The sequence below is a fragment of the Arvicanthis niloticus genome, chromosome 17 (genome assembly GCF_011762505.2).
Source record: "Arvicanthis niloticus isolate mArvNil1 chromosome 17, mArvNil1.pat.X, whole genome shotgun sequence".
NCBI lineage: Eukaryota > Metazoa > Chordata > Mammalia > Rodentia > Muridae > Arvicanthis > Arvicanthis niloticus.
The window spans coordinates 19,027,058-19,099,146 of record NC_047674.1 but is presented as its reverse complement, the minus strand read 5'-3'; the positions used below and the strand labels follow the sequence as shown (position 1 = coordinate 19,099,146).

At 46.9% G+C, this 72,089-nt stretch overlaps 1 protein-coding gene across 2 annotated transcripts; it reads right to left on the bottom strand.

Moving 5' to 3' along the window:
- Positions 1-18,721: 18,721 nt before the first annotated feature.
- Gpr55 (G protein-coupled receptor 55) lies at positions 18,722-63,658 on the bottom strand. 2 transcript variants are annotated; one of them, XM_076914877.1, is made up of 2 exons: positions 63,519-63,658; positions 18,722-21,033 (listed from the first exon to the last, which is right to left on the bottom strand). In XM_076914877.1, the coding sequence occupies exon 2, from the start codon at positions 21,023-21,025 to the stop codon at positions 20,084-20,086; it is 942 nt and encodes a 313-aa protein (XP_076770992.1). In that variant the 5' UTR covers positions 21,026-21,033; positions 63,519-63,658; the 3' UTR covers positions 18,722-20,083. The 2 variants fall into 2 exon arrangements, with proteins under 2 accessions (XP_076770992.1, XP_076770991.1); XM_076914876.1 differs by lacking the exon at positions 63,519-63,658 and adding an exon at positions 39,884-40,460.
- Between the last annotated feature and the right edge of the window lie 8,431 nt (positions 63,659-72,089).

Genomic DNA, 72,089 nt, shown 5'->3' with positions numbered 1-72,089 from the left:
GCAGAAGTAGAGAAAAAAGTGTAGAGTCCCAGGCTTTAAGGACAGATGCCACGCTACCCTACCCCCATTGCTACACCCATCCCAGCCTGGAACCAGCAAACACTGGCTTATTATGCCCTGCAGCGCCTGCGCAGGCCTACTGCCAATTCTGCAGGCTGCCCAGCTCAACTCACAATGCAGTCTCTGCAGGAAGCAGGGGGAGGAACTGACTGGTCCCAAAGGCATCTTCAGGGCTCACAGGAATGAGGCAGTCAGTGGTGGCTACAAGCCATCTGGTGGAATCTTGTGTGGCTTGGGAAAGTGGGCAGCTTCTAACCTATCTGGGACGCAAACATCCTTTCTTTGTATTTCAATAAGGCTGGGAAACGTGATTTTCTATCTGTCCTTAGTGTCCAGAGGACAGGGACAGGGCAGGCAATGAAAAGAAGGGGGCATCCTGGCCCCTTGCCACCCCCATGGTGGCACCCACTTCTCAGGCTCATCCAGACTCTTTCTGCCTTAGGTAACCTCTGTCTGTGCAAGCAATACTGCCCATGGAGGCTTCCCAGCTGGCTCCAGAGACCTCTCAGCAGGGCTGGAGCTCCCAAGGTCAGTTTACTGTTACCAAGGAAACCATCCCCCAAAGCTCCGGGCTGAAATGCACTGGGCAGAGACTATGCCTAGGAGACCTTCAAGACCTTCCGACTGTCTCCAACTTGGGTCTTTTAGCCATTGTTGTTGGTAATGAAGCTCACATTTACCCGGAGTGGGACCAAACACAGGTTGGAAAGAAAAGCATTTCAGTGGCTCCAGCCAAGTACTGGAACTTTCGTGGTCCCATGCTGCAGCGAGAGAATAGGGATCCTGGCTCAGGAGGGCTGTGCTCCACTGGTTCTGCATGGGTAGGCATTTGCAGAGCTGCTGCTGTCCCTCCCTCTTTGGAGACTCCATGCACAGCAGGTGAACCCACCCCATGCTATGAACCCTTATTGAAAAGGAGGCAGGGAGCCAAGAAGACTACCTAATACCTAACTCTCACCCTGCATGGAGAGGGCATTGCCATGGCTTCTAAGCTGCTCTGAGAAATTCCTTTCCCAGGCATTCCACTCCTGGGCTGCAGGACTGCAGATCTGGATGGAATGGAACACAGAGAGGAAGGAGACCAGGCCCCAGTCAGTATGGCGGTGCATATTCTGTGGGTTCAGAACAAGGTGCATGGCATATCAGCTCTGCCCTCTAGGAACTCCCAGACCTGGTGACCCATTGACTGCCTGCCTGGACTCTGTAACCTCTGGATGGAGATCAAGTTGTAAAACGCAGGTAGACAGAACTGCAGATAACCAGGGTAGAGGAACAAGCTCTAACGGTTAGGCAGTGTGCCAGGTGCAATAATGTGATAAACCCAGGACGCAGTGAGAGGAGTCATGTCTGGATGACTCGTGTTAACACAGGGACCTGTGTTAAATGCCACCCCATGTCGTTAGGGTCGTATTGTCACAGTTTTAAGATGCTCTCATGTGATCCATGTTGGGTTCCTTGTTGACCACGACAATGTTCTCATCAGACGAGAGAAGAAATGCATCCCTATGCAGGTGAATGGCAATCAGTTCTACAAGCTGCCATTGTTGGTTGCCATGTCTCCCAGTCTTGAGGCTACCCATGGACCAGAGCTTCTTGGGTTTCAGGACTTCCCAAACACTGCAGAGAGAGGAAGGCTGGGATCCACTCAGGACATAAAATGCTGAGCTGGCTGTTCACCTTGTAGCTTCTGACCAGACCCTTCCTTCTCAGCCTTCAACTGGGGTTAATGAACCCTGCTTCTTGGATGTTGTTCTGTGGCCCATCTGCTCATAGTCCTGGTTGTTTGGAGTCCTACTGACCACCACGTTGTAGCCACTGTTTGATAATTTCTCTACAAGCCAGAAAACAGGGGACTGCTTTGACTGTTCCTGTTCAACTCAATTAAATGTTTTTTGAACAGTATTTATCGATCCTTCCCTGAATCTGTAGAGAAAAGCTGAAGACTTTCTTGAGAAAGTGCTAGAACTTGTGTAACAGCCACAAACCTCTCACACCTTACAGATCACTCAAGACCCTCTCACTTACAGTAAGAGGCCACTGCTGAGACCACACCTCTGTGTAGACTGAAACCAGACTCGCCCACCACACCTAGCACTCCCTGGCTTTTGTCCTGGTTGTGTAGCCTTTACCTCTGGGGCTTTCCTGGATATCTGAGAATAGGACATTGCATTCACTCATGTACCACTACCAAGTCCAGGAAATGGATAGCTGTAGGGAGCCGCGGTTAGCGGTGATAATATCCGCCATTACAAGATGGCGCTGCCATCCTGTGCTCTCACAAGTAAACAACTAACTGCGCAGGTGCAAGAGGCGAAAGCGTGCCAAAGCCACTGCCAATCCCGAGGTGTAACAAGGGGTGATGAGTGAACAGCCAATCAGAAGTGAACACGCCACTCTAGGGTACATATAGCAGTGCCTTTCCTGGGCTTGGGGTCTTTCCGCTTCTGCTGATACAAGAATAAAGCCTCGTTGTAGTAACCACCCGAACACTGCCTCACATGTCTCTTTCTCGGGCGAAGGGGACTCGGAAGAGGCTCGGAATAGATAGCCTATGGCTGAATCAAGGTAAGACAGATGCCATGGAAGATTCTTCCCTGTCCTCCTGAAGGACTGGACTGAGAAACAGTAACCTGTCAGAGGATGATCCTGTGAGCCAGAGCAACCAGTGGTTTCTGTCACCAAGCCATTACCAGCTCCCTAACACTCTATGGAAGTGGCTTCACCTCCTCCCCAGCTGGACTGCACCACTCCTGAGTGGCCTGAGCTATTTCTCCCGACAAAGAGGAATGGTATCCTTGCGTGACGTTCTTCTTTCCAAGAAACCCAAACTGGTGTACCCTGGTTTTCCTCTGGGGCTCCTCTCCTTTTCCACAGGACCTTGTGGCCACAGTCAGTATTCCTTGGTCCCCTCTGAGATAAACACATGACTCAGCTGCTCCACCATGCTTGGTCCCCTGCCTACAGAATACGGCTCCTGGGCATCATGCAAATGATCAGACCTTTTTCAGGATCGGCCCATGGGCACTGCAGGCCTCGTGTGCCTCTTCCCATCCGGCCAGGCTCATCTGCATCTACTCAAGCATTGATCCCTGCTTTCTAATGCCTTTACACACCATCTTAATCCAGAGACACCTTGGTCTCTTTTCTTAATGGGAGAGTAAATAGTGATGGTGGCATTGACAGGATGTAGAACAGTGGTTCTCGACCTTCCTGATGCTGCAACCTCTTAATACAGGTCCTCACGTTGTAATGACCGACCCCTCAACCATAAAATTATTTTCGTTACTACTTCATAACTGTTATTTTGCTACTGTTATGAATCGTAATGTAAGTATCTTTGTTTCCTGATGGTCTTAGGTGACTCCGTGAAAGGATGGTTTGATTCCCCACCCCCCAAAAGGGGGGTTGAGACCCACAGGTTGAGAAACACTGATCTAGAATCACCTAGGAGACAAACTTTGGACATGTCCAAGTGAGAGTTTCTAGATTGATTAATTAAGGTGGGATGACTGCATGTGGGCAGCACTATGGCAAAGGTTGCATTTGCCAAGTATTTTGTAGTTACTTTGTTGCAACAATAAGAGAAGTAACTAACACACTTACCACCAGACTCCCCAGCACAGCAGCCTCCTGAGGCCCTTGCGATTGCCAGGCACAGCCCCACTCTCTCTTGCAGATGTTAGAAGAGTTCACTATTGGGTAGCCAGTTACACATATATCTGTTCTTCCTGGTAACCTAGAGTGGGTCAATTGACCAAATAGAGCAGACAGATGTTCCTACACAGAGAGGTCAGAGTCTTCCCTGAGGTGACTACTCCATCCATCCCTATTTGCCTATGACTTTCCAGGCTCTTACATGCTATACTCTGCCTGCTGGGGAATCTCTCTGCTCCAGCCGACAGGGACAATTGGTGTTAAGGTTTAAATGTGAAATATTCCCTGCAGGCTCATGTGTTTTTTGAACATTTGGTTCCCAGCCAGTGGCACCATTATGAGAAGTTATAAAAACCTTTAGAATGTAGGACCCAGCTGGCTGATGAGGCCACAGGGGAGGGGACAAGATTTGAGGATTATAGCCCATTCCTGATTCTGAAAACCTCCTCCTCTTCTTCCTTCTTTCTTTTCCTCCTCCTCCTCCTTGTCCTTCTCCTCCTCTTCCTCCTCTTCCTTTACTTCTTCCTTCTCTTCCTCCTCTTCCTCCTCCTCCTCCTCCTCTTCTTCTTTGTCTTCATCTTCTTTGCTTGAGTTGTTCTTCATTTTTTGTTCATTTTTGCTTTATTGTTTTGTTTTGTTTTGTTTTATTGTTTTGTTTTGTTTGTTTGAGACAGCTCTCAATATGTAGGCACAGCTGGTCTGGAACTTACTATGTAGACCAGATTTGACCTTGAACTCACAGAGATCTGCCTGCTTCTGCCTTTCAGGTGCAGAAACTAAATGCATGTGTCACCACACCCAGCTTAGCTTTCTACTTTATGACCCATGGAAATATAAAGAAGCTGGATACTTCACGCTCCCCACTACGCCCTGGCCACAGACAGGAACTGATTCCAACACTGTACTATCTGATTACCCCACTACAATGGACTGTATCCTCTTTCACCATGAGCCATAATAAATCCTTCCTCCTTTAATTGCTTCTATCTCAGCAACCAGAAATGCAACCAATAGGTTGGCCATGCTGTTCAGTGGGCAGAGTTGTGAGGTAGGTGCTACCATGGAGGATCCTTCTTCCACAGTGAAGGCACAGACTGCATAGATTCCACCCAGGTCTACCTCCATAGCCGGGCATCACGGAGTACTGAGCTCCTACTATGCGTCAAGTGTTCTGTGAAGTTTTGAACCTCCAGAGTCTCTGCCTTTAAAAAGTTTTGAGTCCGAAGATTTTTTTTTCAAAAAGCCAGAATATGATCATTTGAGATGTTGTGAAGCTTACAGTGTGTTGAAAACCCCCAAGTCTATTGTTGTTGCCTCTAAAGCAGCCACAGATGGTTGTGGCCATGTGCCAATATGACTTGATGGGCAACAGCTTAGAGCAGTGTTGGAAACACACAAACAAGACCTCAGAATACCTGGCAGGCCCCTGCTAAAGGCAGTGGCTCGAAGTAGAAGTAGCTCCATAGGTGGCCCTGTGGTGTTTAATGGCCTCAGCTTCCCTGATGTGTGGCAGCTGACTGATCCAACAATCGACAGTTGACAAACCAGCAGAGACAACGGCGGCTGACAGAACAACGTAGCAGGAGACAGCATCTGAAGGGCTGGAAGGGTCTAGAGCATTGTGAGCTTTTCTGGAGCCTTCTAGCTCTTCCAAACCCTTTCCAGATCCCATGAGGCCCAGCCCAGGGAGGTCTGGCTACAGCCCCAGACAGCCTTACCTTGGAACTGGGTGTCCTGTTTTCTCTCTTCCCATATATGGTTGGCCTTCTGTATTTATAGTTTCCATATCTGAGGAGCCAATCAATAAGACTGAAAATAACTGGAGAAATGTATTTGTAAAGAACACTTGCAGAAGGTTTTCTTGTCATTGTTTCTAATCGGGCACAAGCTGTTTATTTAACATTTATATTGTATCGTGTTACCTTAAGCAACATAAAGATGATTTAAAGTATATGGGGGTGTGCTTGGTAGGAAATGATGCTTGCCACACAGACCTGGGGACTTGAGTTTGGTCCTCAGAACCAATTAAAGGTAGAAGGAGAAAACTGATTCTACAAAGCTGTCCTCTGACCTCCACGCGTGTGTGGTCGTATGGGTCCTCAACACATTGACGTCATGCATATACATACACAAATAATAACATAATAATGATAATAATAATAACAACAATCACAGTATGTGGGAATGTGAAAATAGGTCCTATACAAATACCATGTTAATTCCTGTAAGAAAGTGGAGCCTCCATTGTTTTGAGGGATGCCTGTACATCCTCACAGGAAAAAAAAAATATTTCCTTTCTTTCTTGTTTAAAACAATAATTTCCGGCAAACTTGTTAAGTTATACAACTATCACCACCATTAGTCTCTGTCCAAAACCTGCTTTTATCCAAGAAATGTGGGTGAGGGTTTCCTGTTATCAGAACTGTTCAACCACCCTACTGCTCTGTGCGGAAGAGTACCAGAAGCACACAGGATGGGCCCCCAGCTACATCTTGGAGAAGATCTCCCCAGAGAGACCCAGGGATGGTGATATGTGAGAATCCCCTGGGAACTATGAGAGGAACATCTCCTTTATCTCTTAGACCTTTAAATGACAGTGTCCAGGTGCCCACATCTGGGCCGTGAACCTTCTGTAGCAGACACGTATGGATGAAACTTTCCTTCAGTGTTACCCACCAGACCCCTACATGCACACAGCAACATCCCTGTTCCTTCCCACCCAGGTATGGACCACGGGCCTGCTTTTGATGTCTGTATACAAGATCTTCAAACCCTTCGGTATTTCATGTCCCACCACAGGAAGAGGACAGGTCTGTATTTGTCCCTAAGGCAGTGGGTAAGTGGCTTTGCAGCCAGTACCACCTCAGAGTTATCAGCCAAGTAGATTTCTATTTCAGGGTTTCTAAGGCATTGAGATGAAATCGTCATGAAGGGCTGATACCTGTCATTCTGAGGTTTGTGGACAAGGTCTGTCCCTACAGCTGGCCTCTCCGCTGCTCTGTGTCTCTGATAGGAGAAAACTCTTTCGGTCTTACCCATGCCCCCACGGCCCCAGCTCTTTCCTCCTTTTCCGTTGCCATTCTCACTGTCGAAATGCCATCTCATCTTTAATTAACAGTAGGATTCTTTGTTGCCTGCAAGAGGATTCCGTTGAAGCTAAATCAACTAAATAGGGGCTCCTCCTGAGAACCTGGAGCAGCTTGCAGTTGCAAAGCAGTTGCCAGGCAACCAGTACTGCTGCCTCTGCCTTGGGGTGTTTCCAACAGCCTTAGGCCTCCCTCAGCCTTTTTCTTGGCAGAAAGTATCTGATGACACGGTGCGGGGTGAGGGTCTCTAGCTTTGGGCCTTTATGTCCTGCACAGAAAGGGAGGAGGGACATTATCCTAGACACTTTCTGGGAGATGCCATACTATTATGATTTGAATATAAAATTCCCTTCAGGATCTGGGGACCACTTGGCCCCCATATGGTAAAGCTATTTGGGGAGGCTCTAGAAACTTTAGGTGGGCATCGTCAGAGGAAATAGGTTTTGAAGGCAAACACCAAGGTTCTAGTCTCTAGCTCTGTCTTTACTTCCCGTCTACCAAGAGGGAAACAGTTTCCTCCATACCTGTTCGAATACCATGATCTTCTGCACAGAGTCAAACAACCATGAAATGAAACTGTAAGTATCTCTACACTGTTGGAAGGGCATCCTGGGACTCGGAAGCCCAGGACCCACACAGCTCTGAGGGGAGAATGCATCCCAGTGAAAGGGCATCCTGAGACAGAGGAGCTCAGGAACCACACAGCTCTGAGGTGGGACGGTGTCCCAATAGAAGACATCCTGAAACAGAGGAGCCCAGGGACCACATAGCTCTGAGAGGAAGCCTCCTCAGCAGAGGTGTTGCAGCTCTCAGGGGAGGGGATCCCCAGCGGAGCTGAGGCGCCTGGGAGCCTCAGCCCAGCTCCTTCTTTGCCTCCTCTTTTCTCTTCAGTGCTTCTTTTTATCTTGCCCTCTTCTGACGAGAGTCGCACCAGGCAGAAAATCTCATGAAAGAGATTTATTAAAGGGTCCAGGGAGTGGAGAAACAAATTCAGGGATGGTTGCCTTCTCTGCTCCTGGGAGTGGGCAGCCAGAAATTGGATAAAGGGCAGGCTTTATATAGGAACTTTTCAGGGCAGAGATTTCCAGATTGAGGATTGGTGGGATTTCAAGTCCTGAGTTTGGGAAGCTCAGAGATTGGTGGGTTTTCCTGTTCGGGGTTGGTGGGGTTTTGTGCTCAGAGATTGGTGGGGTTTTGTGGGAAGCTCAGGGATTGGTGGGTTTTTCTGTTTGGGAATTGTTGGCTTGTTTCACCCCCCTTTCCCTGCATCAGGCCCATGGGTTAAGGTGGGAAGTCCTTTCCTGCTGCAGCTGGCTTTTGCTGAGGCACTATCTCTGTGGGGCTACTCAAGGGAGGCTGCCACTGTGGACAGCTCATGCAGTGATTTCATCAAGGCTGTAGACTGAGGCAGGAAAGAAGATGTCGCCATGGTGCACAGCTCCTGGGGTGGGGGCGCTGCATGCTGAGGAGATGTCGTGGGTGGTGTCATGCCGCCATTTTAGACAGCTCCTGTGAGACATTTTCCTGCCGAGGCTGTAGGTTTGGATGGAAGGAAGAGCCTGCCACTGCTTTGACGGCTTTTGTGCTGCTCCACTTAGGGACTACAGAACCCACTAAAACTGTAAGCTGAAGGAAATTGTTCCTACCTAATCAGGTTTCTGTCAAGTATCTGCTCACAGTGGTAAAATTTTGACTGTACTCCATACATGCTCAATCATCACATCTATCTCTCATTAAAAGAATATGGATTTGCCTCACTGGCTCAGACCTGAGTTCTTCTAGCTACCAGGACACACAGCAGATATGTCCAGCACTAAGTAATGAGGCTGCTCTCACTTGATCATTTGGAAGATGAACGCTGGCCTGGGGAGATGGCTCCGCAGCTAAGAGCACTTGCTACTCTTGCAGAAGATCCAGGTATGGTCCCCAGCTTCCACATGGTGGATAACAACCATCCATTAGCTCCAGTTCCAGGGAATCTGATGCCTCTTCTGGCCTCCGTGGGTACTGCACACCTGTGGTACACAGTCATACATGGAGGCAAAAACACTCATACACAAAAATACTTGGTTTTTTTTTTTTTTTTTTTTTTTAAAGAAGATGAATACACACAATACTCTTTCGAAATGAGAAGATCTAACTGGAATACACAAACTATTAGCAAAGTGCAAGCAACCATTTAGATGTCTTGTGGAGAAGTTAATGTACTGGCCTTTAAAGAAACATTTTAATTCCAGAGATGGTAACTCATGCACAAAGTTGGAAATGTGACTGTCTTCCAGTGTCACTTTGTGCTGCTTTGTTTTGAGACAGAGTATCAGGATAGCTTGTGACTTGTAGCAATCCTCCTACCACCCTACCAGAGAGCTCCTACCAGAGAGCTGAGATTACAGGTGAAGACCACCGTTCCTGCTTCATTTTCACATTTGTAGAACATTTTTGTTGATTTGCTTTTTTGAGATGGGGTTTCAAGTAGACCAAGCTTCTCTGAACTCACTGTGTAGCCAAGGATGGCCTTGAACTTCTGACCCTCCTGTCTCTGCCTCACAAGTGCTGGAATTACAGGTATGTGCCACCAAACCTGGCTCATAGAACACTGTTGAGGTAGAAGGGTTCTTTGTCTGTGTATATGGGAGCACATGTGTGTGCAGGTGTGTACACATACACAGTGTACATGTGAACATCAGAGGGCAACCTTGGGTATGGGTCCTGAGGTACCTTTCACTTTGTGTTTGAAACAGGACCTCATTGCCCCCAAATTTAGTCAAATATGTGTGTATGTGTATATATATATATATATATATATATATATATATATATATATATGAATATGATGTATATGTATAGTGTATATATATGTGTGTGTATGTGTATAAATATACATACACATATATACAAATACACACACACACACATATTGCAGCCCTCTCCAATGTTGTTAAAGGGTTTTAGAGGTGTTATTTTAACCTTAAGAAGAATGTACCCATCCTGGTAACTGATGCATGTGGGTCTATCTAGACCCACTCCTACTGTGACAGCTGCCCACACACAGAAGTGAGAAGCTTGGGACAAAACCCATTCCCTGTTGTCATCTGTAGGTTCTGTTGCCAGGATCTGGGAGCTGAGCCTCCCATGCCTTCTGGTTGGAAGTGAGGCCTGGAGCTGTTGCTTGGCAGCCAACCTGTGCCAGGCATGCACAGCCGAGAGGAGCCTGCGAGACCTTGAGATGATGAGCAGCTTCCATTTCTAACTTGGGAGGCAGGCCTGTTGTGTGCACTGAATCATGGAGCTGACTGGTTCTGGCTGCCTTGAGAGACACGCATCATGGTGTTATTAAGGACTGAGTTTATGGCTCCTGAGGCACTCTGTGTGCCTTTAGGTTCTTGAAAGAACCGAGGCACCCTCTCAGGCTGTGAAGCATTCAGGCTACCTTTGTGTCTCAGTGTTCCTTAGAGGTAAGTGAAGCATACAGAACTTGGCTGAACATTTAATCTTAGACACTAGTCTTGTATACCCTGTCAGGCTTGCGAACCACCATTATATCCTATTACGAGGAACATGTAAAATGTCTCATTGCTTGAAATAAACTTGTCTCAGTCTTAGTCCTGCTGAGGTCCTTCCAACTGGCCTGAGTCACTCATTCCCACCGGCCATATCGGGAGACCCTGATATCCTGATATTCAGCTCTGCAGCAAGGAAGAGTTAAATTAAAAGATGAACCAGATGCGAAACGCATCCCAACCAGGTTCGGATTAGGTTGTGTTGACCTCTGTTGGGGTGCAGCTATCTGGAGTAGCTCAGGGCCTTTGGGGAGACCCAAGAGGATCTTGCAGTAGAGACATTGGATGAGGGCACAGAGACCTGGTACACATCATACATTCATTTAGCAGTCAACATACCTCTCTCTCTCTCTCTCTCTCTCTCTCTCTCTCTCTCTCTCTGTCTCTCTCTGTCTCTCTCTCTCTCTCTCTCTCTCTCTCTCTCTGTCTCTCTCTGCCTCTCTCTCTCTGTCTGAGTGTGTGTGTGTGTGTGTGTGTGTGTGCATGCATGGATGTCCTCAGTGGTATCAGCTGGGTGCTCTCTGACTCACTGCAGCTCTCACAGTACTCAGAGGTAGCATCAGATAGCATAGGCTGAGGGTTGGGTCCCCCAAACTCTCCACCTCCTTCAGCTACCAGCCATGGTTGTCTCAATAAACTTCTGACCCCAGAGTTCAAAATTGGGGTTCCTCCAACTCACTCCTCAGGTTCAAATAATTTTCTAGAGAAGATCTCCAGAGAAGGGCTCAGAGAAATATGAGTTTACAGATTTCACCTAAAAGATACTACAAATGGTATCAAAGAACACCAGATGAAGAAACTCTCAAGATAATGTTGGAAGGAAGGGGTGCAGGGCTGCCATGCCCTTCCTGGGCACCTTGTCCTCAGGGAACCTGCATGCTCTAGGCTCTATGAAAGGCCCAAGCCCTGCCCTCTGGGGTGGAGAGGAGAGCCATGGAGGCTTCCCTATAAAAGCAAGATTGAGGAAATCATTGATCACTGGTGATTTGCTCCACGCTCAGCCCTTACTTGCCAGGAGCTTGAGGATGGATCTGAGAATCCCAGCTCTTCTTGTCTGCGCAGGCTTCCCCATGAGCAGCTCCACCCCGGAAGCCACCTGGACCCGACCACCATCATTCGCCTCATTAGTATGCATATAGAGCTCCCCACGGTAGTGATTCCAGGGATTTTAGGAGTTATATGCCAGGAATCAGGCAAAACAGCGCTGAGATTTTTCACAGTATCACTTTGAGGGACGCTGGTGACGCTCAAGTGTCTAGCCTCACTGTTCTCCAAAGCCAAGGTCCTGCTATATGCCAGCTTCCAGCCCCAGCTCCACCAGCTTTATGGGGTCTCTACACAGAAGGACTTGAGATAACACTCCACAGTCAAGCCCTAAGGGGACAACTGGCTAACTATGTTTCTCACCCAAAGTCAAAGAAATCTGCCTCCCCAGCCCTGTGTCCGAGCCCGTGTGGCAAAAGGACATTTCCCTCAATCATCTGGATGTTCTCCTGAACAAACTATCGAAGACAAATGAAACTGGAGAAAAAGCATACAGATCTGCAAACGTGCAAACATGGAAAAACCAGAGCAGGGAAAGTCACAAGTGCATGGCCACCCACCAGCTCAGTGGGGTGCAAAAAAAGGCACACCCCACTCCTGTTGGGGAGGAGAGAGTGTAGACAATTTTGAGATGACTCATACATGGCTTTTAGGGGGAACCTGATGAGCTTTGAGCATTTACAACAGCACAGGACAAAGCCTCACGGGCCATGAAATAGACAGTGGTTTGTAAATGATTCTCTGTGGGACTGAAGGAGGACACGGTGTGTGACAAGTCTATTCTGTCACATGAACAGATAATGAAAGCACAAGGTCAAGGGGACTTGAGCTTTGGGAGTGTGGGACAGTGTAAGTCCCCTCAGCCTCTCATAACTTTGGTCTTTGGAGTTCTGTTTCCTGGACTCTAACACTCCAGATTCTGTCTCAGCAGAAGGACAAGTAACAAGGCTAAGCTTGAGAACTTAGGGAAGGCAGGACATGGGAAGGGGTTCTAATATCTAACGGTGTAACATGCATCCGGATGGCACTGGTTGCTGAGGACTCTTCCCACCTCCCCACCCCTACAAATCTACCCCATGCTGTCCTCTTGAGCTTGATTATTTCAGCTGCAGCCTAGCTTGGGACGAGCACAGTATCTCTCTGGTGCAGCCCGCTTGTTAAACTGCAGAGGGAATGGGGTCTGTTTCCACAGATGTCTGCTCTTGGTTTTTCTTTGGAATGACCTCTTTGCTTCTGGTTTCCATGGAAACAGCCCTAGGTGCCAGGACAGCTGTGGTCAAGAAGTAACACCAGGAGGAATACTCTCCTAAAAGCTGGTGACAGAGAGCAGGAGGATGGCAGGGCTGAGAGAAGGGAACAGTTAAGTAAGAAGGACTGAAGGAGGGAGTCAGAAAGGAGAAACTCTGAATTTAGAGTTGGGCCAAAGGAGTGGGCGGGCCTTGGAGATACTCTGGAGGATTGACAGTTAGGGGCCCCCAGGAGCTTCCACAGCAGGTCAGGTAAGGACAGGAATTGATGACATCAGCTCCTAGGAGGAGACACAGACATAAATATCATGAATAACAATGACAATGTCGCTAGTGTGACCTGCTCACTGACCTAGATGATAAAACGCCTTACCTTATTCATATTGCCAAAAGTCATTGCTTGGGTCCTTATGTGTTCTTCAGACAGGAAGATTGTCCCCAAATTATTCAAAATTCCCACAGTCCTCCTTAGCCCAGAGAGTTCAATGGGAAGGCCAGCTTTGCTTGCTGACCCCTGAAGAAGGACAAATTATGTCTTCTCCATGCTGTCAGAAGGTATCACCCTTGAGGCTCCAGCCTGGATCTCTCTTCAGGGGAGAGGGACACTAGACTGTAGTGTGCAACAGGAGGGGCTGCTGGCTTCAGACCAGAACTCCACAGTCCTATTGCTCACACCACAGACCCCAGAATCCCCGTGGATACCCACCACAGCCAAGTGTCACTGGCAAATGAGAGGGGGCTTCTTTGAAGAAGCACAGGGCAGGCAAGCTGAGACTCACCGCCCACTGTCGCTCCTCTTTCATCTTTTAAAAGTCCCAGAGCGCTGTGTCCTCCTTAAGCTGCTGATGCAATTCTTTTTTAAGTTTAGAAAACTCTAGCCTATTGGAAGGTGGTGGGGCACTATTGCAGTCGCCTCAAGCAAAGCCAGGATGGTGGGCAGATGTGGACTCATAATTAGCCTTTTCTCTCCTCTTCAGGAACCACTGGTACCTAAGCTGTAAGCCTTCTCTGCCTTTCTTATCCCATTCAAGAGTGGCCATGTGGCATTTACCAGGAAGCACAGACGCCTGTTGACTTCAACTGAAGACACTGAAGCTTCCCGGTGTCATCCTGACACCATGGATTATCTGCCTCAGGATCATGATTACAAGGATGGATACTAAGAATCGTCTACTTTGAACATCTCCAGGCTTCACCCTGCCTTGAAGGAAGGCCAGGCTTCAGAGCCCCAGGCTAGATGGAGAAAGTGTCACAGGATTTGTGAGGAGAAAGCATGGCAGTAGTTCAGGGAAGGTGGCTAGACTCCAAAGCATGATTTTGGTGTAAGCACTCTGGAAGACACAGCAAAGCTGGTGGGAGGGGCAGCTTGCAGCCGTGAGGGAACTATAGGAGAAAGCCTTGAACTAGTGTAACATGGAAGCCTGCATTCATAGGTCTGGCTGTTGGGCACTGAATTTGCAACTCCCATCCCAATATTTCACAAATAAGGACACTCTTATTTCTTTATTTCATTTTATTTGTTATAATGTGCCTGGGTGCTTTGCATCATGCAGTTCCTGAGAAGGCCAGAAGAGGGCACTAGATCACCTTAGATTAGACTTCCAGACTGCCGTGAGCTACTATGTGGTCACTGGGAATGGAACCCAGGTCTTCTGGAAGAGCAGCAAGTACTCTTAATTGCTGAGCCACCTCTGTAGGCCTTGAGGAGCCTCTCTTGCCAGAATCCACGAAGGATTCCCAGAGCAAGAGGGAAGTCCAGTGACAATGTGCCTGGCGTGTCTCTGTAAAATGTCCTGAACTCAGAGCTGGGTGTGTTCAAGTTGAGGAACTAGAGAAAACACATGTGCTCTATTCAAGTACCCAGAGTAAAAGGCTTGTGGACTGGATGCTTCCACTTAAATTCAGGTATTGAAACCCCAACCCTGGGATCTTAAGGGACAATTAAGGTCAAATAAAATGCTAACTGTGGAGTCTGACCCAGACAGTTGACTGTCCTCATCAGAAGGTATCAGAAAACCTGTTTTCTCTCTGCCATATACGGACACAGTAAAAGGCAAACATTTGCAATCAGGAAGAAGAGCTCTCACGAGGGACCAGACACAGAGCCAGGCTAGACCTTGGGCATTCAGCGTCCAGGATGGTGAGAAATGTTTTTCTACCACTTAAGCTGTACCCCATACCCTCCATCAGCCCCTGGCTGTACCTCTGATATCTGACTGTTCTGCAGAGTGAACATCTCTAAGCTCTATTAACCACCTACTCCTTCTGTGTTTGTCCAAATGACTTAGACACCCCAGCCTCTGCAGTTAAATTGTTTTTAACACTCAAGGGATGCTGGCCTGATGCCACCCTTCATGAATGCCAGAAGTCCGTTTGCCTGCTTGGTTCTGAAAGGTTTCGCATCCTCTGGTCCAGCAGGTGCAGGCAAGCCTACCAAGGGCCTCTGTGTTGGCACCTGTCCCTGCCCCACTCTATAGCAACTGACTGTGCTTCATGACCTTCAGTGAAAGCAAAGCCCCAGCTGCTCCTTCAGGGGAAAAAAAGTTGGTGCTGAGGTGTGGAATAGTATGGCAGGGGCTTCCTGCTGCTGGGGATGGTCCTTCCCGGAGTCTCAGAACATTACTTTATCATATGCTCTCGTGGTGTGTGTGTGTGTGTGTGTGTGTGTGTGTGTGTGTGTGTGTCCATTTACCAGATGCTACTGGAGTCCCCCCACCCCCAAATATGCCCTGTCCTGAAGCTTATCTATAGTTCTCCTTAACCATCCCAGGGCCCCTGGCTTCCAGGCCCCCTCTACTGGAGAAGGAAGGAGAGGAACCCTGTCTTCTCCCTGGACTTTTGCCCCCATCTGTAAGCAAACCCAGCTGTGTGACATGACAGGCGCTGCCTCTGAGAATCAGCCATATTGGGATCCTGGGGTTCAGTCAGGGCTGGCTCATCCCTGCATAATGGCCCTAGCCATCCTCACTATGAGCATTTCCCAAGATGCAACTTGAACAAGCTACGTAGGAGTATGTTTGAGCCGTCCAAAGTCTTCCTTGGAAGAGAGGGGGCTCTTTAGTGAGTCGCTCTTCTCAAATCACCCTAAATACCGTGTGTGTGTGTGTGTGTGTGTGTGTGTGTGTGTGTGTGTGTGTGTGTGTGTGTGTAGGGACGGAGGAGGAGAACGGGGAGGGGGAGGGGAGGAAGAGGGAGAGAGAGAGGGAAAGAGAGAGAGAGAGAGAGACAGACAGACAGACAGACAGACAGACAGACAGACAGACAGAGAGAGACTGTGCCGTACAACATGCTCTCACTGCCTTCCACCTCCTCCCACCCCCACTCGGTGCAGACAAGTTTTGGTTGTAATTTCTCAGGTGACTGCTCCTAGCAAAGGCACTGCCTGGGGCCTCAAGGTGAGCTGGGGCTTGCTCCCACAAGCATTCCTTTGAAGTGACACCTTCTAGTCTTTCTTCTGCAAGATATCAAAGGGCTGAAGGCCTCACTTCTGCTGTAGCCCACGGTGAAGCCACCCCCCACCTCCCCAGCACTGTTCACAAAGGGAAGAGGGGACAGGCACTTGCTCTGTTCACTTCTACTACGCTCCATGTCTCTTCACTGACTGTGGTAGCTCTGCCCTGGCCTTACCAAGACACACAACTGAGACAGTGAGAGGCACTATGGTAGTAGTTTCAGGGGTATGCACCTCAAAATCAACACTTTTATAAATCTTTCAGTTCCCTGTCCTCAGAATGGGATCCTCACAGTACCCTTAGTCAGACACTCTGTTGCTCCAAAAGGATGTTGTCCCCAATGGAGCTGGCCCTCTGAGGACCATGGAGGACCTTGCAGATAGCATCTCCATATGGGTCCTTAGGAAGGGGTGTGTCTTCCTCTGCTTGGTTAACACTCTTTTCATGCCAGGCTGTCTTTTCCTCATTGACATATCAAACCAGTCCTTTCCAATCCTTTTGAGTCTCTTGCAGCTGCTACTGAGCCTACAGTCATTTCAAGCATCTTTGAAATTACTGGTTATTCACAGTAACTTTCTATAGGGTAGAATTTTCTATGTGGGTGTTCTCAGAAGCCCAGGGCATCTCCACTGTGTTACTGTAATGACTCCAACTTCAAAGGGTCTATAGGGAGGGGACTCAGGTGTAACAGAGCTGACCAAATGCAGTTTGTAAATAGGTGTTTTCCAGTCAAATCCTCTGGGAGACAAGGGGATAGGACCCAGCCATGAGCTAGCTGGGGTTAACGGGAAAATGACTGTTAATGGACAAGGATGTCCCTGATCATGTCCAGGTCATGCCTTGGAACTGGTAGGTACTTAGGAAAAAGGGGGTGACTTAGTCCATACCTGTCAAGGGATCTGGTAGATGAGGGGGAGTTCCCTGTAAAGAAAGATAGATTTACACTGTAACTAGTCAGAGAAGAAAGCATCACCAGTGGAAGATGTGTGGTCAACAGGCCTCTTGGACTGGGCCTCTCATGGATACAGAGTCAGTGTCACTGTGGAACAGATGGAAGAACAGGCTGAAGGGGACTGAACCCAAGTGTGTGGGGTCTTTGAGACCCAGTGGCTTCACAGATAACTAAGCACGCACATGACTCTGCATTAAACTGCACAGGGTCTGGACCCTGACCAACTGGGAAGACCAGCTGTACACGCGATGACCACCTGTGACCTACCTGTTACAGGTAGGACCCCTGTAGCATCATATCTGATGTCCAAGGGCCACACCGTTGAACCCCTTGGCAGGGGTCATTAGAGACTAGTTCCTCTCTGGAACCAGAAACCAAAGCCTGAGACAAGGTCACAGTACATTGTATGAATTTATTTGGTAAATTGTGTTAATCAAATTGGTTTTCCAATTGATTTTGCTAGGTCTTACACCTGACGTGTAGCCAATGTGTCAGGTTTCCCTAGGCTGAGTATGAATGAGGTCACATTTATGCCTAAACAGCAGCTCCTAGTCCCACTGGCTTTAGTAACACGAATCTGGGCCTTTTCTACAACTAAGTCCTGGGTTTCCCACACTCACTGGCTGCATTCTGCTGTACTTCAAGCCTAACACTGACCCTCCCCATTTCTGGTACTGCTGAGCCACCTGCCACTTGAGGACCCAGTGGACTGGTGACACACACCAGGCAAGTCTCCATTAACTCACTATTTTGGAATGAATCAGTGGGTTCTCAAACCCCGTTCTCCCTCCACCCCCATCTCCTGGTCCAGGGTCACCAATCTGACACAGCTGTACCCCTCCAGGAACCCTGTCCTTACCTTTCCCCAGTTTATGGCTCTAGATTCCCCGCTCTCTGTGGTAATGATATCTTGGAACATAGAGACCTTTCCACCATAGAGTGCTGCTGCTATAAACACACCAGGTTTTAGCTCTGGTCATCGATGGGGATGGTGGGTATTCAACCTACAAAAGCCTTTGCTCTGGGGGAATCTTGCCTGGCAGACACACTCGCGCATGGAGGGGACCACTTGACTCTGCTGGATGGGTGAACGGCTCCTTACAGGGAGAGAACACAGAGGAGGTGGTCCCAAGACCTACCCACACATGAATGAACCTAAAGCAGCTGTATAGCTTGGTGTCATGGGTGTTACTTCTGTCCAAGACAGCTATGGGACAGAACTGCATCCAAGGCTGGGAGCCTCATTTCTGGGTCTGCATAGGCCTGAATCGTCACCAATGGGTTCCTGGAGGCCCAGCCCTGAGGTGGGGCTCTGTCCTGGTACCCTCACTTCCCTACAGCTGCTGCCAAGGTCCTTAACTCTCTTCTTAAATATTCCTTCCTTGGCCCACAGATGGCTCTACATTGAATACTGCCACAGCCACCATGGCCTGGAAGTGCCTACCCTTCAATAGTTTCCAGTGGAGTGGAAGCTATAGACTTTCAGGAGGAAGCTGCCCTCCCTCCACCCTCCCTACTCACCTTTCCTATCACCCTCCATGTCTCAACCCTTCCTGCCCATCTGCCTTCCTCCTGCCCCTCCTCTTCTTCCCCCTCCTCTTCCCCTTCCTCCATCTTTCTCTCCCTCCATCTTTCCCTCCCTCCCTCCCTCCTCTTTCCGCTCCTCCTTTCCCCGACATCTTGCTTCACCTCTGTCTTCTGCTCTGTGGGCAGCTCCCAGGTTCTAGCTACAGCTCCATCTTCTCCTACACTCCCCACATGATCAGCCCACCCGTAGCCTCTTACCCTGGAGGATCTACCTAGTGTTAGCTTTTCTTCCTAAAGCACGTGAAGTCTCATGGGATTCTTCCCATCCCACTCCTTCCGTCTTGCAAAAACACCCCACTTTTTATCCTTCTAATCATTTCACTCTCTGGAACAGCTGAGTCACCGCAAGTGAAGCTTTCAGCTGTCACTGGGAGCTCCGGAGCCAGAGCCAGAGCCAGAGCCAGAGCCAGAGCCAGAGCCAGAGGAGGAGCCGATGAAGGCTCTCACGCTGATTCAGCTGCCTGTCATTTCCCTCCAGGAACTGGTGAGCCCCTCACCACCTTCCTCAAATCCAGGCCTTTATGCTGTTTGTGAAGATAGCCCTCCCCCAACCCCCAATCCCTGGCCAGCTTCCTAGATACTATCACCCATGCCAGCTGCCCAACCAGGCCCAATAAGGACAACTTCTTCATTCTGCTATGGCTGAACCAAGTTAAGACCAAGTCTTTCTCGTCGTTCTCTTTTTACTGGTGTAATGACCTCCTTCCCAGGCTGTCCAAGTTAGAAGGCTGGTCTCCTTCAAAAGAGCTCTCTTTTTAGGGTGAATCTTGCTTAGTCCTAGGACAGCGTTGCTACCAGATGCAACAGGAAAGGAGGCATCCAGTTCCAACTCTAGCCTGTCTCTTTCCTTCCCGGGGTACACTCTACTCCCTTGCCTCTCTGCCCCTTTCCACTCTGTCCCCATTGGCTTTGTCCTATCTCCTGTTTCCCCACGACCTGCTTCAAACAGCCCCCTCCCTCCACCTAATTCTTCTCAGCCCTTAAAAAGCCCTCTTTGTCCCCATTTCTGTGAGGTCGTTGCCAAGAGAACTTCAGAGCAGACTGGAAAAAAAGTACAAGCTTTCTCCATCTTGAAGGCATATTTCTTCCCCTAGCTCTGAATCTCCACAAAAACAGTCTAGATTCCCAGTCCTTTCTTTTCCGTTCTAGACTCTCCAACAGAATGGAAAGACAGGAAAGCTGAGAAACAGACTTTTCAAGCTACATTTTGTTTTTCGGTTCTTCTGCTTCATACATTTTAGACTTAGAAATGAAGACTTTCACCTGGTTCTTTAGCAAACTCAAAAAGCGTGACATCTGTCGCCCATCCAGGTGATGTGAAAAGGTCGTAGGAGTATAAAGAACAAAGATGGTACTCAGTGAGTGTCAAAAGGCAAGTCCAGGATGGTGTTTATGAGAATCTGGGACTCTGATTTCCTTCCCTTGAAATGGGTACCTTCCCTTAACCCCTGGAGACCATGGTATCCTGCTGGACCAGCTGGACTGCGGGAGGCCGCTGGGTCTTGATGCCCATGCGAAATTCTTTGATGACAAAGTAGTAGCAGAAAACATCAAGGCAGCAGTTGATGTTGGAGAAACACAGAGACAGCTGCAGGAACAAGCTGATGCCCTGCTTCACTCTGCAATCCAAGATAAAGCGGTTCCTCACCAGATACTGCAGGAAGAAGCCCAAGTGCACTGGGAGAAAGGAGACCACAAAGATGATAAGGTTGGTAGCAATGGTCCAGATGCAGGCTCTCAGTCGGTGGTCTGGACAGTGCAGTAGAATGTGAATGCTCCTATATGAGCAGAAGCCCATGATGCCCATGGGAAGGAGGAAGCCAAAGATCTCCAGGGGGAAGAAGACCCTGGCACTCCAGGTGCCATCAGACATGTTGTGGAAGCACTTATATTTCTCCACTTCCCTGTGGAAAGTATAGATGGGGATGCTTCCGATCCACACCAGCATCCAGATGATGCAGCAGATACCAAAGATTTTTCTGGGGGACCGGATGTGGCTGACCAGGATCGGGTACTGGAGGGCCAGGAACCTGTCCAGGCTGATGAAGCAGATGGTGAAGACACTCCCGTACATACTGATAAAGTAGAGGCACTCCACCAGAGTGCAGAAGGCCAGCGAGGGGGACTCCACTTGCGGCAGGACCATCTTGAACGGGAGGGAGAGCACAAGCAGTAAGTCGAAGACAGCCAGGTTGATCATGTAGATAGAAGTGGCGATGTATTCCAGTTGCCTCTTCTTCAGGAAGGCACTAAAGCCTCGGATGGCCAGTAGGTTGAGGACCAGGCCGAGGAAGAAGGTGGGGATGTGGACTGCCAGCTGCAAGGTACTGGTCAGCTTATCCACGGAATTGAACGAGCAGTTGTCACTCTCTGGCCGGCTCATGTTCTTGCCTGAAACACCAACAGTAGATGAGAGAGTTCCTCTCACTCCCTTGAGCTGATGAAGGCTCAACTTGGCAGAGAATGAGGAACACTTACCAACCCATGCTTAGTGTATTGCAAGCAGTGGGCAGAGAACGAGGGGCTGGGAAGATGGCTTGGGGATGAGGCCATGCAAGTACGGGGACTGGAGCTTAGACCTCCAGAACCCACATGCATTCTGGATGCTGGATGGGCATAGTGGTTCACTCATAATACTGCTGCATGGGAGGAGGGGGAGACCGAGATCCCTGCAACAAGCTGGTAGAGTAGCTAAATTTCAAGAGAGAGATCCCACCTCAGTATATAAACTGAAGGTGACTGAGGAAGACACCTGCCTTCAACCTTTGACCAGCACGTGCGCTCGCGCTGTCACACACACACACACACACACACACACACACACACACACCTACAAAAATTGGACTTTCTGTGCATAAGCCTCTCTCCTTTTCTAAAATCGGAGCTCTTATGGAAAGGAATAACAACACAAACCCTGAATCATACTGGTTTAAGCGAAGACAGAATTTCACACCATTGAAAACTGCCAGGCCTGGAGGTGTGCGTCTGTGGTGTGAACCTGTCATCCAGAAACTGGCAGGGGGCGGGGGGTGGGGGGAGAAGTACTGAGAGGGGATGGAGCACCCGCCTAGCACATACAGTACCTCTGGTTGGGTCTCTAGCAACACAAACAGGAGGAGAGGGCAGGGAGGAAGAGGAGGAGGGAAGAGGAGGAAAAGGAAGGAAAGGGAAAGTGCTGGGGTGCAGCCAGATCTGGGTTTCAGGCGTTGTTTAGAGGCTACAGTTCCTCTTTAAGCATGGGACCCTCTAGCTCCTTCACCCACTTTTTTTGATGTTGATTTTTTTTTTTTTTTGGTAGTTGACTCCACCCCTGACTGCAGGGAATATCCTGACCAGCTCATCACATTCCGCCCTGGACACAGGAACTGATTTGTCCACTGGGTCAAGGGAGGGTGTGTGGCCTGTCTGTGGCAATTAAAAGCAACCAGATCCATGCCTGGGTTCTTTCTGGGTGGCTTGGGATGAAGTCTGGAGCCTCTGCTGCCCTTGAAGAGAAATCCAGGCAGAAAATGAGTCTTCATGGAAGAAGGGACATTCCCAGAGGGAACGAAGTGGGAGACTGAGGTCAGTCTAGGATAAAGAACGGCCTTTAGAGGACAAGGACAGGAGGACCAGGGCTGGAGGTGTGCCTTCCCAGGGGCAGGGCCTTGGGCAGGCTCTGAACAGGTCTGGCTAATGAGTCTGGCCACTTTAGAAGGGTAAGATTGTCATTGTGGGGTTCAGTATAAAGGAATGGGTGCCTGGAACAGACTAAAAAAATAATCAGCCCATGCCTCCAGACTCCAGAGCTAGACGTCTAGAAAAACGATGAATTAGGACCTAATGCCAGCCTTTCCTCCTCTTCCTCCTCCTTTTTCTCCTCTTCCTCCTCTTCCTCCTCCTCCTCTTCATCTTCCTCCTCCTTCTTTCTCTCTCTCTCTCTCTCTCTCTCTCTCTCTCTCTCTCTCTCTCTCTCTCCCCCTTTCTTCTACTTCCCTCAAACAAGGACAAGCTGCTAACACGCCAGGCCCTAGACATTGGGTGGCAGTCTTCATCAGCACACATGGCCCCTTCATTTAGAGGCAGTTTCCACCTGGCCCCTTCTCTAACCACCTCAACACTAGGCACCTGGGAACAGGTACAGCCAAGGCCTCCTCCATCTCTCTTTTTGTCCCTCCTTCACACTCTAAGAGAGAAATCCCAAGAAGCAGAGAAGGGGTGTCAACACAGCCTGCCACCAGACAGAGACCCTGTACCCGTGGTCGGGTGCTGCTTTAAGCTTATGCTATTATACTGGATATTTTTAAACCTAAAAAAGCAATTTAGGCATTCAATAAAATATCCAAAGAATACAAAAGCACATGTCGCCTCTCTACCCTAGGGCCTCGGTTGTGCTGTCCAGAGCTAACCATGCAGGACAGCTGCTTGCAGATATTCTCTAGGAGTTTCTAGTTATAATCATATTTTTATAAACTTATACATAACTATGGTATATTTGAAATAAAAAAAAAAACTATACCTACAGTTCTGTCCCCTGCTCTTTCAGTGACCAATGCTTCTTAGCAATTGTTCCTCAGGAGTATACGTAACTCAGTTCTCTCTAGTAGCCACCCTGCATTCACTGTGTGGATGGAACGTCACTCATTTGACCAGATGCTTAGTAACAAACATTTAGGTTTCCAAGTGTCTTCCTGGGTAACAACGAATTCCATATCCCACATCTTGTGGCTTATTTCTTTGCTATGTCACCACCGCCCAGAGAATTCCCATTCCTTAGCTGTTTCTCATTGCTTACAGCTTCCTAGGGAGCACGTGAGAAGAAAAGATTTGGATATACTTGAGTGGGGAGCGGCAGAGGTGTGCGCATGTGTGGAGACAGAGATCGGTTGGTATCACGGTCCTTCTTTGTCATGCTCCACCTTTTTGCCCCTTTGTTTGTTTTCTGAGACAGAATCTCTCACTGAATCTGGAGCTCACTGCCCAGTGGGGCTACATGCATATGCTACTGTGCCCAACTTTTATGTGCCTGGGATTTGAACTCAGATCCTCATGTTTGCACCCACTTTACCCCTTGACTGCTGCCCCACTTTTAGGTACTTTAAAGATCCTAAGTGGAATATCATTCCCAAACTCTTTGTAACTCCTATTTAAAAGGAGGAAAAACTATACAATGGACATATTTATAAACAGACAGACCCTTTATTGAGTGTTATCTGTTAAACAAGTAAGGTACACCACGTGATCCAGATGGCTTCCTACAAGTCTGTACTTTCCTATGTGTGAGCTTTTCTTAGGCTCAAGTCACAGAGACACAGGAAAGCACCTCTCCTATGACAAGTACTTTAGACCTGTGCTAGCTAGTTTTATGTCAACTTGATACAAGCTAAATTATTCTAAGAGAAGAGACCTTCAATTGAGAAAATGCCTCCATAAGATCCAGCTATAGGGCATTTTCTTAATTAGTGATTGATGGGGAAAGGCCTAGCCTATTGTGGGTGGTGCCATCCCTGGAATGGTGGTCCTGGGTTCTATAAGAAAGCAAGATAAGCAAGCCATGGGGAGCAAGCCAGTAAGCAGCACCCCTCCATGGCTTCTGTATCAGCTCCTGCCTCCAGGACCTTATACTTCCATATTGCTGTTCATCATCACCGGAAGTCAGAACAGGAACTCACTACTTCAACAATGAACAACACATTATATGGAAGTGTGAGTGAAATAACCCCTTTCTTCCCCAAGTTGCTTTTGGTTATGGTGTTTCATCACGGCAATAGTAACCTCAACTAAGACAAGACCCCTGTGGGCTGTGTCAAGGAACCTCTGGCAAGGGTCTCAAACTCAGATCTCCCATGTAACTCTGCTAAGGGTAGGATGGATGGAAGAGACCACCTGCAGGAGACTTAAACGAAATGCAAGATGACAGGCTGCTTCCTCCTGACACAATAGGCAGAGTGCCCCAAGCCAATCTCAGAAATAGCTAGTCTGACTTGGAAGCCACCAGGTAAACTTTGGTGTGTCTGGCTATTGTATTTGGATGCCACACAAGCAAGGTTCAGATTCTCAGAACCTACCAAAAAAGCCCAAAATAATGATATGTTCCTGTAACCCCAGCTGGATCCCTGAAACTCATTGGCCAGCCAATCTGTAGCCATGAGCTTCTGTTTCCGTGACAGACATTGTCTCAAAACATAAAGGTAGAGAAAGCTTGAGAAAAGACACTTGACACTGACCTAGGGCCTACACATATGTTTATCAGCATGTATGCACGCGCACATACACACACACACACACACACACACACAAGCACTCGCGCATTCACACACACAAACACTTGTGCACGAGCTGGCTATGGTAGGACACACTTATAATCTCAACACTTGGGAGTAGAGGCAGGAGGACCATTTGAGCTCAGGAGTTCAAGATTGAATTGTATAGCACAGTGAGACCACCAGCAAAAGGAAAAGAAGGTTAAAAGCTGTGGTGGTTTGAATCAAAATGGCCCCCACAGGCCCACAGGAAATGACATTATCAGGAGGTGTGGCCTTTTTGGAGTAGGTGTGACCTTGTTGGGGGAAATATGTCACTAGGGGTGGGCTTTGCCTTATTGGGGGTGGGCTTTGAGGTTTCAGAAGCTCAAGCCAGGCCTAGAGGTTCACTCTCTCTTCCTGTTGCCTGTAGGTTCAGATGTAGAACTCTCAGCTCCTTCTCCAGCACCATGTCTGCCTGCATGCCACCATGCTTCCCACCATGATGATAATGAACTGTAAGCCAGTCTCAATTAAATGTTTTCCTTCATAAGAGTTATATAGTCATGGTGTCTCTTCACAACAATAAAATCCTAACTAAGACAGAAGGGAAGAAGGGAGGGAAGGAAGAGAGAACCAACAGACAGCAAGAGAAAATTGGTCTGGTCAAAAGTGATGATCTAAGCTGCTGGGATAAGTCTACACACACACACACAGAGAGAGAGAGAGAGAGAGAGAGAGAGAGACAGAGAGACAGAGAGAGAGAGAGAGACAGAGACAGACAGAGAGACAGAGAGATACAGAGACAGAGAGACAGAAACAGAGAGACAGAGAGAGAGACATGAGTCAGCTGTTGGCATCCTCAGCAAAACTACCTTAAAGGGTCTGTTTAAATTCCTGAAAGGCATCAAATAGAGTCTTCTCAGAAGGTGATCTCTCAGAAGGTGATCTCTGAAGCCAGAAGATGCTCTCTACAGACAGGCATAAAGCAACCAGAAATTGAAAAAGTTTCTTCCAGCTAATGGCAGAGTTATTAGAGGTCTGAAATATTAATATTCTCAATTCCCTCTGAGGGTCGAGGGGAAGCATCTTTTAAAGAGTCTTCAAAGGGAGCTGAAGTGATGGCTCAGTGGTTAAAAGCACCCACTACTTTCACAGAGGACCAGAGCTCACTTTTTAGCACCCACATGGAGAGTCACAATGATCTATAACTCCCCTGGGGGATCTGACGCCCTCTTCTGGCCTGTGGTGCAAATACACAAGCAGCAAGCTCTCAAACACATAAAATAAAAACAAATCTGTTTTTTTTTTTTTTTTTTTTGGAAATCTGGGTCATCACAGGAATGAGATAAGAAGGCCTAGCTGTACTCTGGGAAAAAGAAAAAACAGACATCTTTAGAAAAGACAAAGCTATAATAATAAAGACCAGTCCAGACTCAACCTAAGGCAGAACTAGGCACCTTCTGTTCCAGCCAACCCAAGCCTACAACAATCTACAGATAATATTGTCGGGACTGAGTTCCTTCAAGTCAGAAACAGTTGCTAAGACATAGCTAGACATCCAAGAAGCTGACTGAGGAGCAAAGCAGTAAGAGGGTGGGCTGGAGGTGGCTCTGGGTCATTTGCTTCCTGCAACCATGTGAGCCCTAAGAAATGACACTAACTTAAACAGACAGAAAACAAAATCCACTGAGAAGCTAGAGGCCAGTATTCATGCAAAACCTTAACAGAGAGCCATGCCCAGGTGTTCTGCTGATACCTTTATTTTATCTTGTTAATTATTTATATATTGATCTATTTATATTGCGGATAGCCTTCAATGCCACAGACATGCATCAATAAACCAACCATGTTCCTTGCGCACCTCTTTGGAAACACTTAACACCAGCAGAGATCGGAGGAAGAACATTTGGAAAGAAGACTCTCGTAACCTGCCAGATTGTCACTTGGGAGTGAAGAGCACAGAAGGCCTCTCTCAAATCATGTCCCCTCTTCCGAATACCGCTTCCAAGTTTCACGCTTCTGAGAGTTAACAAGAGAATTTAGAGTGAATATCAGGTGGGACTCCTTGGAACCAAGCTTGGGCAGCAGAAACTATAGAAGGGCCTTTGGAATGAACATGGTAGAGCCAAGAAATCATGACAGTAAGAGGTGATCTTACAAAAGGCTGGAGTATTGCTCAGTGGCAGAGCACCAGCAGAAAAGAGGCTCTGGTGATGTCCCCAGCACTGGGGTGGGAGGGAGGGGTAGCAAGAGCAGAAAATGTGTGTTCGTAAAGTTCAGTTCCAGCCACAGTTATAGTTTCAGGTGTCTCTGCTGGGGGTCTTGGAACACAAGCCCAAGTTAAGGGCAGTTGTATAATGTATGCAAATTGACAAGGAAGGAAGAAGCGTTTAGGTTGTAAGAGCTGTGGACAGTGAGTGACAGACAGTACCCAGGACGAAGCAGGTATTTGTTAATATTCCACAAAGGGGTCCGTGCCTCTGTTTTAATCTATTTAACCTTGATCTTTCTAAATTAAATTAAATTTGTGATTAATGTGTATTAATTGTGCATATTTCTAGGGTGTGGTATGATGCTATGGTCACACCAGAGCCTAAAGCATTTCTTCTCTTGGTTTTTTTTTTTTTTTTTCATATCTTCTGTCTTCAAGCTCCTCTCCTGCAGATCTTCATCAAACATAGGGTCAGCCATTGTGGGCCACAGCCACCATTAAAACTACAGAATACTAGAACTTAAAATGTGTTCTTTTATTATTATTATTGTTGTTGTTGTTGTTGTTGTTGTTGTTGTTAATTACAGAAATTTAAGTGTGAGATTTTAGTTTTTATTATTACATTTACTTTGTATGCATGTGTGTGTGTCCATGTATGTGTGTGTATGTGTGTGTGTGTGTTTGTGTACATGTGCCACAGCAAGTCTATGGAGGTTCCAGGGTAACTTATACAACTGGGTTCTCTTCTTCTACTATGTGGGTCCCTGGGACGGCAGGCTGTCGGGCTTGGCTGCAAGTGCCTTTACTCACTGAGCCGTCTCGCTAGGCCAAATGTAGGCTTTTCTTTCTTTTTTTTTTCAAAGAACCTTAAAGTAACCGGTGACTATTAAACATGGGCGTCTGTGAGAGTAGAAGGGAGGCTGGCTGAGAAGAGGAAGGGGGCAAGCAGACTATGTGAGGTAATGAGGAAGAATATGGTCAAAATACACAAGCATATACGAGAATGTCATCATAATGAAACCCACTATCATGTATGATTGGTATTTGATAAATCCTGTGGCTAGGACAGAACATCTATCTTCAAAATCACCGAAGACAATAAAGGAACAAGATCACCAGACTGTGCAACACAGCGTAACTATAACCGGAAAAGGAACTAAGCATAGAAATGATAGTAAATATGAAATATCCCCAAATTCTCAGTTCAGTTAAAAATTATTATTCAACCTGGGTGTAGTGAAGCACCCTTTTAACTTGGGAGGTAGAGGCAGGCACTGAGTTCAAGGCCAGCCTGGCCTACATAGTTCTAAGCCAGCCAGGGCTTCATAGTGAAATCCTACAAACCCCAGAAATAACGGACTCTGCTCTTATCAAGGACGCTCAAGTGACACGGTCTTCAGTGTGACAATCTCACGACAACAGAGAAAACAGAAACAGAAGCAAGCTTTGATAGCCAACGGCAGAACCAGCACTGAGCCTCAGGAATAAGGTCACCCGGCATTGGGAAGGTTGTCTGCTGAGGGAGCAGTGGGTCCGGCTGGGGGTGGGGGGTGGGGTGTCGATGAGGGTGTATGATGGAACTACAAGATACTCCGCTTGTGTGAGCTGCAGGCAATAATGAAACCTACTCTGCACCACAAATACATGCTAATAAAAATGTAATAAATAGAAAGGGGAAAGGGTTATTTTCTACTAATAAAGGGAAAATAGAGGCTGGGAGCACAGCTCAGTGGGAGCACGGCTCAGTGGGAGCATAGCTCAGTGGTAAAGCACTCGCCTGGTATGCACAGGTCCTAGGTGCTCCAGCAACACAAAAACTAAAGAAGGAAAGGAAGATAGAACCATGAAGGCCAGTGCCACAGTCCCGGGCACAGACAGCACAGTACAGAAGTATTCAAAGACAGAATTTAGAGATGAGCTAACCAAGGTGGTAGTGTCAGAGACTTTAGCAGATTCAAGTAAATCAAGCAGGAAAACACACATTAGAACAGAATTAAACAAACTATAATTGATATTACTTGACAGTTCTTGAGTCTTGTTTTAAGCAAGTAAGTAACCTATTGTTATCCTTATACATCAAAGAAACATTTGACAAAATGAATTATCTATCTAGAAATCGTAAAATACCCATCAAAAACACAAGGTAGGCTGGGCATGGTGGTTTATGCCTTTAATCCTGGCATTTAGGAGGTAGAGGCAGGAAGATTTCTAAGGTTGAGGCCAGTTAATCTAATATAGAGTTTCAAGCTGACCATACATAGTGAGACACTGTCAGAAAGAAAGAAAGAGAGAGAGAGAGAGAGAGAGAGAGAGAGAGAGAGAGAGAGAGAGAGAGAGGAAGGAAGGAAGGAAGGAAGGAAGGAAGGAAGGAAGAAAGGAAGGAAGGAAGAAAACAAGACAAACAGACCCTAGGCAGAAATTGTATTGTCTATATTCTCTGACCACATACAGAAGTATGGAAGAAAACAAAATGCTTGAGATGTAGTCAAGAATGCAAGAAGTTTTTGATTTGTTGTTAAAAAAAAAAAATCAACTTGCAGGATGCAGCCCAAACCATTTGGAGACAAATACATAGCCCTGGATGCTGTAATTTGTTTTTATTTTTTTTTTAAGAGGAAAAAGGGAGAAAGGGAGAAGAAAACTTCATAAGTGAATTAAGCAACCCACTAGAGCATTTAGAATTGGGGTGGGGAAGAGTCCCTAGGAAATTAGGAGAAAAATAAACATTAAAAGCAGAAAAACCAGAATCCGGAAGTGTACCGGAAGTGTGGGGCAGGGGCCGATTCTGTGCTAGACCAGCACGCCATTTTCTAAAGCCATCCTTGGCAGTGATCAAGAATGCAAACTGAAATGTTCATCCAGAAGTAGGAGGCATTAAGCCCTGAGAGGAAGGAGATAACTGTAGCAAGAGACGCTCCCCCCCCCCATACAGCCACACAAACCCTTCACACAGCTGAAGACTCACAACACGAAACACCAGTTACCAAACCTGAACAAGATGGAGAAGTATCCACTAGACTAGTAATCATGAAAGAAACAGTGGGCCATCAAAGATTGCTCATGAATCGAGCAGGCGCCTTTTTCAGGGTTTTAAGTGACTGGTGATTCCCAGATGCTATGAACTATGTCACGTAATCTTTCGTGAGCATCTGCCGGCAAAGTTCGCACAAGTACCAGACTTGATATGTGTAGCACAAAGAAGAAAAACTAGTGCTCAGATTATACATGTGGCCAGCCTACTCGAGAGGCTGCCAGGTAGAACTCAGTACGCTATGATTATAAACACCGTGGCTAAGTCAGACCTGTGGCAGAGATATAAACTACTTTCGATGAAGACATCTACAAACACTGTGGGTCACATCATTTTAAGGGAAAATAAGAAGCTATCTGCTTATATAAATAGTTTTTCATGACAGTTATTTAAATGAAGAAATAGAAAGTACTTCTTAGAATAAGAAGTAACTTGCTGACTCCATAGCAACTTTGTGTTTAATGGTAAAATAATAAAAGCATTCTTATTGAAATCAGACACCAGCACTCAGATATCCCAGATAATGTGCCGAGACATCTGACAAAAATAAGATAAAATGAGGTGCCACTCCCATCTCATCTCCCCCCACCCCCACCCCCACCCCCACAAAATCAATAATAAAAGCACAGTCAGTGAATTGAAACTATTAGATTCCATCAGTAAGAACTGACATAGGTCTTTATCTGATGATAAGCAACTGAAGATACTCAGACTCATTAAGAAATTGCATTTGACAAAAATCAAACCAGAGGAAAAAGCTAGATGAAAATTTAACATGTGACAGCCTGTTTATTAGAATAATTGAAAAGACAAGGCCAAGGTACAATCCTCAAAACTGAGAGAGACAGAGAGACAGAGAGACAGAGAGACAGAGAGACAGAGAGACAGAGAGACAGAGAGACAGAGAGACAGAGAGACAGAGAGATAGAAAGAAAAAGGGTCTGGAGAGTTGCCGCAATGGTTAAGAACACTTGTTGCTCTTCCAACAGACCCAGGTTGGATTCCCAGTACCCACATGGCAGACCCTACTCATCTGTAACTCCAGTCCTAGAGCATCTGAAGCCCTCTTCTGAATGCTGTGAATACCCAGCACACATTGTACAAACACACACAGAGACAAGCACTCATGCATGTGCAATAAATACATTTAAAAAATTAAAAAAAAAGAAAACAGCCCAGCTTTGTAGAATAGAAATTTTCTTTTGTAAAAGTTAACATAAAATAATATACTAAATAAAACAAACTACAGCAAATATTTTAGATAAGCAATATCTTTCTCTCTGAGGAGATGCTCCAGAAACAGACAAACGACACAAAAAAGGATTTACTGAGAGATAAAATGTTCATCAGGCTCGGGAAGCCAGCAAGGACTCATCAATACTCAAATGAATATGCAAGCCCGTACATGGCACACACGCTAGAATATTTGGTTAATCATAAGCCACAAAACCCATATTAGCTTTCTATTTAGTAACTCGTAGACTTTAAGCAAACTATGGAAAAGGAGAAAAATATGTAGAGAAACGTGTTCTTTTGGCATTTATTTATTTATTTATTTATTTATTTTTCGAGACAAGGTTTCTCTGTGTAGCCCTGGCTGTCCTGGAACTCACTCTGTAGACCAGGCTGGCCTCGAACTCAGAAATCCGCCTGCCTCTGACTCCCAAGTGCTGGGATTAAAGGCGTGCGCCACCACCGCCCGGCTTGGCATTTTTTTATAATAATGAAAAAGTACACACATTAAAACACTAAGCAGTGGTTAAATTCACTACAGTAAATTCACTGAATGGAAAATTTTTTTGATGCTATGTTTATGCTGACTAGGTTACATAAAAACCCACAAACTATGAAATTATACATTCAGAATGATTGCAAGTGTGATTTTTAAAAACCCACACACAGAGAGAAAAAAAAAAAAAACCCTAGAAAAAAATTTCCATATGCCTGACAGTGTTATACTCTAGCAATTTGATGGTAGGTGGTTTTTTAATTACTGTCTTTTTATTTATTAATTTTTATGTATATTCTTGCCACAATAATACAGGAAAACATGGAAGCAATATAAGATATTTTTAAAACTATGTCAAGTGCCAGGAACGGAAGGAAAATGATAAAAATAGCTTTTGAAACAAAGTGTGGTCTGGATGAACCAGGCAAAGTAGTGAAGGTCACATGACACAAAGAGATGCTTTGAGCTACCCTGCACCAGCTGAGGGGCAGCACCTTCCCAGGTCAGACAGAATCATTTGTCTGCTTGCTTTTGGGAGACAGGAGTCTCACTATGTTACTCTGGCTGGCCTGGAGCTCACTGTGTAGACCAAGCTGGCCTCAAACTCACAACGTTCCAAATGTATCCACTATTTTAAACTTCTTTTCTTCTTCTTTTTATTAAAATACCCAGGTGGAAGGGTTCATATCTGTAATCCCGACACCTCCAAAGCTGAATCAGGAGAAGCGCAATTCAGACCAACCTGGGCTATTTGATATCCAATCTCAAAATAAATAAATAGATAAACAAACAAACAAACAAATAAATAAAGTGGGTGGAAGTAATGATATCTAATATATAACTCTCTCAGTTTGGTGAGCTATTAAAAGACATAGATGCAGATGCCAGAGGTTTGTTTTTTTTGTTTTGTTTTGTTCCCAGATTTGATATTTAGGTTAAATGATCTTATTTGAAAAGACAAAAGGAAGAGAAATTTTATGATAGAAACTGAAGTTGAAAAAAAAAATCAGTCTCAATTGGGGGGGGGGGGTGTCAGTAACTCTCCTGAAGTTAATGCAAACACAATAAAGAAATTTAATATTAATGTTTTCTATGGAAAAAGGAGCATTCACTTAAAAATCCAAATATATCTTATGGGTAAGAAACAGAATATGAAGAGGCAGGGGGATGCTAAGATGATATGGCTTCAGTTTGACTCATGGGGGGTGGGGGGGGGCTTGTGGTACGATAAACGAGAAAGAAATGGGAAAATATTTTTTTCTAGTCAAAAGAATTACTAGAGCAGCAGAGACCCTATGAGGATAATAGCTATGACAAATAATGAAATCTGAACCACTGAATTTACATTCCAATGAACGTGGTGAAGAAATACATGCTGGGAGTGTGCCAGAAAATGCAAAGCAAGTAAGAGAAATGGAAAAGTAACTGTAGTTAGTGACTGTGGTGATTGACCCTAAAAATACCATTAATCAAATAAAGAAGGCAAGTTCTCTGGCCAGCCCCGTTCCCAGGAGAGCTAGCTGCACAGACCAGAGAGCCTGAAAGGAGGGAGTCTCTGTGGACAGGAGGGTCTCATGCAACATCTGTCCCACTCCTGAGTGCCGGACACACTGAAGAGCAAAGTGGTTCACATTCCTGCTTGGAGCACTAACAAGTTATTGGAGGATCTGAACCCCGAACAACCACAGTTCCTTACCTGACATGGAACGAATTCTCACTCACTTCAAAGACTCTCTAGAATAGACAACTCGAGTGAGAGATAAAAATCCGGAAGCGTGTTACTGAAATATCGGAAAGGAACCAACGGAGACTCAAAAACACAGATGGAGTTGCAGCAAATGAGAATTTCTAGGTATTCTTTCCTACACACAGGAAAATAAGAAAGGGGTGATCCAAGACTACCCTGACACAGGTTAGAAGAGGCTACAGTAGCTGTTGGTGGCTTTTGTCACCCTAGGCCCCAAGGCTGCCTGGTTGCAGGGGCTGCCGGTGAAGGGCTGCAGGACCAGAGAAGAAGCAGATGAGCTGACCCATAGAGGGGAGAGTCCATCCTCCGGGCTCAAGACAAGTTCCACAGTTTGGGGAGTGGGGGCAGGGGAAGGGAGGGTGCATAGGAAGAGTGGCCACCCGGTACTTCAGAGAGCCAGCATATTTCTCTGTAAGTACTTCTGAGAGCAAAGAGGTCTCACTGTGAGCGATCTCCCTGTCATTACTGGCATGCAAGCAAAAGCAAGAGAGCTGCTAATCCAGAATATTGTAGAAAAAAATGCACACACACACACACACACACACACACACACACTATGGTCTTGTTGCAGGATGTTTCTGTTTGTTTGTAGCCCCGAAATAAAATCTTCTCTTGACATTGTGCTGTTTTCTAAAGCTTACTAAAGAGAAAGAATACCCATCACACTAGAAGCACTGGCGCTGGGTTCTGGTTCACTCCTGGCTCTGCCGGGAGTCTTGGCTTTAGCTGTTCTTGCCTATCCATAAAACCTTTCTCAGTCCTGGACCTTTGGAGTCAGCTTCACCACACTCTACCACTCTTCGCACCAGCTCCACCATGCAACAACATGAACTCGGAGAGCTGTAGCCCCTGTGCCCAGGGTGCCACACTAGGGAAGAGAGTCCGAGCTGTAAGGCTCAAGAGCAGGAAGCTCTCCTTTCCCTAAAGTGGCCCACGTTTCCCAAACATTACAGGTAAAGGAACAGCACACGCACAAATGGATGTTTACAGGCAAACAGGATGTCCCCTCCCCCATACTGCAGCAAGCTCACCAGTCCTGCCCACCACTCACCCAGACACAGACAGTACCCTGATCACTGCGAGCACAGCTGGTGTGGCTTCAGGAATTCAGCTGGTGGGGTCCAAGCACTCCTTTGACCAGTGCAGGCCTGTCCAGTTTCCCATCTTGAAGCCCTGGTGTTCTTGGGATTCCCAAGTTAGAATGTAAACACCAAACCAAAAGCAGCAAAGATGACTGCCTAAGCCCGGCCTCTGCAAAGCAGAGTTCGAGGAGACGAGGTGGTCAGTAAAATGCTCACTTTACAAGCAAGAGGTTTCAAGTGTGAGCCTCAGCACCTGCATAAAACTAGATAGACGCCTGAAATCCCAGGTCCGGAAAGACAGAGACAGGAAGCCTCCAGGGGCTTGCTGACTAGGCTAGTCAAGTCAGTGAGCTTCAAACCCAGTGGAAGACCCTGACTCAAAAAGTAAGGCAGAAAGCTATTAAGGAAGACACTCGACATTGACCTCTGGCCTCTATACACACACACACACACACACACACATACACACACACACACAGAGGCATCCATGAACACACAAACACAGACACACACAGGCATCCATGAACACACACAGACACACACACACACAGGTATCCATGAACACACACAGACACACACACACAGGCATCCATGAACATGTACACAGAGAGACATCCATGAACATACACACACGCACACACACACACACACTCAAGCACTCAGGTCTGTAATCTCAACGCTTTGGGATTGGGGAAGCAGCTGTAGCAGGAGAATTACCATGAGTCCAAGGATAGCCTGAGCAACATAGTAAGTTCTAGATCTGTCTGAGGTTCAGAGTAAGTGCTAAAAGCAGAAGGGAAATTCAGCAGGCATAGAGGGAGCAACCTGGACTCACATCAAGCAGCTGCATTTCTGGTCGCCCCACGGGAGCTGCCCTCTGGGGTCAAGTGGGGCTGTTAGGAATCATCTCTGTGCCAGGCAGTGGTGGTGCATGCCCTTAATCCCAGCACTTGGGAGGCAGAGGCAGGCGGATTTCTGAGTTCGAGGCCAGCCTGGTCTAGAGAGTGAGTTCCAGGACAGCCAGGGCTGCACAGAGAAACCCTGTCTCAAAAAAACCCAAAAACAAACGAACAAACAAAAAAAACCATCTCTGTGCAGCAGGGCAGGTGTCCCTGCTGTCTAGTAATGATGGCGTGATGAGAGAAGCCTGTCTTCTTTGCCTTTATATCACCATCCCACACAAAAACTGGTCCTTGAGAGGGTCTTACTAATGAAAGGAAGGCAGGAAGGCAGGCAGGCTGATCTGTTGCAGTGACTAGTGACCCCTTAAGGGAGCAAATTAGAGATGAAAAGAACCTTCTATGAGGGTATGGGTGGTACTTTGCACACCCCTGCCCCCATCCCACCCCCACCATGAATAGCACAAAGCCCAGTCCAGGACAGAACAACAGACATTTTCTGATCTGGCCTTACTGGCAAGGAAGAATCTAGAATTTTCAGGGCTCTAAATGCTGGTATGTTTTCTCCTCCAGACTGTCTAGGAGACGCTTGGCTCGAGTTGAAGAACAATCACTTTATAGGAGCGCAGTCTGAGCTGACCGCTTGCTCGCCAGGGTATAAGCAGGCCCCATCATGTACTACCCTCAACAGCCCAGTAAAAAGACTAATACCACTCAACCCCAAGAGAGGTAAACTGAGGCAAGCAAATGATGAAGCTGGTATGCAGCAGGGTTTTGGCTCCTCCACCCACGCATGGTTTGTCAGGAGCCTCTTGCCTGGGGGTTGTTGTAGGACTCCTGAGAATATGTAGTCTCTGGTACTTGGTGATTTCCCAGCAAGATTTCAGGGGAGTGGACTGTGGGCCAGTGGAGATTGGTGGCACGCAAACCAAGATGGCTGGGGAGGGCTCCTTCACTGCCTACGGGGAGCTTCCCCCGCCCTGCAACCTTGACTCAGATCAGGAGGAAGTTGAGGCTTCATAGAAAAATGTCACCCATTATCAGGGACAAACCAGGTCTGCCTGCTGCCAGCTGCTGCTGTCACGGAGAGCACTCATTGATGGTCTGCTACATGGGGAAGTCCACTGATTTTGGACAGGTATGGACAGAGCCCAGACCTTCAGGAAAACAAGGTCAGGTCAGAGGCACTGGGCCTCAGTTTCTCTAAATGACCAAGAGACTGTTACTTGTAGGTAATCCAGAGCAGCTGATTAAGTTTTGAGGTGTCATTTCTCCTTCAGGACTCAGCCACCTGCAAGTTCTAGGCAGAGCTACTTCCCCTCTTCAGGCCTGAACTTCCTTGGGGGTTGGGGGTGGGTGCAGGGGTGGGGCCAGAGACTCCCAGGCAGCTCCAAAGTTAACCTGTTTGGCTTAGAGGCTCTTCCTCGGGGGGGGGGGGGGCAAAAAAAAGGGTTGGGCATGGTCAACACCCCTCTGAGCAAAACTAAACTGTTGGGCAAGGACAGCAGATTTTCGCAGAGGGGGTCCACTCTCTTCCGTCCCCTTAGATGTACACTCACCCAGCTTCCAAAACAATAAGAGTCAAGAATGGGGGCAGGGCGTGGATGTGAGGGTGGAGGGTGAGGAGTGTAGGCTGTTGGGGATGAGAAGTTTTCTTCTCTCGCAAGAACATCACTCAAGAACAGAGAGGAGTTGAAGAGGGTCACCAGGACACATTTAACACATTTGGTTCAGGACAGGGAACCACTGGCCGGAGAGGACAGTGGTTAATGAAAAATTTCAAATTTACAACGTGAATATGAGCAAGACCTCATGATCCAGTTTGGGCTTATGTCAGCTCCACACACGGGTGTCTGCAAAGGTGGTGAGCAGATGTTTCCCTGGGGCCGTTCTTCAAAGGAAAGCTAGCCAGCCCCTGCAGGATGCTTGGCAAGGAGCCCTCAGGCAATTAGGAAAGCAGCGCTGGCTGCAGCCCTTGTGCCAGGAGGAGCCAGGGGGCCCCTCCGAGTATCAAGGCAAGGCTATTTTTATAGATCATGCCTGCTGTGACTTTCATGTGTCTACAGGAATAGAAACTCCCTAAGGTGGGTCTGAGTGATTCATACTGGTACACGGGTGCTCCCTGCATTACACATCGGCTTCTGTAGGAAGCAGGGGTCCTTTAGAGCTCAAGCTCACTGTTCAGTGACAACGATGGCAGGTATGAGATAGCCATTCCAGCCCGCACTGTCTTTCATTCTGATCACCCTCAGACTGTGTGATGGGTACCACCATGCACATTCACTGGACCTGGACAGAGAGACTAAGCTGCCCTAGGAGCCAGGACAAGTCCCTGAGCAGACACCTTCCTTAAGTGAGGTGCCTTCGGTGTTCCCAGCCACACCCTAGCCAGAGCCAGGCTACAGGGCAAGGTAGAGCATCTAGACCAGGCCATAAGACCAAGGCTGCTGAAAACTTGACAGGCAGGAGACACACAGGGGTCCTATACCCACCATGTTACCCAGAGCATGGGTCTGGAAACCCAGCAAGGGGTTCACACTGTCCTGCCGCTACTCAAAAGGGACTAACACCCTTGGCTTTTGCTACCTTCTTTTTTCTTTGTGCATGGGGGACTGGTTGGGGAGCAAGCTCTCCTGTATCCCAGGCTGCCCTCGGGTTCACATACGTTATGGGTGTGTTCCATCCTGCTTCATATATTCTTTTTCAAGAAGAATATGCCTTGCTCTTTAAATGCTTAAATGCTTGGTCATGAGTCAAATACACACAGGAAGACATTTAGTAAAGCTATGTAAGCTATCACTGTCCCACCTCCCCCAAGTGCTCTATAAAACCTGGAAAGATGGAATCTCCGTAGCAGTCAGGCAGAGACCTGCCCATGGTTCAGAGCCCCCATCTCTCTAGCTCCCTACATCCCTTTGGAACCTGAAAATGAAAAACTTTCTTGGGGGTTTCCTAAGCCTGGGATCACAGCCTTGATCCCTTAAGAGCAAGCTAGAAGCTTTGGCAGCTGGGCTGGGTCCCTGCCTCCTTTCAGAGCAGGGCTCTAAAGAGATGATACTGGAGCACATACCTCCAACTTCATCAAGTGCACCAGGCATCAAGAGAGCTCCAGGAAGCAGTTCCTTCTCGGGCGGAAAGCAAGCCCTTCTGACTGCTTACTAAGAGCTTCTCCACTACCACATCCTCTCCTGACACTACTCCATTCACCCCTTCAGCCGTCAAGGCCCAGCACCTACTCTGAGGGACAGGCTTACCCTGGCAGGGGTTTAACCTAAGGATTACAGGTTAACCAGTATATATAGTGGTATATATAGGGTTAAGAGCTAACCCTAAGCAGGGTCAAGCAAGGAGGCAGGGATCAGAGAGAGATCAGAGGTAGAAAGAACAGCTCAGGTGGTCTTCTCACACACAGTGGTTGCTTGGCATTAAGAAAGACCAGGCGTAGGGGTGTCTATGAGGACAAGAGTGGGGGCTGTCTCTGAGGACAGGAGTGGGTTATCTCTGTGTAGCTGAGGTCTAAGGATTGCAGGTAATAAAAGCAGAGGCTTGAAGCCAGTCAGCCAGGAGTAGGAGCTGCTCAAAGGTCACCTTGAACAAACACACTGAACGGTGACATCATATTGGAAGTTGACCAATAAAAAGGAAACCTTGTGTGTTCTCCCAGCTCTTCTTAAGACCCTGATCATCTCAGTGGATGGGGCAGCTCGGGGGCTGGATACAGGTACTGCTCTTCAGGGGCAGAAGGAAGGGCAGAGTAAGAAACAGCCATGCTGAGAACGAGTTGGGACTGGAAGTGGGAATGGGGTGTCTGAGAGAAGGTTACAGGGTCACCAGTAGCACCCTAATTCCTAAGAAAGCCCGGCAAGCCAAGAAAGTGGCCCCACCCCTTTGAAGAGTCTCTGTAATTTCTCCTAGCCAACTTCCTCATCCTCAACCTAGGGTCAGAAGTTCATTCGATCAATAAGCAATCGCTTACTGATTCCCTGCTCTGCAGCTTGTGTACGGCCTGTCCAAGACAGACAGTAGCACCTTTCTCAAACCCAGTGAAGAGCAGATGAAGGAAGAGGACAAGGAGCACCCAACAACCCAGCTGAACATTCAGACTCTTCATCCTCATGGTATATGTAAGTTGTCTCCTTTAAAGAGTGTGTTTGAGGCAGGGAAAAGGCTGGCGTTGATAACAGCATCATCCTGATTAAAGCAACAGGGTCCCTGAGAGGGAGCTCAACAGCAAAGGGAAGGCAGGATAAACTGAGGAAGGAGAAGCAAGGGGAGGAAGATGGGTTAAGGACTCTTTACAGTAGCTGCATGTCTCACCTCTGCTCCAAATCCCAGGTTTGGTCACACTTCTGTCCCCAAGCCCAGATAATTCCCATGAGTGGTCAGACAGCTTAGGAGCACCAATGAATCCCAGCCTTGGAGTCTTGGCCAAGTCTCCAAGGGAAGTCCACTTTCCTGCCCTCTAGGTGGGCCACATCGGCCACCAACAAAGGCTGAAGATGTCCGGCCTCCTTGAGAGTGGTCACATGGGCAGCTTACAGAGAGCAAGGTGTTGGATGTTTCATGTCAAGGCAGGGACAGCAGCTGCTTAGAATGCTCCTCCCTCCTCTCCCTTCCTGGAAAGTTGACTGCGAGCTCGAAGGAGGAAGTTCTAGGTGTTCAGACATCTGTGTGAGACCTGCCTGTTCTTGTGTCATGACGGTGGCTGATTCTCTCGGGCTCCTGGCTTCTTCTCTTGATGTTCTGCCTATTACTGCTCCTGGCTATGGTCATGTCTGGATTCCCCTGAGCATGCAGATGCAGACAAAGCTAATTCTTCACACCTGATGGCTGTACTGGTGCTGAAAGTCCACAGTATCCACAGGGGGGCCTTCACAATGAAGGAAGGTTCTAGAAAACATAGACTTCAACCAAGGCTTCTCCTGCTGCTGAATTCAGAGTAGGAAAAAAATACTTTATGTTGACAAGGTCGTCACAGTGGGAGGGAAGCCCACTGGGCCCTTTGGTACCTCCATGCCACCTACTGCATGAAGCTTTCAAATATCTTGCATACATAAATCAATGCTCCTGAGTTAACACCACTGGCTTCATCTTCTTCAGCTTCTACTAGAGCTGAGGGAGGTCTGACTTGAGGTGGAAGAGAAGAATCCTGGGCTGAGCCAGTGACTCCGCCTCTATGTAAATGCAACACATTTTCTCATCTCTGATGCCACCTCTGATCCCCTTAACATTGCCCCAAGTCACAACCACCAACTCATTTTTAAAGGAAATTTAATTGTAGTTTTTCTTTCATCCATCTGTCCGTCTGTCTGTCTGTCTGTCTGTCTGTCCGTCTGTCTATGTTTAAGACTGAGTCTCTGGGTAGCCCTGGCTGTCCTGGAACTGGCTCTTTAGACCAGGCTGACTTTGAACTCACAGAGATCCATCTGCCTCTGCTTCCCAAGTGCTGGGCTTAAGGGTGTGCGCCACCGTACCCAGCTAGCCTAGTTATTCTCGTTCTTATGGACATGGAGGGTGGAACAGGTAGTGAGCCCCTTCAAAAGCTAGATTTTCTCTTTGTGTTTCTGTTGCCTAAAGCAGCCCGTGTGCACATGCTCACCAGAGCCATGTTCCCCTGTGCTTCAGCTGCTAAGTTTCTATCTTTTACTGTGGCCTTCTCTCCTCCTTCATCCCTCCCTACCCTTCTTCTATGCATGCATATTTTTTCTTTGGCTCTGTTGCATAGAAATCACTAATTCTGTTACAATACCTTGTACTTCTGTTCTCACAAAGGTTTTATTCCCTTGGGCTCTTTAACAACGAGAAAGTCTTCAATCTTAGTTAGCTTTACTGCAAGCAAATACCAAGAAAGGCATCTTTGGTGAAAAGAAGATTGACTTGGGCTTACTCTCAGACGGCCCAGTCCATAAGTACTTGTCTCTATGTTTCTGGACCATGAGGCAGAATCACCATCATGACAGTGGGACTGTCTGGCATAAGCTTTTCACCTCACAGTGGACAGAAAGCAGAGAGAAAGGACCCAGGTCACCATACAACCTTCACACATGTCACACATGTCACACATGTCACAGGGCACCACTTCCTCTCCCTAAGCGTCACACCCAAAAATAGTGCCACCATCTGGGGACCAAGTATCCCCCCAACACACAATGTAGCAAACCCTCCACAGACATAGGAACTCAGTTATTCACTTCCTTCTTAGGTATCTTTGACATAATCTTGACTTTTTTTAATCTTGAGTCGGAGGGTAGGATCCCCCAATACCAAGAACTAGACAGTCAGGGTTATGGGGAAGGTTCCCTGCCACTGATGTGGGTTCAGTATGCCAGTACTTGCTTCCTGTCCCAGATGTACCCACTTCTGCTCTCTCTCTGATGTCATCAAGTATCTTTCCCACAGACCTGTTCTAACACATTATTTAATCTTCATCTTTAATCTTAGTTAGCTTTACTGAGTCACCTTGACTGCTTAAGAAGATGTCATTGAGGGTGACAGCTCCCCCACCATGTCCTAATGATTAGGACATATGACTAGGCTATGACTTTGGGGGCGGGGAAGTCAGTTAATTCTCCACACTATCTAGGACAGGAACACTACAAGTGGCTTCATCTATAGAGAAGGGACCTGAGGCAAAGAGCTCAAGTGACATGTTGTAAATATGCATCATCCATGCAGTGGATGCAGAGCTGGGCTTGGACCCTCTCGGGTAATGGTACCTGAGATTCTAGAACTGTGTCTGTGAGCAACACCCTGCATTGAATCCTTCCTGACCCCAGGAGGCAGGGTGATGAGCGGGCCCCACTCTGTAGATATGGCAATTCACACCCTGAGATTCAGTTGCCTATAAGAGCCCATTAAGAAACTAAGCACTCTGCTAGGTTGTAAGCTGAAGGAAATGAAGTTACTGCAACAAAAAGGCGTGTGTGTGTGTGTGTGTGTGTTGTGTGTGTGTGTGTGTGTGTGTGTAAGAGAGAGAGAGAGAGAGAGAGAAGGAGAGAGAGAGAGAGGAGAGAGAGAAGGCATGTGCTCACATGCATCTGTGTTCAATGCAGCACTAGTCACAGGGTAGACATGGAATCCACCTGTGTCCATCAATTTGCCTGATTTCTTCCACCCACATCTAGAGTGCCATGCAATGCACTTATCCTTTAACCTTCACAGGCCTATAGCCAGAATCACACACATACTCAGATGTGCTGCACACACAGAGACACACAATCATACACATGTATCCATATACACAGACATACGTAGGGACATACCTTAGCCCAGAAACACACTTTTAGAATCAAATATATACCCAAACACACACAAACACACACACACACACATGAACCCAGACATACACATAGACATATTCAAACATACTCTAGACTGGAGACATTCAAACACACACACAACTAAAAATACACACATGCTCTTGTACACACATGTAGGAAAAAACACATACAAAGGCACATGAACTCGTACACAGACATACTCATGCTCCTGCAAGCACACCCAAAGATGCAGGCATGCAGGACCTGCACAACAGCAGTCATCAGGGAGACAGAAAGTCAGAAAGTTACACACACCCTCAGTAAGGCACACCCTGAGCCCACTCACCCACTCGTGAACCCTGTGCAGCTAATTATCACCTATCCTACTGCTGAGCTCCTGGTCCTTCTCAACATGGCACCTCCCAAACCCTCCTCATCAAGGCACTTCATAGGAGAAAAGGGACCCATTACTCAAGAGACACCCAGAGGTGTTGGAGTCAGAGTCTTGCCATCTTGACTTGAGCCAGCTGCAAAGACCAGCAAATGGCCTTGATACCATGTGGCACAATGCTACGGTGTGACCCCAGACCTGGGGACTACTTCACGATACAGCTGGACAAGCTGAGGGTGTCCTTCCCGAGGGTACTTGGAAAGTCTTTAGCCTCTAAGGCTTCCCAAGAGCCACAGACCCCATAAAAGCAGCCAAGAAAGAAAGCTTATGGGTTATAGTCTACAAGGAGCGAAAACCCCATTGGGGTTCATTTAGATGGTTCTTTTGTATAACAACTTTATCAGGATTTTAGCCATAAATAATAATGTAAAATAAAATAACTTAAGTAGAATTTTTATTATGATTACAACTGTACAAATAATAAGCACTTGCTAGATTGTAAGTATTTGATAGATTATAAATATTTGACAGATTAATAAAAAATCCACAAGGGGAAATGTTAGTGCTGAGAAGAACACATTATGGTAATATTGGACATTTTCCCCCTATTTCTATAAAGCAGGCAGACAGCACGATGCAATAGAAATCTACCAGGACGCAGAGGATAAAGTCCCCACCTCTCTCTTGCTGAATATCTTCATAGAAGAAGAGTGGAATTTGGTGACTGCATTTGTCACCAAGGACATTTTCTCACTAGCCTGCCATTTTACCAAAGCCAACATTCAGCTTTGGGTTTTAATTCTGATAAAAACCAAGAGTGGGCCTGGGGTGTGTTTAACTCAGTCGTATTTTAAGTGCTTAGTACACACAAGGCCTCGGATTCTGTTTCTAGCACTAAAAAACTGAAAATAATGAATTGATACAGTTATCAAGGCCCTATTCTGTGCCCAGCATCTGGAACTCAAAGGAAACAGTCTTCATACTGAATCTTAGGAAGATGTCACCTGGACTCGGTGTGCAGGAGAAGGAAGGAGTGTGGGCTCCAGGAGTGATTTGGAGAATCCAGGGCCAAGCAACCAACTTAGGCATGGCAGGACCAAGAGAGCTGTGAGATTCTAAGTTCTGATGCAAAGACTAGGTGGGCTATGTGGGAAATGAGGAAAAGGGGCATGTGGGCCCAGGATTGGGCTGGGAAGAGAGTAGCTCCAAGGATTTAAAGTTCCTAAAGAAGACGCTCCGCCTGTACAGTGAAACCGTGGGATGCAGAAAGGCTTGGAAGTTACCATTGTAAGGGAAGAAAAAAGCTCATGAAATGTGTGTGGAAAGTGACCATGAAGCAAACTCTGGGGCAGGGGAAATGGCTTTGTGGGTAAAGGTGCTTGCTGCCCAGCCTGAGCTAGCTCACTGAAGCCCACAGGGTCAAAGGATAAAACTGACTTGCACAGGTTAGCCTCTCACCTCTATATGCCACTGTTCTGTGAACATAACACAGTAAATAAATAAATGCTTTTGGAGGAGAGGACAGGGTTTCTCTATGTAGCCCTGGATGTCCCCTAACTCACTCTGTAGACCAGGTTAGCCTCTGCCTCCCGAAAGCTAGGATTAGGGGCATATACCACCACTACCCAGCAACCTTAAATTTTTAAGTAGCAAAAAATCTAGGTGCTGAGACAGTGGCTCAGTGGTGAAGTGTTTGGCTAACAAGCATTGGACTTTGAGTTCCATTGCTGGTGAAGAAGGAGAGGGTGGCGCAACATTAAAGAGATTGACAGAGATGTTAGAACCATCAAGGTGGAAGGACATGGGTCAGACACAAGAGAACCTACAATTCACCAAGGCCACAGGGGGCGTCTTAGTTTGGGTTTCTATTGCTGCGATGAAACACCAGAAACAAAATAGCAAGTTGGGGACTAAAGGGTTTATTGGCTTACATTTCCATATCATAGCCCATGATTGGAGGAAGTCAGGACAGGAACTCTAGCAGGGCTGGAACCTGGAGGCAGGAGCTGATGCAGAGGCCATGGTGGGATGCTGCTTCTGGCTTGGTTTTTCTCACTACCATTTTGCCAAAGCTATCTTTCAGCTTTAGCTTTCATTTCTGATAAAAACCGGTAAGAGACCTGAGGTGTGTTTAGCTCAGAGGTATTTTGAGTGCTTAACACACTAGCTGAAGATAACTAACCAACATGCATTGATTATTGTTTCCCATGGTTTGCTCAGCCTTCTTTCTTATAAAACTCAGGATACCAGCCTAGGGATGGCACCATCCACCATGGGCTGGACCCTCCCCCATTGATCACTAACTGAGAAAGTGCCTTACAGCTGGATCTCATGGAGGCATTTCCTCAACGGAGGCTCCTTCCTCTCTGATGACTCTAACGTGTGTCAAGTTGACACACAAAACCGTCCGGTACAGGGAGATTCCAGATGAGGCGGTTGGCAGGTGTGAGAAGGAGCTAGAAGCATCTAATCTGAGGAACAAACCTGAAGGCAAGCCAGTGGACATGCTGTACCTGGGAGGGGAATGGAGGGACATCATGTTGATGACTGCACCGTACACATAGGTTCAGGATTCGAGACTGCCTTAAAGACCAAGGAGAACAGCAAAAATGTGGATGTCAGTCCACAAAACTTCATCTTCAAGAGCACTTAAGGCCGGGCTGCTCCCTAGGTGTGCTTGGTAAGTTACTGATCAGAACTGAGTCGCTGGAATTCCATTGGGTAATCCTCATGCCTTCCAAGACTGTTCAGATGCTGGACTGGATGCTAGGAGGCAAGTGATCAATTCTTACAATGTTGCTGCTGCTTCTGTGTGAACAAAACTGGCCTGATTCACTCTAAACTGAACTAGATTTCTTAAGCCAAAGATTGTTTGTCCAGCCATCCTTGTTTCTTCTTAGTCTTCTAAGCAGTATATCAATACACTTGAAAATACAGCCAGCTTCTTTAAATAAAATGATCTTGTATTTAAGTTGGGTCTTATGAATGGAAATATAAAAGTGTGTCCCATAATAAATTAGGACGGTAGTATTTTATTTGGTACTGGGTAAGCATGTGAGCTATTGAACAAGTCCCATCTCAGGTATTCAGAGCAATGTAATGCAGCAAAGACCTCACCTCCTCTAAGAAGAACAGTAATATGCATTTCTTGAATTGTGTCAGCTATGAAAATGGGTTTCACCAAAACCACGAAGGAAAATGGGGGAAATTTGACTCAATAGGATGATAGAAATATTTCCTTTAGTATTTGGTTAGACTCACTCTTGTACTAATAGTGTAAAACATCACACACACACACACACACACACACACACACACACACACACACACACACACAAGCTGGTTAACAAAGAACCTCTTTTTCCTGCCACGGAATGAGGCTTTTTTTTTTTTTAAAGATTATGTAGTAAGGATGAAGAGATGGTTCAGAAGTTAAGAACGCTAACTTCTGTTGCAGAAGACCTGGTTTCAGTTCCCAGCCCCCACATGTGGCTCATAACCATGTATACCCACTGCGACCTCTGATAGGCCTGCACATACATACACTCAGGCACACACAAAGACACACAAACTGTTTATATTATATTATATTATATTATATTATATACTAAGATTGTGTGGGGGCAGTGTACCTCGATGGTACAGTGCTTGCCTACAATATGTGAAGCCATCGGTTCAATCCCCAGCAACCCATAAACTAGGCACAGAGCTCCACGCTCACAATTCCAGTACTCAGGAGACAGAAGCAAGAGGCCAAGGGTTCAAAGATATCCTCAGCTACAGAGTGAGCCTGAGGCCAGCCTGACACACATAAGACTCCATCTACCAAAAAAAAAAAAAAATCAAGACAATCTAATGTCTTCTGTCCCTTCTCAAATATGTGAGATCTTGCTCTATTCTCATATTGCTCTGAGAGCTGTTATTTCCCCATGGCTATTCACTTGAAGGAGAGGCAGGGTCTAAAGTGACTGTATTCAGTGAATGAAGGTTCCAGGTGCTCGTTTGGAGGGTCTAGAAAACAGGTGATTCTCTCCAGAACTCCAAGGAGGCCCATGGAGTCTGGAGCTTCCCATCCAGCCACCGCTGTACACTGGGTACCCATGCGCTGTTTGGCATTGCCTGGCACTCCCTCCTGTTCTCTTTAGACTTTGGAAGGATGCCTCTTGTGAATGAAAGAAAACAAAGCTCCCAGTTGCATGACTTGTTCCCAAGAGCGTGATTCACAAAAGCCAGATCACTCTGGTGTCTTGTAGAAAACTCCAGGAGATCCGTGGCTTCTTCCAGGGTTCTTTTAAACATTGTTTCTGGATTGGGGAGACTGTTCAGTCAGTGAAGTGCATGAGGATCTGAGTTTGAACTCCTAGTACCTACATAAAAACCAGACACAGTAGTGTGTGTGTGTGTGTGTGTGTGTGTGTGTGTGTGTGTGTGTGTAGTCCCAGCATGAAGAGTGAAGGATGAGACAGGAGGATTTCTGGAGCTCACTGAATATCCAAGCTAGCCAAATTCATGACCCCTTGCCTTCACATACACACACTGCCACACACACACACACACACACACACACACACACACACTACTGTGCCTAAGTTCCCTTTGAGAAGACAGACACTAAATGTTATCCTTGCCTTCCCACCAGTGAGTTCCATTCAGATGATGGCGAACAACAGGGAAGACATGGTGACTGTGAGCAGTCCCCACCCCGACACAAACTTCTCTTTTATCCTTACATCAGCCCTTGGGTCTACCGGAGCTTCTGAGAACCCAGGGCTTACCTTTGTCCTAGGCCATGAGTGAGGGTGTAGGACCTGGGCACTGAGTGGCAGAGTATCTTTGATGGCTACAGGCATGACTGTGGAGGGAGTTTCCAGCCTGTGTAAATGAAGTGGGAAGGTATACCCAAACTGTGGGCATACTTTTCATAGACTAGAGTTCTAGACAAAACGAAAGTCGAGAAGTGATCCGAGTACCAGCATGTGTTCCTCTCTGCTTCCCAACGGGATGCAGTATAACCAGCCACCTCAGCTTCTGCTACCTTTCCCTGCCAAAAGCTTGCACCAAGCTCTCAAACTGTGAGCCAAAGCCAACCCCTCCATTCTTCAATTGATTCAGTCAAGTGTTTTCTCACAGCGATGAGAAAAGCAGCCAATGCAGACCCCCCCAAAAAAGAAGTCTAAGCCTGTCCCTTTACCTGAGAGAAAAGAGAGAGACCAGGGGTGCAGACAAGGGTACGTACCAAAGGACACAAGGAAGAGCACAGGTGAGGCCAGGTGAGCCAAACACGGCAAACAAGAACATGGCAGCCCAGCCGACCTCACTGAAGACATGAGGGGACACCATGAGGAGGTCCTGGCTGTGAGAAGACACACCCTGCAGCCATCACTCTGCGCCCAGGCTGAGTAGTAAAGCAAGCTCATTTAAGCTGGGCAGTGGTGACTCACTCTTTCCATCCCGGCACTCAGAGGCAGAGGCAGTTGAGAGTCTGTGAGTTCAAGACCAGCCTGGTCTACATAGTGAGTTCCAGGACAACCAGGGCTACACAGAGAAACCCTGCCTCAAACAAAACAAAACAAAACAAAACAAAACAAAACAAAACAAAACAAACAGCTCATTTATTCAAATGATACACCTTAGTTCGGGTGCAGAAATGGGTGAGGAGGGGCTGTTACTCCTCTATGTAATTAGGAGACCCAGAGCCAAAGTATCTTTGCAGACTCTGGAAAGAGCCAGGATGGTTCCCGCTGAAATCCTGTGATGCCATATTGTGAAAGGTGAGTGCCAATGGACTCGAGCAGACACGGCCTCCTGGGGGCTTACTCCTTGGCCTTTGCCTAGACAAAGACCCTGCAGCCAGATGGAAATAGAAAAAACGGTCTAACTACCTAACCAAGGTCTTGTTTGCAGTAGGAAGAGGCTCTTACACTCTGCACACCATGCTTGACATTAAGACTCTGAGTTTGGGACTAGGGATATGATTCAGTCAGTTAACAGCTTGTCGTGCTAACATAGGATCTGAGTTCAGATCCCCAGCACCCATGTAAAATGCCAAGGATGACAGCCTGCATCTATAATCCTAGCGTTGGGAAGGCAGAGACAAACAGATCCCTGTTACTTCCTGGCAAGTCAGATCTGCTGAATCGATGAGGGTCCAGTTTCAGCGGGGACCCTGTCTCAAAGAGCTAAGGTAAAGGCAGTTGAGGAAGAGACCAGGTATCACCCTCCGGCTTCCACATGCATGTACATCATGAACACATGTATGAACACAAACATGTGCATATTCAAACACATGCACGGTGCATGCACAGAGAGGGGGAGAGAGGGAGGAGGAGAGGGAGGAGGAGAGGGAGACAGAGAGAGAGTTCAGAGCTCATGGTTGGTGTCATCTGATGGACTGTACTCACTTCAGGACTCAACAGCAAACTCAAGGCCATCAGCCAGTGGGATCAAAGGTCGTTAGCTATAGGTGCAGTGAGCTCTGAGGAAGACCCAAAATAGCTGGCTGTGTCTTGGGGCACTGACTTTTAGCTCTCAAACAGGTGGCTTTCAAGACTGAGACATGTATGTGTACAGGGGCTAAAAGGAAGCAAATATGGACTCTGATACACAGTGGTCTGGGGTCGAGTTGTAATACACACACACACACACACACACACACACACACACACGAAGTGACAGCACCCTGTGCCTGAGGGCTAGTTCTGAAGGGTCAGCCAGGGTTCCCAGGTTCACCCTTATAGGGCAACACTCCTGAGGTGTGTGGCTGGCAGACAGAAGAGCAGAAATAGGTCCTCTGGCCAACTGTCTTCCCCTGCTTCAGGCCTAGGAAGCACTGGAGGCAGGGCTTCAGGCCTAGGTTGTATATGACACTTCCAGGGAACAGATTCAGGATCATGTGGAGTACCTAAGGCTTAGAACTTTCTCCTGAGCTGTCCTGAGGGGAGCCTGCAGCCACTCCAAGGAAGCAGAAACCCCACCCAGAGCTGTCTGGATGCTACAGCCAGCCACAGTTGTCATCCGAGGGCCTGGAAGCCCCGGTGAGCAAGAATCCTCTTGCCAGACTGAACACAGGTCTGTCATCAGAGGGTCCTGTCCACTCCCCAGGCCCTAGACACCCACCCTGGGCTCTCCTGTGTCCCCTGGTGTTTCCAGGGCCCTCTGCCATTGCATGCTGTGTACCCATCACTTCCTACACTTCCTTTCTTTGGGGGCACCAGGGCCCTTCCACCTCATGACTTTCCCCTGTGGGTAAGTGTCTTACTAAGAGGAACTGGACTGTGATCAGGGAAAGCTCAAGGACAGATGTGGTTGCAGGCCTCCGCCCACTCTGAGTCATGCATCTGTCCCCTCCCTGTCCTGCAGGTCTCAGGTTGAATATCTCTCCCCAGAAGGCCTCCCTGGCCCCTGGCCCCTGACCGAAGAGTCAAGAGGTCCCCGCCCTCACTTCACAGCTCACCTTCATCTTTATACAAAATGTCAAGGACTTGGTTAATCTGATCTGTGTCTCTACACTATGGAGACACACTCCAACGGCTGTCATCTTTCTTGCTTGATAAATATGGAAATGAGCTTAGAGCGTATTGAGTTGGCCATAGAAAGATGGCTTTTAGCCTATAGCCTAGGGGAAGTCTGGCATTGTTGGGGTGGTAAGTCCCCAGCCTTTACCCCAATACCCTGTATCAGGGCATTGCCCATGAAGCCTATGATCTGAAAAGGGAGGCCTCAGGAGACTAGTTTTGGGGACTAGGGAATACATAGCTACCCGGGTTACTGCCCCTTCTAGGTAAATGGGGTGGGAGGGCTGAGAAAAAGAGGACCCTAATGGCTTTTCTGGGAACCTAAGAATAGCCCCCCAAAGAAGTTACTCAACTTTTTTCAGTCTGTGGATAAACCTCAAAATATCACTTGCCTAGTGACCAGGCTAGACCCCTCAGATGTAGAAAACTCACCATGGGGAGAGGGCTGCCTAGTGTTCCTGGGCATCTACATGGCAGCAACCCATCATGTGCCAACCCCAGTGCCCAGCAGGCACATCGCTCTCACAGCATCTAGAAACCCAAGTGTCCGCTGGTGGGAGATACCCAAATTCCCAGAGAGGGAGATGGCGGGAGGAAGCAGGTAGGCAGATGAACCAGAAAAGTCCAAAGGAAGGGAAGGCCAAAGGAAGATTGCAGCGCAGAGGGCTAGGAAGGAAGGGCAGAGCTCCAGACAGGGCGCCTGGTTCTGTTCCCTTAAGGCTTTGTGAAGAAAGGGTTATGCATTGAAGAGAGGAAAGAGGGAAGTGGTGGGGAAGGGAGAGCAAATTTTGGGGAAGGAAACAAAGAGAGGAAAAGAGAGAAGAGAGAAGAGAGAGAGAGGGAGAGGGAGAGAGACAGAGGAAAGGAAAAAGACAGAGAGAGGGAAAGAGAAGAAAGAGAGGAAAAGAGAGAAAAGGAGAGATAAGAGTCAAAAAAATTTCTGTAGCACAGCTGTACCCATTACAGAGATGGGAACACTAAAGTTCCTACTAAAGTCTGGCATAGTCAATGCTCGGTCCAGAGCCGGAACCAGGCCCCTGTACAACCTGAGTCTGACAATACCAGGCCCTGTCTTGACCCACAAGACTTTATGGATGGATCACATTTTAGACTCCCCTGGGAGCTCGGTTGATTGTTGCCTTCTGCAGTGGGTTGAGGGAAACAACCTCACCTCTCCCACAATCCATCCACATGTTGAGCGTTTGGGAGATGTCTGGGCTCAAGAAGTTCCTGCAAGAGTCTGTCCCAGGAAGGATAAGACAGGAATGGGCATTTCCCAGTGCCCACCGTTCCCATCCTCTTTGGCCTGAGAACGGTGACATGGGTGAGCATGCTCAGTGAAGACACCTTCCGTTACCATTGGTCATAGCAGCATCCAAGCCTACTAAGTCCGAGGAAGAAGCTAGAAAAGATGATGTTAAATCACTCAGGGCCGCATATGGGACAGGCAAGGCTTCGGCATGAGGCGGGACGAATCCTCACCTGCCCACATGTGACCTGATGCAGTGTTTGGGGGACTTCAATGACACGGATTCCACAAAACAGCTCTGTCCTGAGAGTGGAGTCTATGAGCTGACATATGCACCAGCCTACGGGCACCAAGAAAACTCCAGAAAGGGAGAGCGCCTGCAGAGGGAACCCAGAGAGACTTTGATTCCAGTAACTATCAAGGGTTAGTGCAAGGGACACTCTCAGCAGAGATGACTGTGACTCGTCACTGGAGAAGACTGTCAGGGTGAAAGCAAGAAGGTGTGTATGTATGCAGAACCGAGGCTCACTCACTCTCCTGTCATGAAGGCTTCAGCTGGGAATTATATAATCTGAGGGTTTCTGAAGGCTTTGTCACAGATAGAGAGTAAACATCTTCATCACAACTCTCTGGGTCCAAGCCACTGTGCCAAAGATCCCAGAGAAGGGGCTCACACCTCCCCTCAGGGTGAGCAAAAGTCTTTCTTGATGCATACAGGGGACAGGACAGACGCTGCACTGGGCTTGCCCATGTGACAATGAGCCAAGCATCAACTCCCTGTGATGCATAGTAAAGAACCTGAGTGTCTATAGCCTCCCTGTGACAAGAACAAGCTGCCTGCCTGTGTTTCTTTCCTGCCTGACTCTGGGACTCAGACCTTGTTGATGTCCCTTTAAGATAACAGGAGGACAGGACATACAGTATGCTAATGCAGGCAGAGGCTAGGGGATTGAACTCAAATGTGTATGGGGGTGAGGGTGTGCCTAGTTCACAGACAGAGGAGGCACAAGCAGTGCCACTGCTGTTTGAGGCAAAGACAATGGAGGGGGTTTAGGCAGGTGCTGGACGGGGGAGGACTTAGAGGCAAGCGCCAGGAGAGATCTTGGCTATTTCCTGTGCACTAAGAATGGGCTCCCCAGACAGGCAAGCAGCACAAACCTGTAACCTTGGTACTTGGTAGACTGAGGCAGGAAGGAATGAAGATTTTTGGGTCAGCCTGGGCTACATTGCAAGCCCTTTGAAGAAAAAAAAACAATGCAATGAAAAGAAAAGGAATGTGGGAAGAGGGTGAAGGGCTGGGGCTGTGATGTTCAAAATGGAAAAAGGTTCACATAAGAATAGAAAGTTCTAGAGATCTATTGAACTGAACAGTGAAAGCTGTTAACAGTAAGTCTATGGATCTGACAATTGTTCAGAGCAGCTCTCAAAAGTCTTCAGTGGGGAAAAACTAAGCATGTAAGTTGTAGGGGTGTTAATTAGCTTGATTTGATCATCTCATGGCAACACGACACCTCTGTGGTGCACTGTAATGCACAAATGGCTCAAGGTGGAGAAGAAGATGGGCCTGCATGTGAGCCTGGGATGGGAGGGCTGAGTGAGTGGGTGTGTGGTAGAGACTGATGAAACAAGGTTCCCAAAAGTTGATGGTCAAGGAGGCTGACCTAAGTGGATGAGGTGTGGAGTGGTCCACAACGCAGGCAGGTTCCCATTGCAGCCCCCACACAGAGTACCCAAGTTGGGAGGAAAGGGCAGCCAGAAAGACTGGTCTGCGAAACTCTAGGACCCTTGGGGGCTACAAGACAGGGAGCCAGCACTGTAGACACTGTGATTCTCTGGGACTCCACTGGGGTTCTTTGGGACATTCCTCCAAAGTGAAAGAAAAATCTTAGCAATATCCTGTTATGGAACTCCTAAAGTAGATAAGAATGTTCCCAGGTTTGAGCTTAACCTGGGGCTACCTGATCCAGGTTCCCCCTCTGTCCTTACACACGCATCTCCAGAGACTGTCAGCTGTCATTACTACCTCTTCAACTGCTGCCAAGTAGAGCACCTACCTACCTGGCCAAGTCCTCCGTTTTCCAGCCACTTCCTCTTGGCTTGAACCACGGTTATTTTGTGGTGTGGGTCTATTTTTATTGCGGTAGATCTCTGTTGTTTTAGGTATGTGACTGGGAAATGGGGGTTGCACGGGGTGTAATTACTGATATCAGTGACAACAGATAACCTTGGCAGAGACCAGACAAAGGCAGAGAACATCGTTAGATGCACTGAGACAGCAAACCTCCGGCCCTGTCAGCTGCTCTTGAACTGTAGCCAGTCAACTGGGAGCTTCCAAGCCAAGGGCAAGAATGAAACTAAAGAACGCACTGGCAATCTAGAAGATTGCATCCAAGTTGCGAGGGTAATAAGGGGTTCGATTGTCTTTTTAGCTGATAGAGGGAATAAAACCGGTTTCATATGCCCTGCCCCTTGCCCAATAAAGCTGAGTCTCTCATGTTCAGAGTATTGCTGTGGTCAGCTTTAGCTTGTCATTCCCAAGCCCTTTGTAAAGAAGTGTGAATAAGCTACAAACCAAGCTTGCAGCAATGAGAACCTAGTTCTGAGCTGGCCTAGGCAAGAATTCTCTGCATTTCACCCAACAGGCACAGGCAGCATGGCGTCCACAGCCCAGGCTTCCTCTGTGTCATTTGCTCTTTCCTGTGCTTGGCAACCACCTTAGCAGTGTAGGTGTGACCCCTGACAGTGGTATCTTCAAGGACTCTCTGGCTGCTCTCACTGGCTTCTGACCCCCACCGGGGTCTTCTGTCATCTCTCTGCCAGCCTTGATATCTGCCTGTCACCAAATGTTGGACCTATCACCAGGGAACACAAGGCACCACCAAACGATCCGGACATTAACCTGCCTAACTAACCTGATTAACCCTTTTTACATTGCCCTCCCCCTAACCCCGCCCACACATCCAGGCCTCTAGGTAACTCTCTTCTGCTCCATAACCGCACTGCCCAAGAGAAGCAAGACAGATCGGAGGGCCTTTAATATTGCTTTTAATTATTGCAAAATAATTTCTTAAAATTGATTAGCCAGGTGCAATGATACAAGTCAGTAATTCAAGTGCTTGAGAAATACAGGCAGGGGGATCAGTAGTTTCAAAGCCAGCCGGAGGCTGCATGTAACTGTTTCAAAACACCAAGGAAGAGAAAGGGAAGGGGGAATAAGCATTGACAATAAGCCACAAAGACAAGGAAACAATCCCTCATAATTTTAGACCCCCATATATCAAATAGAACTCACTTTCTTGAGCCTTTGGGTTAGTCTTTAAGTATGCAAAGAGACGTTGACAGGCACATGAAGAGACAACTTTACCTGCCTGTTTTCACTTAAGGCTATATACATATTCATTCTGCCAGGTATACAGGTCTGTTTTAACCATTAACCAGTTATAAATCATTTTTCTTTCCTCTGGGACCATTGTTTTGAATGTATTCCTTGAAGGGGAATCCTTGTGTTAACGGACACTAAGTTATTTGAGTCCTTACATACCACAAGAGATCCTTCTTTGAAGGAAGGAAAATAATCTTCCCCAGTTCCCTCTGCCTCTATCACTGTTTCTCAAAGTGTGACCCAGGTACCCATGAGGCATTCCTGGAAGACTTTTAGGAGACCCACAAGGTTAAAATCATGTTTATAACAGTACGAAGACAACATTGGCCTTTTCCTCTCTCTTCCTCTTATGAGTGGGATTTTCCAAAGGGCACATGATGTGTACCATCACAACAGATAAAATGTATGTCCATTTTTTTTTTTTGCTTTGGAATTTGTAATTATTTTTCACTAAAACACTATCGTCTGGAGGCTGGAGAAATGACTGAGTGACTTAGAGCACTTGTTGCTCTTTCAGAGAACCCAAGTTCAGTTCCCAGCACCCCAAGATGGCACACGAACATCTACAACTCTGGTTCTGGAGGATCTGAATCCCTTTTCTGACTTCCTTGGGCACCAGACACACAGGTGGTCTACGTACATACATACAAGCAAAAAAAAACATTCATACACATAAAATTAAATAAATGAACCTTTTAAAATTAAAAACTATTGGGCTGTAGGGATGGATGGCTCAGTGGTTAAGAGTACTGACTGCTCATCCAGGGGTCCTGAGTTCAAATCCCAGCAACCACATGGTGGCTCACAACCATCCGTAATGGGATCCGATGCCCTGTTCTGAAGACAGCTACAGTGCACTCACATACATAAAATAAATAAATAAATCTTAAAAAATTTAAAAACTACCATTTATGGATATATTCAAAGTCTTCTGGGTTTATTTCTAAAATAGAAACACTGATAGCTAGACTCTGCATAAGGAAAGATGTTAGCCATCTTCCCACAGCTTAAGGGGTCTGGAGATCACACAGTTTGAGGACCACTGGCTTGGGGAGGTCCTGTGATGAAATGTGTGAAGGAGAGTTCACCTGGATATGTACGAGTGGGGTTTTCCGAAGGCCATATGACAGGCGACATCAGGAGTCTCAGACAAAATGCACAACTGACTCTGCTCTCTGGTCCTTGTTTGTGTTTTTCTCCCACCTCATGCCCCTCTTCCCAACCCCTCCTTTGTTTTTCTTTCTTTTTTTTTTTTTTCCCTCTCCCTTTGGTCTTTCAACTCTCATAACAAAAGCCTCGGAGATAACAAAACATTCCCTTCTCCCTTTGAACTGAATTGTTCTTTCACTACTAAACAGAAATGGGGTGGCATTTGAAATCATTTTCATGATTACTAACCCCGTTCACAGTAAGTAACATGTGTATTTTTAAACACATCTCACACATAACCATAGAAGTGAAAATGAAAGATTTCTTTTCCATATCAAGTTGGCAGAGATTTATCAAGTGGGTGCCTGCCAGCATTAAGCTCTCTGTGGTTTCTAGAAGGCAATTTGATAACCTGTACCGAGAGCCTCCGAATCAGCCTGTGCCTTGATACAGAAGAGCATGCTTGCTCAGTACCAGTTAGAACTTAAGACTTGACTGGACTCCTGCGACCTGAGAATAAGATAACTCCCCTCCCTTTCATGGGGCCCACAGAAGACTCTTAGAGGACAGACAGGATTCCCAGACCTCAGGCAAAGGAACACCCCATTGAGACCCAGGGATGAAGACAGAAAGCCATGGCTCACAGGGAAAGAAAATCCTGTTCTGGGACCAGCTATGGTGCCCAGAGCTGCATACTTAGTAACCATGCCTTTTCTAAGCCTTCAGTCATAACATGCAGATCCTTAAAGGTGCAGCCTAGAGAGAGGTGAGGTGGCTCAGCCTGTAAAGTCTTTGTGCAAAGATGAGGATGTGAGTTCAGGTCCCTAGGACCCTTGTAAAAGAAAAGTATGCCTAAGCAGGGTCTATGTTCCCAGTACTAGGGAAGTTAGAGACAGGAGGATTCCTGGAGTTGGCTGGCCAGCACACTGAGCTGAATTAATTAGTGAGCTCTGGGCTTAGTGAGAGTTTAGTCTCAAAACACAAAACAAAACAACCCAAATAAACTAACAAGCCAAACAAACAAACAAAAATATTGAGCAATTAAGAAAGACAACCAATCATTTCTGGCTTCCACGTGCAGGCACACGTGTGTGTGCATGTTTTAATGATCCACAGAAAATTGTTGCATGACCCAGAGATGGTCACAGCCATCCTAAGCTTTCTGCGTGACCCTCCATGGCCCCCTTTGAGCGAAGCCCTCTGCTTTTCCGGTGGCTCTTCTATCCCTCCATGCCCTCTCAGAGTCCCATCAAATCTACAGTCCACTGGCAGCTACAAATGTCATGGGCATTTCTGAAGTCTGGGAGCCACAGAGACACAGGGAGTTCACACGGCAGAAGCATGTGCTTTGGTTTATCTGGCAGGCATCTCCACTGCCAAAATGGCCCATGGCCTCCATGACACCAGCCCAACCGGGCAGTGGATGGCCCTGAGTTGTGGCCCTGGCCCCAGCTTGTCCAACCTTTGGATTAAAAATATAGTGATTTGTTAAAGCCAGAAGGCAAGTCAGGCACCTCACCATTCACCATCAGAAGAGAACCTAAGGCTTTAGCAGACTGTAATGAAACCATTAAGAGGCAAGAGTAAGCAATGCCCATAAGAAGCTTGATTAAAAACCTTGAGCTTGAGTCTGAAAAAATGAAAAAAGCAGAGAGACTGGTTGTTCCCCGGGGCTTCTGAAACTTGCTGCCCCAGGGGAATCCCAAGGAGAGTTATCAGACTTGAGGGTTCAGAAGCATGATACACCAACCTGGATGAGCAAGTCATGTCAGCTGGGCTCATTTTGAGGACCTTGGCTTCCAAAACTGCCAACCCACTGGCTTCTGATCAACAGGGTTTATCTCACACAAGCCAAGGCACCCAGGAAGCCAAATCAAAACCAGATGGCTGAGGAGCAAGTTCAGTGACTCAAGAGTTTCACAGACTCTGCTATGCAGCCCCAGGCCTGAAGTGCCCCAGAAACCACCCTGAACAGTGCTTCAGGCAAGTCAAAAAGTCCATCCTGGCATCAGGCAACCTGCAAGCATCTTTGGACCAAGTCCCATAGTCTTAGCCCTACCAGACTGTAGCCTACATGGAGAGTGCACTGCCCAGGACAGCCTTTCACAGACTTCTGCAAGGGCATACTGGCTGGTTTTATGTCTACTTGACACAAGTTAAGAATCATCAGAGAGGAGGGAGCCTCAGTTGAGGAAAGTATCTCCGTAACATGGGGCTGTAGGCAACCCTATAAGGCATCTTCTTAATTCGTGATTGATGGGGAGGGGGCAGCCCAATTGTGGATGGTGCCATCTTGGTGTCCTGGGTTCTATAAGAAGAAAGGCTGAGCAAGCCATGTGAGCAAGCCAGTAAGCAGCGCCCCTCCATAGCCTCTGCATCAGCTGCTACCTCCTCTGGGTTCCTACCCTGTCTGAGTTCCTGCCCTCCCTGCTTTTGACGGTGAATTGTTATGTGGAACTGTGAGTGAAGTAAACCCTTTCCTCCCCAACTTACCTTCATTCATGGTGTTTCATCACAGTAATAGTAACCCTGACTGTGACAAATGGCATCCAAACCTTTGTTCCCTCCTACTCTGGAGTCACTTTATCATCTGAAGGATGACACTCTCAGGACCTGCTGCTTCCTGTTGCGTTGTGTTTAGCTTTTAGAACACAGGCCTAGTTCCCTCTTTTCCGTGATATTGACAAAAGCCTCAAAGGAGTTTCTGTGTCCTGACACATCTCCTAGCCTATTAGTTCCTAGGTCAAAAATCCCTAGACCCTGGAGTTTTAGCTGTGGCCAGCCCTGGCCCTTGCTGGCTCTGGGGTTCTTTCTGAGAAAGCAGACTTTTTCAGAAGGCTGTAAATACCCACTTCATACAGCTGGCAACAGGTGCCCAGGACCAAAAACAAAACAAAACAAAAAAAAAAAAAAAACAAGAAAAGAGGTCTGAGAGCAACAGACAAAGTACAATAGCCAGAACCAACCAAGCGCTGAAGGCGAGCCTACACCTGCAGAAAGTAACTTCCCTTCCCGTTTTAGAACATGGAGAGGACAGTAACAACCTTTGCATCGTGGAGCTGCCACGAGGAGTCAGTGAGTCAATATATAAAAGGCACGCAGAGCGCTGTCCAGGCTGTGGAAGCTCTTACTAAGGATCGGCTGCTGGGTATCAATGCCAGCCTGCCACAGAGAAGAATTACCTGAAGAACAGTCCTGGTTACTTCAGTTGATGTGGGAAGACCCACCCCCAAAGTGGGGCACTCTCTGGTAGCTGCTCAGATTTCAAAAGGGCAAGGTAGAAGGCAAATCATTTGCCTCTGTTCCTTGGCCTTCCCTCTTGCCAACATACCTTCTCCTAAATCAGGACCAGCTAAGCTTCTGTCCTGGACCAAAGACCAGCAACTCTCTAGGAACCCTCCATGTTTTTGATGCCAAATTAGGACTGCTGAGGTACTCAGCCTCAAGGACCTAGCAATTCCAGGGTTGTCAGTCTCTCAGATGTGGAGCAGTTATTGTTACTATTTCAATATTAGCTGACTTAATAAACTCTCTATATATATACATTTATATTCACATATATTTCATATTCATATTTATTCATATTTAATTCATTACTATTTAAATATTTATATCAATCCATTCACATATGTGTTTTATATATATAATAATTATATATATTATATAAACATATATGCATGTTTATATTCATCCTATTAGTTCTGTTACTCTGAGGAACCCCAACAAATGGATATACTTTGGCAGCTTTTTTTTAAAGCTTTAGTGTTTTTGAAGTTTCCCAAATACTTTGTGTTGGAACTTCAGAGTCGGAAAATATTGTATATGTAGCACACCATTCTTACAAACAAACAAACAATATAAGAGCTGTTATTCAATTCCTGCATTCTTTTTTCCTGAATCTGGAATGCCCAGGGAAGCCTTCTTATCCTCTATGAAATCTCCATCAAACAATTTGAACTGTCAAGTGAGAAGAAACATTGTGGCAAGTGAAAAGAAACATAGGGCTTTTGTTTCCTTTGGTCTCTTTGTGTTTGTTTTGTTTTTAAAGATAGAATCGTGTTATATATCCCAAGCTGTCCTGGGACTCACTTATGCAGTCAGTCTAACCTTGAACTTGTGATCCCTCCTGCCTCAGCTTGCTAAGTGCCATGTGCCACTCACTATGCCTGGTCAGAGGCCACTTGTTGCAGCTGCCATTAGAGACGGATTCATCTTTACATTTCTCCTACTGCCTGTATCCCTTTATTGTGTGACAGCCATTTCTTCTGTTATTAAGTGCTGATAACTTACCTCATTTCTCCTTTCCATAAATGCCCATCTCTGTGTACTTTGAGTGGCAATGATTAATTCCCAGTACACCACTGGGATTATTGAAAATAATATAAACATTCCTATATTCGTAGTGATTTTGTGTTATTTTCAGAGGCGGCCCAGTAGATAGGTCTTAACTTCCTGTTTTCTGTGGTTCCTTAATGTGACAACCACTCTACAGCCTCATTATGAGTAGGTGTGACAGTTAATCAGATGTTCTTACACACACACACACACACACACACACACACACACACAAAGACTTCCACACAAACTCTTGGTTCCTTATATATGTGAAATGTCCACAACCTAAATCCGGGCTCTTTCTTGATACACATTCTCTTCAATCAGTGACAATATTTGGGAATCTATTAATCACTGGCTCAATGGGCTATCCTTCCAACTATCAAGCAAACCAAGTGCAGTTCAAGTACAGAGACCATTACCCATCTGCTGTGGTAGGTTAGATGTCCATGAAGGAGTTTCCTATAGGCAGAAAAGATTACGGTGGCATCTTTAAACCAGAGGTTTCCTGATTTTCCAAAAGGAAGCCTAAAGGCAAAGCCAAGGTCAGCGCTTTTCCTAGAATTCATCTGAAAGCAAGGTTTCACTTCTAATACTTTTACTCTTTTAAAATTACTTTTCATTTGGGGTGTGTATGTGTGTGTGCACGAGTGTATGCACATGAGTGTGCGTGTATGTGTGTATGTGTGCACCACAAAAAGAGAAAGATGGTGCCTATGCCATGGACTGGGTACAGAGGTCAGTGAATAACCTGGGGAATCAGTTCCCTCCTGCCACCATGTGGGCTCTGGGGACAGCAAGCCCACTTAGCCTCTGAGTCATCTCCCAACTTCGTTCTGTTTGTTTTTGGTTTTTAGAGTTTTTATTTTTTTTTTTGTTTGTTTGTTTGTTGTTTTGTTTTTCAAGACAGGATCTCTCTGTTAGGTAGCCCTGACTGTTCTGGAACTGGCTATGTAGACCAAGCTGACCTTGAACTCACAGAGCTCTACTTGACTCTGGGACTAAAGGCATTCACTACCACAGAAAAGATGAGAAACAAATGACTGTTTATTTCCTTTTTTTTTTAAACCAATTGCACGTGTGTGCATGCATGTATATAATATAATGATTACAAATATAATAACCACAACACTATCACTCAGCATGGTTCAGGAATTTGCCATGAACATAACACTGGTGATTTTTCATTTTTAGACAGGGTCTGACTGTGTAGAGTAAGCTGGCCTCAAACTCTTCCAAGGCTTTGTCTCCTACTCTGTCTATTGACTGTTGCTCCTAGAACTGGGTTAAAGAGCTCCACGTTCATCAGCTCATTCAGTTACCACCAACTACCGTGAGGTAGAAACTGTCATTGTCAACTGGCGGCGAGGAGACTGAAACACACAGAAAGGCAGCTTGCCCGAGGTCACTCAGATCCTCCTGACCTGAGAGGCCATGCTCCTGACCAGCCTGACCCCAAACCACTGAAGTATCATTTTCATTTACACGGATAGTGACCACAGCAATCTTGATCGACAGCTAATGAACTCTTCGACCTTCCCCCTGAATTTTAGCAACACACAATTTAAAAAACCCAGAGAGTGTGTGACGAGGCGCTGATTGGAGGCTGGAATCCGTTTTACCTCTCCATGCTCCCCTACTGGTCTCATGGTGAAGGTCTACAAGACGCTCAATCGAAGAGCAAAGGAGGGTTGGGAACATTCTTAGAGGTGGATTGACGTTCAGGAGGTGACTCTTCTGGGAGTTGTCACAGTATTACCTATCAGTGTGAGAGCCAAGATCACGGGGTAACCGAGCCCATGGGCTAGCAAGCTCAGCTGAGCCATACCAATGGGACAGCAAACGGAGGGGAGTGGATCCAATTCACAGATGGTCCGTTTTTTCCCCAGCTCTACTCTTGAACTGGGTCTCCATTGACTTTAGGCAACCATCAAGGTCATGGTCTGAGCTCTGAACAGCAGATTGTTTACAAAGTCAGAACAAGACAGGGAAACACACAGGAAGCAAGTGTTGAGGATGAGATAAAAATATGCCGGGTGGAAGAGAAGGAGGGGTAGCCATCAGCCAGGATGGTCCGATGCAGAACAGGATGCTGGAAATTCAAGAAATTTCCAATGTGGTGTTGGGGGGAGAGAAATTTCCAGGCGAGGATGAGGCAGGAGGGTCATGAGCTTGAGGCTAGCATTGAGACTCTTATTACAAAACAACAACAACAAAAACAACAAGAGGAAAAAGAAAATAAAAATTCTAGGAGGAAAGTCAAAATTACAGACCAGACAATCACTGCTCTACAGACTGTATACAATTCTGGCCCTTTGAAATTTTCTATTACTTACTTTTCTTCTCCATGTCTGTATCTATATAACTTGTATCAGACAGAAGCAAAAAAAAAAAAAAAAAAAAAAAAAAAAAAAAAAAAGTCTTTGAAAACCCAAACTATATAGCAGGGAGACAGTCTCCTTAAGAAACCATATAGAGTTCTAACTGACAAAAACCAAAAACAAACAAACAAAAACAGCAAAAAGCCAGGAAGCCATTGGTTTCTTCTGTCTTCAGAAGAAAGAAAAGAAATAAAGCCAATTGCAAACCCAAACATTCCCCCGGGATTCCCTCAGAGAACTAAAGGAAAAGACCTGAGCATGGGGGACGGGAACACAAACACTCATGACTTACCAAAAGGAGAAGCCACGCTGGAGCCAACAAGAGCTGGTGTAGCTCTCACCTGGAGAGTGGGCAGTCACTGGAGGCTGGGTATGGGCTAGTTTAAGAGCTAAAACAGGCTGGGATCCAAGCCTAGGGCCCTATGCTTCTGGGCATTTACTCCAGAAGCCAGATCAGACTGGTTCTCAAGACAGGAGTGAAAATCCACAGGCTTCAGGCAAGGGGAGGGGAAAAGTAACCCTTTCTTTCACAATAAGCCCAGGGAAAAGTAACCATTTTCAAAGTCCAGTACATTCTGTGCTCCTGACTGAGGCCTGCTGTAAAGAAAGACTACTTAACAAGAGCCTTATCTTCCCAAGGAGGTCAGGACAAAACCGCAGCTCCAACCTCTTCGGCTTCCCAGTCTCACTTCGGGACAGAAAAAGAAAGGCTAAGAGCTATTTCCAAGGGTCACATCCCAAGGGCCCTAGCTAGCCCCCTGAGAGTTATCAGAAGGTTCCAAAACATTGCCTTAAAGTGTTGGCTCCCTTTGGACCACCATTGTAATGACCAAAACCTGGTAGCTTCAATGATAGAGATTTATTCTCACAGCATTGGAGCCTGAGGGTTCAAAACCAGGACATTGGAAGGGCCCCATTCTCTGAAGATACCTAGTGGGGAGTCTTGGCCTTTTCCTGGGTTTGGGAACATCCTGACCATCTGCAATATTCCTTGGCTTTTACCAAAGAAGAGACAAAATTTTACCTCTACCTTTGTGATAGTTAATGTTAATAGCCAAGATGACAGAATATGGATTTATCTAGGAGACAAGCTTCCAGGCATACCTGTGAGGTATTGATTAGTCTCCGGGCATGCCTGTGAGGGATTCATTGTCTTGATTGGGTTCACTGAGGTGGAGAGAGTCAACCTGAAATTCTGTCGGATCTTTCCCAGGTTTGTGTGCTAGACTGCACACAAAGGAGAGAGCTAAACACCAGCACCGTCACCCTCTCCTCCCTGACCACAGACGCTGCCTGACCTGATGCTTCATCCTTCTGCTGCCTTCACTTTCCTGCCAAACTGTGAGCCAAAGAAGCTCCTCCTTCCTCAAGTTGCTTTTGTTCAGGATAGTTTGTCACAGCAACAGAAAAGTAACCGCCACAGCTCAGGGTTCTCAGTTGAGCCGGAGATTTAAACTCTGACTAACATGAGTAGATAAAAAAAAAAAAAAAAAAAAAAAAAAAAAAAAAAAAAAAAACCTACATAAGCCAGGTTGCGTTGGTGTAAAATTTTAATCCCAGCACTTGGGAGGCAGGGGAAGGCAGATCTCTAAGTTCAAGGCTAGCCTGGTCTATAGCATGAGTTCCAGGACAGCCAGAGATACACTGAGAGACCATGTCTCAAAAAAACAAAAACGAATAAAATAAGAGTCCTTAGAAGGAAATTGTCTGGGTCCATTTTGTTTGCTGATAACAATTATATAGCATACACTGGGTAATTGTTAGAGCATCACAATGTATTTTTTATACTTCTGGAGGCTAGAAAGTCCAAGATCAAAGTGTTGATTGGTTTGTAGTCTGCATCCAAGATGATGCCCTGAAATGTGAGGCTTTTTCATAACAGAAATAGCAAAAGAAGCCCCTCCCCCAAATCTCTTCTACTTTAGCATTGACCAGTTCATGAGGGTGCAGTCCTCAGGACTCAAGCATGACCCACTAGACCCCACCTCGTAACACTGGGGCTACACTGGACATCCAGATTCTAACACATGAATCTGAGGGACGCATTCAAACCACAACAGGACTAAAGACCCAAAGAAACAATTAGACGTAAGCGGCCATGTACTGACCGGGGCCAAGAATAGATAGAAAATGGCCTAAATATGATTAGGCTGAATGAAAATGAGGGCATGACTGCTCCTAGGTATGGTTGAGGAGAAGGCTTTTACTGTAGATATGAGGGAGAGCACAGCCAGAGGCACTAGGAAGAGTCCAGACTGAACAGGGCCATGAGAGGAGAGAGCGTGTGAACAAGAGAGAAAGAAAAACTGACCAAGGAAGGAGCTGCAGACCAAGAAGCCAAGAGACCCAAGAGATCAAGAGAGACTATAGCCGAAATGTCTGGGTTATATAGAAAACAGAGAAGCTGGAGGGAGGGAGGCGAAGCCCAGTCAGGAAAGGTTTAGGAGGAGGGGGGCGGGGTGAGACACGATGGGAGGAGCCACAGCATCTGCTTTGATGTGTTCAAAGATAGCTCAGCCATTTGTCTTGGGTTTCTTAGAGACCTAACCTAGGCAAAAGGACTTGAGCTAAGAGGTCTGTGCTAGGTCCTCGGCAAATATGTTTTGGTTGTTAGCTTGGTGTTTTGTGGAACTCCTAACAGTGGGAGGAGTGATGTCTATGACTCTTTTGCCTGCTCTTGGGACCCTTTTCCTCCTACTGGGTTGCTCCCCCAGTCCTAGTCTAATTATAACTCAATACACCTTGTTCAGGTAATGTTCCTGGGAAGCCTACTCTTTTCTGAAGGAAAAGAGAAGAGGAGTGGATCTAGGGGAGAGGGGAGGTGGGAAGGGCTAGGAGGAGTGAAGAGAGGGGAAACTGGTCAAGATGCATTGTATGAGAGAAGAATAAATAAAATAAAACAGGAAAAACGAGTTAATTGAATGGGAACTCAAGGAGACAGATACGGTTAGTTGAATAAGGTTTGTTTGTCCAGAATTCTCTCAGCCTTGGCTTTTCATCCTTGATATAAGAATGTTACTTTTCTCCTGATATGGGGAGAACATTGTCCATGCACGGGAGACAGCTTTTATTTCTTGTCTTCAGAAGATAGACTGGGAACTCTGGGTCCTCTTTCAGATACCTGCCATTCTTTCCAAGGGCATTTAACTAAATAGAGTCCTTATGTCAGAGTAGTAGCATGTATTGGGGTACTGTATGCTAAGTTCCTTCATCTCTGTATCTTTGTCCCTGTGTCTTTTCTTATAAAGATATACCACTGGGAGTGAGGATGTGGCTCCATTGACAGAATACTTGTTCATTACACACAAAGCCCTGGGTCCTGCTCCATCAGAACACAAACGTAGACATGATGGCATATGTCTGTGATCCTAGTGCTTAAGAGATGAAGGCAGAAAGCTCAGAAACTCAGGGTCATCCTAAGCTACATAGTGAGTTTAAGACTAGCCTGTGCTGTATGAAATCCCAATGTGTGTGTATGTGTGTATATGTGTATACATATATACATACACCACACACACACACACACACACACAACTTGAGAGTTGAGTCTCCACCCAGGCCAGAGGTTCCATTCTCTTGGTTAAAAGGAAGTGACTTTCCCTGAATGGACCTTTAACAATGTCGGTACAATTCCATCTTCACTTATTATACATGTAAAGACCCAGTTTCCATAAAGCTCCCAATCTGAGGTTCCAGGTAAGATGGATTCTAGTTGTGCTCCAGTAAGATAAAGAGTCTCTGCCTCTGGGCGGAGACACTGTTATCTCCTCTGCCCTTAAGAGTACATCCAGTTATATCTGTCAGTCACTGGGCCAAGGAGCCACCCTTCAGGTGATCCATGCTAAAGAGGTAGGAGGAGTAATTAATCCTCTGATGAAGTCATGTAGTTTTCCTTCCCAGAATTCCCATGCCCTAGCACAATCCCTCTAGCTGCCATGAAGAACTTTTCGATCTGTCCATCTGAGTCCTGACCCAGAAAGACATAATTTCCTTTTCTTCTGATGCTCTGGGTTTTTTCTCTGATGTTTCCCCTCTCTGCTATATGGCTGCTTGTCGACCGTGTGGCTGATATACACGCTGGCTTACTTCAAGCAGCATAGCTTTATTTCTCTTGCATGCCTCTTGCTTTCTGTCTGTGGTTGGTTGAATAAGAAAAGAATGGCCTCCACAAGGTCACATCTTTGAATGCTTAGTCATAAAGGAATGGCACTACTTGGGAGGGATTAGGAGGTGTGGCCTTGTTGGAGTGGGTGTGGCCTTGGTGGAGGAAATACATCACTGAGGGAGATAGGCTTTGAGGTTTCAAAAGCCCAAGCCAAGCCAAGCTCAGTATCTTTCTTCCCACTGCCTGCAGAGCAAAATGTAGAACTCTCAGCTACTCTCCAGCCTCATGTCTGCCTGCATGCCACTATGCTCTCTGCTATGCCAACAACGAATTGAACCTCTAAAACTATAAGCCAGCCCCAATGAAATGTTTTCCTTTATAAGAGTTGCCATGGTCATGGTGTCTTTTCACAGCAATTTAACACTAAGAGACTATTTAAACCTAAACCTTGTACCAGGACCTCAAATGTGGACTGGTGTGGCCACTAGACACTTTTGTACCTCTATGCTAATGTAGCCACCTTGAGTGAATCTTTCTCTGCTCTTCATTTTTACTTCGCTTCTTTAATTGGCTTTATTGAGGACCAGTGTCAAAGCCTGGTTTGTATGAGTACTGGGAGGTAGTAGTAACATTAGGAGGTGAAGCAGCCTAGAAGAATGTGATATCGTTGAGGGTGTGCCCCTGAAAGGGATGTAGGGCTAGGCAAGATGGTTCAGCAGCTAAGGGCACTTGCTGCCAAGCCTGAAGTCCAGAGTTCAATTCCTGGGACACACGTGATGGAAACAAAGCCCCACCTTGAGTACTCTGTCTTGTGCCTTCCACTCATGTGCCATGCACCTGTGGCACCTCACCTTCACCACACATACAAAACAAAGAGGTGAAATGTCTTGTCTCGTTCTTAGAGTGGAAGGATATTGAGATCCTGTTTCTTTCCTTCCTTTCCACTCCCCTTGCCTTTTTCTTTCCTAGCACCTGAGGGAACAACTTCCTCTGCAACGTGTTCCCACCACAGGTCAGAAGTGACCGGGCCACCCATGAACCGAAGCCTCAGGAAAAGTGAGCCAAAATAAGTGTTTTCTCCTTTAAGCAAGTTATTTTGTCACAGCAAAGAAAAGCTGGCTACCACAATCTGACCATTAACCCTGAACAATACTCCACTTAAAATTGCCCAGCCATGCAGGAAATCAGCTTGCACATATTCCCACTCCCACTCCCAACCCCATCCCCAACCCTCACTTGTCCAGGCCAGCTGGACAATCAAGTGGGACCCTTAGACCCTGTGGAGAGGACTGAGATGCGCGAGAAAATAAGGAGGCACAGCAAGTCAAGAAGTCTGATCAAGCTGGCAAAGATTTTATTGTTCACACAGGTTATAGACTCTGAAAACAGGCTATGGGGAGGGGTAGGAAAGGAAAGAGGGCTTTGCAGGAGGAGGAAGCTAGCTGCAGCTGTGGTGTCTAACTAAGTTATTCTCACAAAGCCTTTCTGTTACCAGGGTTCTAAAAACATCTATCTAGCAGGATGTTGGCTAAATCTAAAGGTCAGGAGGAAGGGTAACTAACTAAGGTGGGTTGCTATAAGGCCTTGTTTGAAGCTCTGAGAACTGACAAGTGAATCATGGAAGGTAAGCAGAAAGAAGAATAGTAGATAGGAGAGCCAAGGGTGAGTGTTTGCCAAGAGTAAGGCCTTGCCATGGCTTCCCACACGCACTCCCACCTCATCCCTATCCCTCCATCTCATCCCCTACAGCCATCACTATCCCTCCTCCTACCTATATTCCTATCCCTCCTCCCCACTCCCACCTTCATCCCTATCCCTCCTCCCCACTCCCACCTTCATCCCTATCCCTCCTCCCCACTCCCACCTTCATCCCTATCCCTCCTCCCCACTCCCACCTTCATCCCTATCCCTCCTCCCCACTCCCACCTTCATCCCTATCCCTCCTCCCCACTCCCACCTTCATCCCTATCCCTCCTCCCCACTCCCACCTTCATCCCTATCCCTCCTCCCCACTCCCACCTTCATCCCTCTCCCTCCTCCCCACTCCCACCTTCATCCCTATCCCTCCTCCCCACTCCCACCTTCATCCCTATCCCTCCTCCCCACTCCCACCTTCATCCCTATCCCTGAATCTCATCCCTTACTCCCATCCCCATCCTTACTCCTACCCCACTTCTACTTCTGCTCCATCTCCATTCCTTTACCCTATCTCCTCATCCCATCCCCACTCCCTACCTCATCCCCTTCTCCAACCTCATCCCCATTTCTCACCTCACCCCATTCCCCCCACTACTTACGTTATTCCTCACTCTCCACTGTCTTAGTCAGGGTTTCTATTCCTACACAAAACATCACGACCAAGCAGCAAGTTGGGGAGGAAAGGGTTTATTCAGCTTACACTTCCACATTGCTGCTCATCACCAAAGGAAATCAGGACTAGAACTCAAGCAGGTCAGGAAACAGGAGCTGATGCAGAGGCCATGGAGGGATGTTACTTACTGGCTTGCTTCCCCTGGCTTGCTCAGCTTGCTTTCTTATAGAACCCAAGACTACCAGCCCAGGGATGACACCACCCACAATGAGGCTGGGCCCTCCCCGCTTGATCACTAATTGAGAAAATGCCTTATAGCTGGATCTCATGGAGGCATTTCCTCAAGGAAGGCTCCTTTCTCTGTGATAACTCCAGCTTGTGTCAAGTTGACACAGGAAACCAGCCAGTACACTCACTTACCCCATTCGGTACTTTATCTTCCACCCCCAACACACATAAATGCTTGGGGACGTGCCTTAGAGTTTGTGTGCCTTAGATTTTGTCTGTGGCAGGACTGAGGGTGAGACATGAAAAATCTAGTTTGACTTTGTCCATAGTGGGAACCAAAACTCATGTGACTTTTTACAGGAAGTGGTAATTCTTACCTTGGAGGACCTTGAGGCCTGAACTCACCAGCACTGGAAGCCCAAATATATGAGCCAAATTCTAGAACGGCTTACTAAAAAAGTCCCCTGAGGGTCTTGTGGTCTGAAGGCTGCTGTCCTCATTTATGTGGCTTCTGTCAAGACATCTGGAGTCGAAGGCTTGGACCAGGTTATGTCGACCACATTAAGTATTTTTTAAAGAGCCTTAAAGGTCACCTGTCCCCATATCTACTTCACACCCCTCACTTCAGTCAACAATACCTCCCACCTCCATGAGTGGAGCCGAGCTATGAAGTACTGAGACCCTACAGGCAGCCGAAACCATACTTAGCTTCTCACAGGATTCCAGCTTGTACTTGTGAGTCCCTCTAGTCACCAAGTTAGTAGACCACTAACAGGAGACTAATCTCCTTTATAGGTAGGTGACTGGAAGTTCCGCTGCAGCCTCAGAGGCCAAAAGTGGGGACATCTCCAACCTGTACCGAAAGAAGTAGTTTTGGTCAGTCCATTACCACTAGGATGGCTGTAATCCAAAGAAGGGAGTGAGGGAAGGAGAGGCCGAGGGAGAGGAGGGAGGAAGGGAGGAGGAGGGAGGGAGGGAGGGAGGAAAGGAGGTCAGCACCAGAGAGGCAGAGCCAAGAAGATTCCAATTTCCGGGAAAGCCTCTCCTGCATTAAGAGACCTCGTCTCAAAATGTTAATGAGCAGGTGGAGAGTGCAGTGCTCCTGCACTGGATGCTGGTGGTGTCAAATGATGCGGCTGATCAGGAAACAGTTCCGCTAGGAAATACGTTAAAGTACATGCTTACCGTGTGCAAGACCCAAGGTTTGCTCTCCAGCGTTCTCCAAAAGAAAATGTGTAAACAGTTACCATAAAATTTGGTGACCCATTCCTAGGGACACCCTCAAAGAGTGAGGAACGGACATTCAAATGAAGCTCTGTATATGAGCGTCAACAGCATTGCTCACAAGACCAGAAGACGGATGACAGGCTGCAGGAGACCCATAGGATGGATATGTAATCCTAAAAGGCAATCGGCGCTGAGCAGTGCTGTGAATGGATGAATCTTGAAGAGAAGGATCTGTATGGGAGAATTCATATTCATGAAGCACCCAGCATGGGCAGATCCACAGACTGGCAGCCGCTGAGGCATTGCCGCCAGGGCTGCGGAAGGGAAACGGGAAGGGGTCCATTAGCAGGAATGGGGCTTCTCAAAAGGTAGTGCATGCGTAACCTAGTGAATGTCCCAAATGTTCCTGAATGCACACTTTAAAGTGCATTGCATTGTATGTTGCATGAAGTGTGCCTCAATTCTTAAAGAGCACATACTCTCTCTTTTTAAAAAATACATACCTAATATTCGTTTGTATGTTTTATGTGTATGGATGTTTTGCTCGCCTGTATGTCTGTGCACCACATGTGTGCCTGGTTCCCTCTGAGATCAGAAGAGGGTGTCGGATCCTCTGGAACTGGTGTTATAGAGGGTTGTGAGCCACCATGTAGGTTCGGGGAACAGAACTCACTGCAAGAGCAGTGAGCGTTCTTAACTGCTGAGCTATCACTCCAGCTCTAGCCCCCTGCACTCCACTGTTTGCTTTGAGATACTATCTCACTGTGTATCATAGATGGCTCTGAGCTCTGAGCTCCCTGCCTCAGCCTTCCAAGTTCTGGGATTGTGTGTGAGTTGCCACACTCAGTCTAAAACCATCTTCTGTGACTGAAGCAGGTGGTACAGACATCAGCTCTATGCTTGCAGCATTTGATAATCTGCAAAGACAAAATCCCTCGCCCAAAAGATACCCCCCGAAGCTCTGGTTTCCCTAAGAAACGGGCAGGAGGGGC

Bases quoted from the DNA above. Each gene is read 5' to 3' on its own strand.
- Gpr55 (XM_076914877.1), bottom strand. From the start codon at position 21,025: ATGAGCCGGCCAGAGAGTGACAACTGCTCGTTCAATTCCGTGGATAAG.